This window comes from Centruroides vittatus, unplaced genomic scaffold, assembly GCF_030686945.1.
Source record: "Centruroides vittatus isolate TY-2023 unplaced genomic scaffold, ASM3068694v2 scaffold_769, whole genome shotgun sequence".
Lineage (NCBI taxonomy): Eukaryota > Metazoa > Arthropoda > Arachnida > Scorpiones > Buthidae > Centruroides > Centruroides vittatus.
Genome location: NW_027122717.1, coordinates 171,255 through 234,890, shown reverse-complemented (window position 1 = coordinate 234,890; position 63,636 = coordinate 171,255). Strand labels below are relative to the sequence as shown.

The 63,636-nt window shown below is 30.4% G+C and overlaps 3 protein-coding genes across 4 annotated transcripts in view; all 3 read left to right on the top strand.

The window, feature by feature from the left end:
- Positions 1-2,920: 2,920 nt before the first annotated feature.
- On the top strand, positions 2,921-33,019 carry Nup50 (nuclear pore complex protein Nup50). The gene is made up of 8 exons (XM_067288247.1): positions 2,921-3,010; positions 12,844-12,903; positions 19,515-19,671; positions 19,753-20,248; positions 25,481-25,897; positions 28,854-28,938; positions 31,901-32,016; positions 32,563-33,019. The coding sequence occupies exons 3-8, from the start codon at positions 19,522-19,524 to the stop codon at positions 32,763-32,765; spliced, it is 1,467 nt and encodes a 488-aa protein (XP_067144348.1). The 5' UTR covers positions 2,921-3,010; positions 12,844-12,903; positions 19,515-19,521; the 3' UTR covers positions 32,766-33,019.
- Positions 33,020-36,300: 3,281 nt separating this feature from the next.
- On the top strand, positions 36,301-37,449 carry mEFTs (elongation factor Ts, mitochondrial). The gene has a single exon (XM_067288086.1). The coding sequence runs from the start codon at positions 36,328-36,330 to the stop codon at positions 37,375-37,377; it is 1,050 nt and encodes a 349-aa protein (XP_067144187.1). The 5' UTR covers positions 36,301-36,327; the 3' UTR covers positions 37,378-37,449.
- A 16,620-nt stretch (positions 37,450-54,069) lies between these two features.
- The window catches only part of Top3beta (topoisomerase 3-beta), a 20,361-nt gene continuing 10,794 nt past the window's right edge, over positions 54,070-63,636 (top strand). Inside the window, exons 1-3 of one of the 2 annotated variants that reach the window (XM_067288233.1) lie at positions 54,070-54,387; positions 57,275-57,352; positions 57,419-57,541. In XM_067288233.1, coding sequence (XP_067144334.1) covers positions 54,154-54,387; positions 57,275-57,352; positions 57,419-57,541 — 435 coding nt within the window. In that variant the 5' untranslated portion in view covers positions 54,070-54,153. Of the gene's footprint in view, positions 54,413-57,274; positions 57,353-57,418; positions 57,542-63,636 lie in introns of both variants that reach the window. The other variant, XM_067288234.1, reaches the window with a different exon arrangement.

The following is a 63,636-nucleotide window of genomic DNA, read 5'->3' as shown; positions in this document are numbered from 1 at the left end:
ATGTATATATTTCTATACTTTCTTCCTTCTTTGTTCTCGATTCTTTTGTCTTTCAATTTCTAGAAGCTTCTTAGTATGGGTGGTGAGTCACCTACTTCGAACACAAAAGAAAGGTGGTAACCCTGAGGGCAAAAGTAAGAAAGGATAAGCTACTTTTAGCTGGGGCGTCGAAGGAAGAAGACGCAGTGTGGTGTTCTCCAGACTGTTTTAGCATCAGTTGGAGAGACATTAGTCAAGCTAAGACTGAATATTTTGATCTCAGGAATTCTGGAAAGTTATAGGAAAGTTTTTTTAATTGAAGATATTTACGTCGTTTTTCCTCAACCCTCACGAAAGAAATATTTCGGCCACCACCACCACCACCAGAGTGTTCACCAATTTTGGGTACCCTTCTTGTCTCATTCTATCGATATACTCGTCCTATTCTCTATCCTTTTCCTTCTTCCCTTTTTATTTGTTAGCATAAGTAGTTTTTAGTTTTTTAGATATAAGACTTCTTTGTACCGCGGTAGATTTATATTGATCGTTTATTTTTATTTTTTGTCGCGGGAATCGCGTCAACCGTTCTGTCTGGGTTTAGTGTTAATTGATCGTACAAGAGAACGAACGGACTACGAGGAGCATCGGAATCCATAAGAATCCTGATTATTGTAAAGACCACGGGTGAAATAAAAAACGTTTTTATTGTATTTCTTGTCATCTCTTTGTTAGATCACAAATCACCACGTGCGTGTTATAACACAAGAAATGGTCTCTCTTCAGCCGTTTTACCCTCAGGCTCCACACTCTTCTTTTGTTTTCCCACGTTCTCGGAACTGGTCGTCTTACCCCCATGGGAGAAGGATTAAGAAAACGTTCTAGGAAGAATTTTAGAACAAAGAAACAGGAAAGACTTAAAACTAATCCAATAAAATACGAACATATGTACAAAATTATACAAAAAAACATGGCCGACGGCCACACCATAGTTATAACATTCTTTAATTTGAGTTATGTTCGTGCCTCTTCCATAAGGTCTAACGGTCAAAGAAAACTGTCTGGTTACCAGTACAAAAAAAGAAGGCTGGAAAAGGAAGCCGGAAAGCAAAAACGAGCTGGCGCGTTAAAAAAAAAAAATTATATCCAGAGTTGTACCAAAACAAATGACGACTCTGAGAATCCAACATTAAGTCCGGTTATAAAAGAAAATACAAAATCGTCAGAGGATGATGATGACAAACAAATGGACGAAGTTTCTAAATCAATTGGAACTGACGACACTCTGACTCTATCATCACCAGATGAAAGCATTGAAAAAATTGACACCAACGTGACTCCCACAGAAAGCGTTCTACAAACTTTGAGTACAGATCCAGCATTGTGGCCAAGAATTTTAGGAGAGGCCGAAAGAAGCTTTTTAGTAAGACAAGGTCCGCCATTGCATAATTACAAATTTCCTTCCAATGACACTGGTCGACATTTTAGCGTAAATTATTATACACGAATTTTAATATTATTTTGAAGGTTGCAAAACGCATTAAATTACTTTAAAAAATGAAAAATAATTATATTATTTAATTTTATGATATATTGTATATCTTAAAAATAATTCATTCTATCACGGGATTTTCCGGGATCCCGGGAAACAGTTCGCTTTTATCCCGGATTCCCGGGACAAGCAAAAGACCGGGATATGAGAAACTCTAATTACAACGTAGTTTTATTACTGTTCATTTTGTATACGTAGATTAAAGAAATGTCTTTATTTTAAATATATTCATTTTTTTTAATAAAACTGTGGAAAAATTGTATAATGTATACTTTTGAAGAAACTACACATTTCATGATCGACCCAGGTCCCGCGGTTGCTCTCAGCGGACCTGGTAACAATTATCGTTTTCTTTCAATTATTTGATTTTTTGGTTAATGTTACCTATGGTTCCAAAATGGCGGCTCGTCTCTGATTCCAACAAATAGAAGAAAAGAAACAGTGGGGACGCACGTTCTAACCTAACCTAACCTATTCTAATTTCCGTCCGGATATGTCGGTCCCCGTCCCTCACCACCCGGCCGCCTCATTGTGGGCCTGGCCGAACCCATAATGGGCTTGCTATAAGAGGCCCTCTTAGTGCCCACTGGGCGGAAAGAGTTACAAAAAAAAAAAAAACCTATTCTAATTAATAAATTACCATAATTATTACCAACAAAATTATTAGAATAGGTTAGATTATAACGTGCGTTCCCACTGTTTCCTTTCTTCTATTTGCTGGAATCAGAGAAGAGCCGCCATTTTGGAACCATGGGTAACATTGATCGATTCTTTTTTTTTATAAGATGGAAATAAATGTTGCAGATTGCAAATCGATCCAATTAGAATAATATTACCAAATTGTGTTTGTATAATTTAGCCTATGAGCTATGAAAGATTTGGTTTGTCATACGTTGTTTCGCTAAACGTCGTAGATCCAAGAATCTATCGACTACGTTAAGTGAAGACTTGGTATAATTGTGATTTTTTAAAAACTTTTTCCGTCCTATTAGCACTAAGAGGGTCTCTTTTAGCAGGCCCACAATGGGGCGGCCGGGAAAATGTAATTGTGATTAATTTAAGAAAAAAAATACATTTTTTTTAATTTTTCGTTTAAACCAAACAAAATCTTTATTTCACAAATAATGCAAAAATAGTTATAACTTGAGGATATCGGCCGGGTATTTTACAACTTATCTATTACGTCGAATTATTTCCTTTTCATCAAGGGAGAAAACCCTTAGCGGTATGTCGCCATTTTCAGTTGCACGTCAAAAATTTATTTCACGTCGTTTTTGATAATACAATTACTATTATATATTAAATAAGGAAATTGTTATTATAATAACTACAAAATAAATTAAAGAATTTTTAAATAAAAATTATTAAATTTGAAAGAAAATGCAAAACTTTTTATTTGTCAAGATTTGGGCGATTTTTGAAGTACGTCTTTTTCTAGTAGTTCAAAAGATGAGATGGTTCCTTTTTCGAAGGGAATAAAAAGTAAGAAAGATACGCTTAATTTTTAAAATAATTAAATAATAAGCTATTATTTTTTAATAAAATTTTTCGATATCTAAAATTAAAATTACGGTTTTTTCATGTAATTAATATGCTATTTTATCAAACTATTTTAAAACCTTTTTCTAACCATGCTTTCAGTTCGGGAAGGTTTTATTCATTCCTCCATTCCTACAAATTAAGTTATTTTGATTATTAGCAATAAAATTAAAAGTTAATTATAAAGTTAAATGACATTAAAGTTTTTTAATTTGATTTTTAAATCAAAATTTTTTAAACCGATAAACGAAATCGTAACGTCTCATTAAAATGTTTATTTTTGTAATTTAAATTTAAAAATTATTTATAATTGTTGAGACTTGTATTGAAAAAGCAGACTTCACTGCTAACTTTACATTTACTGAGTTAAATATTAAAGATGATCATAAAGTACTGATATCATTATTGAATTGATAAATACAAAGTTGACTAGGAGATTCCAATTCTTATACACACATTATTGATTTCACTAATGATCTGACAGTAGAATTTCTCAATTGACTTCTGAACTTAAGAACAAAACTTAAAAGGAAACAACAAGGCTGCGTTGGCTAGTAAAGGGGACTTTAATACAGCTTGATAAGTAAATTGACAACATATTCCATTTTTAATGAAACACGCTGCATTATTGATTTGCTTATCCAGCTGTTAAAGCCCCTTTACTAAAGTACACTGCAAAGACTATCTGTACCATTCTCTTCTCAAAAATTACCTTGTTGAATCTTAGATTATTATTTTGCTTTCTGTCTTTTAGTATTTTCGGTGATGCTTAGCATAGTTGCACATGACTGTTTTAGCTCCTATTCTTGCTCCAGCATACTTCTGTAATCAGATTTGTTAATGTACATAAATTTCTCTTATTTCTGTTTTAGTGTCTTTTACGTTTGTGTTATGTTGGTCTTTGTTGTTCAAATACAATAGGCTGCAGTAAAATCTGATCAGTTTGTATAATGTGTAAATGGAGTTATCAATGACATTCTCCTGGTCATAATTTCTACTTTCATCACTCTTGTCAGTTAGCTTAAAAGTATTACATTATCTTTTTGCTGTTTTCATTTTACTAATTTACAGAATAATGAAAAATGCATTAATAATGATGTTTGTTTAATTGAAATAAAAACAGCAAAACTGTATTGTAATTTTGTAGCTAATTAACAAGAATGATGAAAGTGGAAACTATGACCAGGAGAATGTCATTGATAGCTCCATTTACACATCATACAAACTGATCAGATTTTACTGCAGCCTATTGTATTTGAACAACAAAGACCAATATAACACACAAATGTAAAAGACACTAAAACAGAAATAAGAGAAATTTATACACATTAACAAATCTGATGACAAAAGTATGCTGGAGCAAGAATAGGAGCTAAAAAGGTCATGTGCAACTATGTTATGCATCACCCAAAATACTAAAAGACAGAAAGCAAATAATAATCTAAGATTCAACAAGGTAATTTTTGGAATGGGTTGCAAACTGGCAGCCCACTGGCTGGATATGGCCTGTTAAGGCTTTGTATGTGGTCCACAGCGTTGATTTCTAAAAATCAATGTTTCTAATATCTTGCAGGGATTAAAATGGAAAAAATTCAAATGTCTAACTGATTACATAAGTCATAAAGTCCTGGCAACAAAAGACGACCTTTGTTGGAGCCTTTTTTTTAATTACAGTATGTTTTGGTTTACAAATAACAATGAATACGACCTGCTTCTGATATACATGTATTTGACTGGTGTCTTGCTGCCTTTGAGTTTGAGACCCCTGTTACAGAGAAATATTCAGTGCTCTGGTAATTGTAAGGTTAGACAATTGCACGAATCATTGTTGATAATACACAGTTTTTCCCATATATAGAGCAAGTTTTGGTTGGAACAGTGATGGAGAAACTGCATTATTAAATGTTTTAATAATGCACTGTTTTTATTAAATTCATTAACATTGATAGACAAAGTTGTTATACATAACTTTTTGATGAGTGCCATAAACCTCTAAGTTAAAGTTTCTAAAAATTTCAATGATCCTTGCTGATTATTGATATTTTATTTTTAATTAATTAAAGTTTATCATATTTTAATTAATGCATAATTTGTTTAAGTTTAATTATAACTCTGAAGAGCTTAAAACTGTCTAGATGTAAATAATTCTTGCAACTGATTTCAAAAATAGCCTGAGCAATCTACTGTTTTTACTAATTCTTGCCCGTAGGCAAATATCTGACTATTATTATTGATAATTTCTGTTGAATGTCAAAATAGTTAGATCTGGGTAGAGACAAGTCTAAACCAAACCATAGTTTAACCAAAACATTTATTTGATGGCTATTACATTGAAAATATATTCAGTTAATATCTTCTAATAGCTAGAAATATTTAGTTTTCATTCATTTGAATTTCTGCCTTTTTTCTGTTGTAACTATTTTAAATATTTCCATAATCTTGTTAATTACCAGTTGGTTCATTATTCTCAAAGCTTCTAAAGCAGGACTTCCCAACCACTAGTACTAGTACTGGTACTGGTATGTGAATTCTTCCAAAAAAGTAATAAGAAAAACAAAAATACTCTCAATCTAGAATTTACAAACAAAAAAGCAAAATCTAAGCTTTGGAAGAGTGAAGAAAGAGAAAATGCAGCAAATGAGTCGGAGGAAGGAAACTAACATTGTTACAAAAATGTTCCACCAAAGGTCAAATAATCTGTGGACCTGCTGTATTTTAAAATCTGATAAATGTGTAAATTTTATTTTCACAATAAATCAGTTCACTACACATTTTTATTGATCTATTTAGTTAGTTTTAGTGTATCTTTTTCCCTTTAGTTATGATTGGTACCTCACAAAGTTGCTATATGGCTGAGTAGTACACAAGGTATTATTAAAGGTTGAAAATCCCTATTCTAAAGTATTTTAATGTGACATTATTTCTTTATCAAATATTATAGTTAAATTTATATATTCAAAATGGTTTAGATTACACGAAAAAGAAGTGAATAAATAAAATCATTATGCACATATGCTAACCAATGATAATGATGTTTTTTCTTGTTTTAAAATTGATTCTTTATGATCTTAATAGGAACAGTTATAAATTATTTTTCAGTTATTAATAATTTCATGATGATGATGATAAATTTTTATCAAAATTTTAATAAAATGAACTTGAAGTTTGTAAATCTGTAAAAAAAAAAAAAAAAAAAAAAAAAAAGTTGTTATTGTTATATTCTTTAAAATATTTCTGTATTATGCATTTAAATATTTAAATATTTTTCAGTAATTTTCATAATAGAAAATTGCACATTTTTAATATAACATTAAATATATAAAAAAATTTTTGAATGCTATATTAAAAATGTATATATATTTATTCATTTGTATAGTTATTAATACATTTGTAAAGATTCATTAATAATTATAAAAATAGGAAAAATTATATAAATTATTAGTCTAACACATCTTAACTTTGCTTAATTATAAATTATAAATATCATAAATCTAAAGATATGTTAAATGTGTATTTCATTCTAATTAACATTCATGTTTCTGAAAGTTGTTTTAATGATTTATTGAATTGCTTTTTTTAAATGAAGATCTTGATCTATTCAGTTGTAGAAGTACTGTATATCTCGGCGGATAAGACGACCTTCAGATAAGACGAGGTATAAATTTTCATTGAAGCTTTAAAGTTTTAGCTTATATCTGTCCTATAAGACGACCCCAAACTATCAACGGCCTATGAATTTAGTTTAGATCAGCGATCATCATCTGGATAACAACACTGTATAGTGTATATGGAATTATGTCCTATTTGTAATTTTTTGAATAAACAGATTTTATTTTCTTGCATCTGGCAGCACTGCCTTGCGATTGTTGCAAACATTCGCACTGATTCGGGCATTCAGGTAATGCCTGACTGTTCACAAAAACATTCTATGGGCTATTTTATTTTGGGCACATACCCTACTCTCTTCTAGTAAATAATTACGGTTTGTCTGTCTTTTTATAATGGTTTTAATTTATATAAATTTCAATCTAATTTTTTTTTTTTTTTTTTTGTATCTGTTGTATAAGACGACCCGGATTTTGGGGGCCATTTTTTATGATTCAACTATCGTCTTATCCGCCGAGATATACGGTATCTTCTTTTCGTTTAATAAATAATTGCCAATTTCATTAATCTCTGCATTGCAAACCTATCAAAACCTATCTACACTGTAATCATCTTGACATGTTATGCAACACAATGGGATATTTAAAAGGGGTATAGTTTCACAGATGTTGCTGTCAAAGAACTTTATGGCTTTATTACATCTCATATTTCACTGAGTCCCACTACCTCTTTCAAATGATCCAATACAGACTCTACTGTATGTTGCCCTATTAATTATAATATATTTTAGTCTAAATTTAATTAAATCTGCAACTAATCTTATAAAATCCTTAGTTAGCTTTTCCCATTTTGAGTAGTGTATTGAAATTTTAATTCTTGCATGAACAAGTATTAAAGTTAAAATGGTACACTCCTGTATCACCATTTTAGTTGCACCCTGCACAAGTTTATTAAGAGTCACATTCTAAATTTTTTAATGTATTAATTGTAAACTCTTTAAGTATAGATGGGTACATGTTTTTGATATCCAGGTTCTGTCCTATGATATTTATTTACAGTAAGTTTTCTAAGAATTGGTCAGTAGTTTTGATGCTATTGTGGAGTTATCAAATTGATTTAATTTGTTCTTAAACTTTTCTAAATTATATAGTACATAGAATTTTATATCAACTAATAGGTAGTATGCTTCATTTATATTATGAGTTTTTACTTTCATGTTGAGCCTGAGTATTCTCAAATTATAATCTATTACATCATTAAATTCATTTACACTATCATTATTGGCTTTTTTTTAGTTTTTTTAACTATTTTCTGTATTCATGTATGTCTAAAATAGGATCTTCAGTTGGTTACAATATTGGACTGACATGACTAAATCTATTTTTATATTTTTCTTCATCAATTATAACAATTTTTGTTTTAAAGTAAAAATTAATACAATTTACGTGGCTGGCATTATTTACATTTAATAAAACAGGCGAAAAGGAAAGACAAAATACAAAGTTTTTTATCTTTGTTAAGTCATATTTATTTTTAATTTTATTAAATTTTTGTTTTATCGGTGGGTACTATGGCTAATTTATTATTTCCTAAAAATTTGTTTACTTGTACAACCTGATTATGAAACCTTATCTGATTGGTTTTATATCTATTTTCATTTTTAGTATCTTCTACAATATGTTAAAGAACACTTAAACAGCTAAACTTAATTATTTGTGTATGTACTTTACTTAATATGTATTCTAAATTTACTATTAAATCTTTATAATTAGTCTTTCTTGTGTTATTAAAGTTTAATTCTTTAATTAGAAATTTTTGAATTAAAGTCAATACTGTACAGTCTGTTTGGTTTAATACCAACTTCTGTGCCCATTTTTCCATTCACTAATAGGTGGGTAATTGAACTTTTTAACTAATTTATTATATTTTCTGAATGTATATGGATCATTATAGTCAACTGCATAAGAATATTTATTGTATAATTAACCTGTTTATTTTCTTTACATTGTTTCTTAAAACATATAAACATAGTGCATGTTTATGTTTTAATATTGTTTAATTATTTAGTAAATACAATTTAAAAACTCTTGAAAATATTTTCATTGTTATTTTCAAAACTTTCCAAATATAAAAAAATTTATTAAAAAGTAATTATATATACTGTATATATATGTGTGTGTGTTTAAAGAGGTGAATGGAAAGAATTTTTTTCTAAAAAGAGTTGATATATTAGAAAGGTTGATTTAATTTATCTGTAGAATACCTTATACTTGATATATTTCACTGGCATTCTATACATAAATATTTAATAAAAAATATTTGTAAATTCTAAAAGTAAAATATTTTCAGATTAAAAGACAAGTAAAAAGAAAAGTACTCTTTTATCACTGACTTCGAGTGATTTAACTTTTTATTAATAAAAAAATATTTTTTGCAAATTATATTTAGTATAATTTATAGTTTATATAGTTTTAATTTATAGTATATAGTTGTTACTTATTTTCTTAGTATCATTGGATTCTGCTTATAATATTATTGTGCACCAAATCAATGGTTATTATCCAATATAAAAATTATACAAAAGAAAGACAAAATTCCATTAGAGCCATAATGATATGTCAACAAAGTTAAAAATTTTTGAGAATTGCATATATTATCAAAAAATATGTGTACCAATAACATCAAAATTGCGGTATAACATGAAAATTGCGGTACATTCAACATTGCGGTATATACAGTTATTCAACTAATACCAATTTAATTGGAACAATACATATTCATTATTGGAAAATTTTGAGAATAAAAGAGCTACATATGTTGTATATCTTGACATCTTATAGGATTTTGATTCTATGCTTCCAAGTTTACTGTTAACCATATTACTTGAATATTTTGATATAAACACTCTTTCATTCTTAACTAAACAGTTATTTTTTGTCCAGATTGTGTAAGATAATTCTAAAGGACTTTGCATATCTTGATTTCTTCTCAATATGCAGGATTCCGCAAGGTTCTACTTTAAGTAGTTTGTTATTCTCAGCATGTATTGCCAATCTTTGTAATAATATGAGATAAAAAGTGATTACTTACAAATGACATTAAATTACTAAATCCAGACCCTTCTGTGTTACAATCTAATATATAATATACTAAATTCAGTATTTTCCAAAGCTAACTTAAAAATTAACATTCAAAAAACAGTAGTAATGTGCTATTCACTGATCTGAAACCTTAATCTTTCTCCATTTAACATTAATACTCATGCTTTAAGGTAACTTAAATATGTATAGTGACCTAGGAATAATATTTGATACTAAATTGACATTTAAATGCAACATTGAAAAGATAGCTAAATTCCTTGTAATTTGCCATGGGATATTATGACAATTTTGAAAATAATTTTCTCCAAAATAGTTCTAAAAAATATTTTTTTAGCAAATTTTTATCTGTTCTAGACTAGACAACTGTTTGTCCATATGGTCAATGACTGCTCTTTCACATCTTAATAAAGTTGACAAAGAAATTCATAAAGTTTATTTCCTGTTAAATAAATTTAGTAATTTTCTGTATACTAATAATCTTGATGTAACCCATGTTGGATTAGGCTTACCTGAACTTAAAGAAAGAATAAAAATATTTTTATCAAATTTTGTGTTTTAAATATTTTAATGGTTTAATCATAATTACTGACTCAAATTAAGAATACTCCCAGAAGAACACACAATGCATAATATATATATATACAGGTAGCCCTCGGTTAATGCCGGCTCAATTTACTCTGATTCACAATAATGCCACTGCGCAATTTGCCGTTTTGCGGTGTAGTTCCCCAATTTCCCTTATGCTAAACTGATTTTCGTTTCAGTGTTGACATATATACTGAGCCGTGACATTGTACATTCGTTAAAACAAAGATTTTTATTGAATAATTTATTTTCTCTGTTTAATATTATTGAGTATGTATACATTTGCATTAAATTAATATTAAAATACTAAATGTTTAGGTAGCCACGAGTAAAGTTATTAAACCTAATAGTCCAATAAATGGCATCCGAATCCAGAGCGCCAATGAATGCGAATAGTTCACATCCCGTATCAGTTCATTCAGGAAAACACCTTATGATGCAGTAGCACTTCCGGCGATCACAAACTATTGTTAGTGAGACAAAACCAACTTCAATTTTCCTGCCCAAACTGACCTTATATATGCACTACAGTGGCTGGCGGTCAACCAATCAGCGTCTCTGCTCGTCTGTAGCTCTATGTCGGGTTAGTATATCATTTCAACTGTGGAAAGTTTGATGGATGAACTTTGTGAGTTAGACAACAATTGGGAGCAAAGTGCAAATGTAAAAAGGAGCATCATTGCATCCATTCGACCATATTTCGAAATTCTTAATGAAAGAAAACAAAAATCTAAACAATTAAAGATGGATACTTGTAATTTTTTCTGAAAAATGTAAGAGATTCAAAACCTTGAAATATCATTTGTTTTTCTTAAGATTTTTTAATAAAAACGTTTCACTTTATTTTATCATAAAATACATTTTTAAAAATTAAATTTATAATATATGTATTTTGTATTATATTGTATTAATAAACAAAATTATTTGCTTGTTTTTCAGTTATGTAGAACCTAACCCTATACCTCACTGTAAATATGTTCATTTTACTCCAATTTGATTTGCGTCGGCTTTTGTAGGAACGGAACTGCGGCGTAAACCGGGGGCTACCTGTACTCCGCATTACTGCCTATCTATATCCCATAAATCATATTTTTGTTGTAATGCTGAACATGCTCGCTCAGTGGAACATTCATTACATTATGATTTTCAGAATCATAAAAGAATGTTTCAACATATTCTTTATAAAACTTAATTATTTAGTATTTTAGTATGAGTTGCTTATAATTTCTAATAAATTAATATATCAGGATGTAAAAAATAAATACCAACTATCAGTGTCAATGCATGTATTTGTTTTATTATTTTCCCAAACCTAATTAATTAAGGTGCCTAAATGCAAATTCTTGCACAGGGCAGAGGAATGGCTAGTTACGGCACTGACAACTATAGTATCAAAAGTTTTTATACATTGTATAATTTTATTATTGTTATATAATTTTTAATTGATGTTTTATTGTAAATTGCAGGCATACTGTTGTTAGGAGGTGAAAATCTACATTCTTAAGACATTTCCAGTTATATGTAAAATAAATAAAACTAATTAATTCTCATTATACATTGATGTTCTGGTAATGGGATTGATATATTTCAGAATTTTTCACAAATGGAGTTTAGGTTATTAATTAAAATTGTTTGAAATTGTCTGCAATACTAGATACGTCAATGGAAAGTAATATTAAATTCTTTCAAAATTAAAAATAGGCAAATATAAATGTGTGAAAAATAATGAAAAAGAAAAATGATTGCCTTATTGATGTAAAGTCTAGTAAACATCATCCAAATTGTATTTTTTTTCAAAAGCTTATTAAAAATTGAACTGGTTGAATAATTTTTGTATTTATAGAAAAACTAATTATCTTTAAAGAAAATTAAGAGGAAATCACATTCATTAAAGTATTTGTGAAAAAGTTTTATAAATTATACCCATTAAAGATATTTTAAAGCTTAAACTCAAATAAAAAATTAATTTAATAGAATTTAATTAAAAACTATTACAGGATTTATATTTTGACATATTGGAGAGAAAATTTGGCAAATTACTGTATTATACATGTTCAATAGGAAGAAAAAAACATTTTTAAAAGTGAAAAACTTAATTATTATAAATATTTTACATATTTTTAATTGAATAAAGCAGATCATTATAAATAAATCTTGCTTACTTAATGGTTGTTACATCTAGGATAGATTTTTTTAGAATTTTACAAGAATTCAAGTCTCTGGCTATTAATCAAATTAGTTTTCAAAATTATTTAAATTTTTCAAATTTGTTTGAAAAAGTTTTTGAACAAATTTTTAATTGATAACATTAGTCAAATTATTCAGAGGATTTAATAATCATTCCATGTATTAGTATTAAGATTAATAGTAAAGTAAACACTGTTATATTTTTTTAACTTTTTAAAATTAAAATTATACAAAATGTATAATTATCATCATAAATTAATCTGAAGTTTTTAATTCACTTTATGTATGATTTAATAGATATCAAGTTGTGTGCTGTACATTGATCATTTAATAAAATCATCTACAGAATTTAAACAGGTAAGTTATTAATCCAATGTTTTTTTTATTTCATTTTGTTTAATTTCTTTGTGTTTTTAATTAGATGATAGACTTTTTAAAAATTGCTTTAAAGAAATGATTTTTCATAAATTTTTTGCATAGTTGTAACCATTGCAAGATAACAATTTAAAATAATGTGTTAGTATATTATTATGTTAATGATATAAATGTGATGATTATCATCTTTACTACACTGTTTTGTAATTTCCCATCTAAAATGTGCAACAGCATGCAATCTCCAAGTGCAATTTTTTTATTGATACAAAGTTTGTCATGTAATCTTCAGGTGTCATTTTTCATTAACAAAAAAAAGTTTATTGTTACATAATTTGTACAAGTTTGCATTGTTGCTCGTTTGTTTTTTTGACACATTGGAAATGAAATGATGTAACTTGTAAGGTAAGCCTATAGCTAGAGTGGCCATAGATGGCTCAGCCCCCTACAAAATTTTGAATCATCCTGTCCATTGTTCCAAATGACAAATTCTGTTTGATCATCCATTATTTTTAGATAAATGTTTAATTTTTAACATTTAAATTTATTATATTTTTGTGCTATTTTGTAGCCTACATACATTATTTAATAGTAAAGCATCGATTATCCAAACACCGATCAACTGAAACATCAGTTAACCAAGTGTTCCAGTCGGATTGTGTTGGGAAATGTGTTGTGTTGAATCGAGCGTTTTTATACTAGATTAACTTCTAAAGTATAATTTTTATTGTTTTTATATTTTTCGATATATTTATTTTGTTTGTACAAAATAAAGAAATAATTTTTAATGATACAATAGCCATGATTATTATTATAAAAATTTTTGTTAGGCTTAACATCAATGAAAATTCAACGTAAAGAGACACGCAACAGAGAAAAATTTTAACATGGGATATATTAATTTATATACTATTATTAGGATATATTAGTTATGTGGGATATACTAATATACTATATTAATAATGTATTTTTTTGTAAATAATGGTTATCCGAAAAATTCGATTTTTTGAACAACCTCAGTCCCAATTGATTCGGATAATTGATGCTCTACTGCAGGGATGGGCAACTCGCAGCCCTCGGGCCGCATGCGGCCTGCAGTAATATTTTTTGCGGCCCGCATGGCATAAAATATGAATAAATATATCAATTTTCCAGCTTAATGAGATATTCACCAAAAATTCAAACGTTATTTTCCACAACTTATATTTGTGAATAGTTTTTTTGCAATGAATTTAGTAAAAATTAAAACAAGAAAACGACTAACAGACACATGGAAACTAATTTAAAACTAGTGGTGACTAATATTTGGCTAAATATTTCCGATATATTATGTTTAGATTAGTGCCAGAAGCTATATTAAGTATACCTATGCTAATTTATAATTATATATGAATAAAAAATTGTGATTTACCGACAGTTCCCCTCTCTTTTCTCTTCTGTGCGGCCCGCGTCAGTTCAAAAGTTTTGAAATGCGGCCCTTACTTAGAAAAAGGTTGCCCATCTCTGCTCTACTGTATTTGATTTAAAAATTTTCAGTTGGATTTACTAGTGCCATTCCTACTATAGTTAGTCTACCTATACTCTCATTATAAAAACATTTTAAGTGGTAGCAACAAAATAATAAAACAGCCCATTTTTTGGATATCTCCTTGTTTCTTTTGGAAGGTAGATTATACACTGCAGTCTATGTGAAACCAACTATTCACTCAATATACATATCCTGCAATTTATTTGATCCTAGGAGATACAAATTCTCTGCCTTGAAAGTATTAGTTAAATGTGCATTTGTGTTCTTCTCAGCATTTGGATTTATGTTTAGAGTTAAATAGAATTAAGGATATTACAGTTGCACTTGGGTTCAAAAAACATGTTACAAATACTCTTATCAATATGTAGAGTTACAATAATAGATCAATGGCTATGGTTACCAGAAACATGAAGGCAGGATGTGCTAAATTTATATTAAAGCATTGATATCTTTCTATGCAAGATTGGCTAAATAAAATGGAAAAGAACTGGTATTTAAAAGAAAATCCATAATATGTGATATCCTAAGCAAAAGATATCTCGGAACGAAATGTTTCAGTCAAGTGTTTACAGGTTCAGTCATGTTGGCCAGCAATAACTCTATAAGCCTTAGCATTTCATATGTGGGATATACTTACATAAATTTTAGAATAAGACTGATGCATAACATAACACATCAGAAAGAACAAATGACAGTGGCACTAGCTTGCTTTGCAATGCAAGACAATACTTACGTATGATGGGATGACACCAATATTATTAAACAAATTAACTTTCCTGTGAAAGCACAAATGTATGAAAGGCTTCAAATTTTTGAACAAAGTTCAAAGGGAGTACATTAACTACACTGATACAGAATTGTTGGAGAATGGTCGGAAATATGCAATTATTAACTTCTAAAATGACATTTAAAGGAATTAGTTTATATGTTCTATTTGTCAAACATTTGTATTTTGTTGGTTGCATTTAATGTTCTGCTTTTTGAACTCTAATGATGAGTATTATGAAGTTATATCCTTTTTCATGGTATTTTCTGGTCTACACTCAGTACTGTGGTACCCAACAACAATACACTTTCTGGTATCCCCTGCCTTTCAGTCCTGGACTGCACTATGTCCTATGTCGAGGCTACATGTATTGCTTGTAACAGAAACACTTACAAAGTGCAGTCAAAAAGTTCCAGGACTGGTGATGTGGTACTAGAATTACCACTTGTGTAATAGATGCCATTTGGTTTCCCATCAAATTTCATGCCATTATCTTACATAGTTTTTGTTTCTGCTATTTAGATTAGATCCATGTTTTTGTTGATTTATGATTATCATTGCTCTGTAAAATGAATTCTTTTAAAGAACGGCATGTATGTATGTGAAATTTTGTTTCAAACTTAGCAAGACTGCAACAGAATGATACATAATGCTTAAAGAAGCTTTTGGAGAAAATGCAATAAACTCACCCACACCAATAAAAGCATGCCAAATGAGATGCAATCTTGAGCGTGCTCTTCGTTTTTTTCAATAGGAAGAGAATTATTCTTCAAGAATTTGTTCCAATATCAAACTGTGAATCAAAATTTTTATATGGATTTTTGAGGTGCCTGCATGAAAATGTCAGACAAAAAAGACCAGATCTTTAGAGAGCTCAGAATTGGTTGTTGCATCATGATGATGCCCTCACTCACACAGCTATCTGTATTCAACAGTTTCTTGCCAAAAATAACCATGGTTTTTGCACCCTCCACATTTATCAGACTTTGCACCATGTGATTTTTCCACGGCTGAAGAAAGTGCTGAAAGGACCATGATGAGAACATAGATGACATTCAAACAGAATTGCAGTGAATGCTTAATTAACAACATCACAAAAACAGAGTTTAGGAATGTTTTGAAAACTGGGAGAAGCACTGAAATCTATGTATAGCTACGAAAGGAACTTATTTGGAAGGCAACAACTCTCAATAAATTGACTTGTATGTCAGACATTTTTTTATTGGATCAGTCCCGGAACTTTATGACTGCCTCATATTGGTTTAATGAGTTTGTCCACCCATTCTCAGTTTGTGCCACAGCCTGTATGGGTAAGATCTGGAATGTTTATATTTCCATTCTTAAAATGTTTTATTCACCTTCCTACATTATCTGCAGCTGTGTACTGATGTACACATTGTGAAATAAGCAGTAAAACATCTGCTCTGGTAATTCTTTCCTTGAAATGGAATTCAGTTACTGCATACTGTTGAAATATGTCATAGGCAGCCATTTTCTCAGTATCATTGTGCATCTGTTTTGTGCAAGTCCCATTATATTTTAAAGTCCAAGTCCAAATGATATGTTAAAGTTCCATTAGTACTTTAACATATCACTAATGATGTGAAGTGTTAAAGTGCTAATGGCATGACTTAGCACTTTAACACTTCATATATGATGTCATCTGCCATATGGAACACATTCAGCTAGAACAAAACAGGACCTTGAAAAAAAATGTTAATCATTACTTTTAGTACAGCACTAGTATTGTATATTAAATTTATTAATGTTATATGTCATCAACAGCTAAACTGCAGCTCTCCTGGATTCTTAATGAGGCTTCCATATACTTATTTCCTTTTATAACTTGGAACATACTACTAATACATATGTAAAATTTTTGTAAGTTTGCTGACTTATGTACAAATTGTAAGCATAACTCTCAACTTAATCTTAACCTATTCCATGTTGAAATTTTTCTCCATTGCATGTGGCCACCATGTTGAATTTTTGTTGATGTTAAGCCTAACAAAAATTTATTTTTTAAATAATAATAGTAGTGTTAAAAATTATTTTTTTATTTTTCACAAACAAAATAGATACATTAATAAATATAAAAACAAAAAAAAATTATATTTTCAAAGTTTGTTTTAATGAAAAAATTATGACCCATATCGACATCTAGTATCAAAAATGTTCTGATGCAGAAACGAATATGTTTGGGTCAACCATGCAGGTGAAATGAGGTCAACACGAAAATATTCGGGAACAACACGGGATAGGTTAAACAAACAACCAAGCTAGAGTGTATTCATAAAGTCTAACAGCCAATTGCAGAGAGAACATTTAGAGGCTGACGGTGGTTTACAGATTGGGTAGACTGCAGTTCAGAAAAATTTCATTGCAGAGATGGCGTTTCTCACCTCCCACAATCTAGACAGTGATTAGAAACAAGTTATTTGACCTACTTTCTAGACTCGTTTGACAGCATGTTTACAGGGCTTTTTGTAGTTTTGTTGGTGGAAAAGTTTAGATAAAAAATGGATATCGTTCCTCTGATAAATGTTGTAAATGGTACGGATTGACAATATTATTCATTAATTAATTGCTTGGAGCAAAATAACAAAATTAAATACTTTAAATATGTTTTAAATGTTCAAATTTCGATATTCAAATGGGAGAAGACTTAAAGCTACAATTAATTTAAATTAGATGCATTTATTTACAATTTGAATATTGTGTTGGTTATAAAACGTTAATGCATTTCGGAGTCACTGTAGTTGCAGAACGTTCTGTTAAACAAATGAGACAATTTTAATAATTATCGAAATATTTTTATAGAAATAAAAATATATATATAATAGTAATAATAAAATATTTAAAATTATTTATTTCTACAGTTATGAAGGGTGACAGTAATACAATGTCGAAATAATTCGTTAAAAATTTATTCCAAAAACGAATTTCAAATTTTGTATAAATTTTCTAAATATGGAATTGTTCGTATTTTAAATCATATTGGTGACGAAATTAAATATTGAAATGGGAAATGGTCGTCATTAACTGCCAAACAATGGTTGTTGATAGCCGTAAGATTTTATTTCCGGAAGCTTTCAGAATATAGCTGGCGACCTTTTCTGACATCACAAACGAATAACCCAATTGGCTGACCGACTCCTAAAATGGGAGTAATGGCCAAGAAAGTAAGAGCTAATGTTTTGCCGAAGTTCGTGTAGAGGACGTTTAGAAATAGATGCTCGTCGTCTTTGCAACGCATTTTAAACCGCAGTTCAGCCAGCCAACGTCTATAGGCCGTTCTGTAACATAAACTCTGTCTCTGCAATTGGCTGTAAGGGTTTCATAAAATAACAGTGACAGTTACAATAGAACAGTGATAATTTTAGTATTTTAATTATATGTAATAAAAAATACTATTTCAACAAAGGATGCAGTTCTTTTGTATTTTTAATAGGCAATGTGTGGCTTCTATCTTAACAGGGTTTGGCCATTGTTGTTGTAAGTGTTTGAAAGAAAATTATTCAAACCATATGAACAATGAATTAAATTTATTAATATGGACTTATCATTTTAAATTATATCTTGTTTTTTCAAAATACATTTTTAATCATAAAATATATATTAATTTATCAAAATAAAGATATTTAATTATGCTTTATTTAAATACATTTGCTTCTTGTAATAATTTAATATTTCAAGGAACAAACATTTATAGACACCAGTGGAAATTTATGACTGCAATTTTAGAAAATTGCAGTCATAAATTTCCACTGGTGTCTATCAGTTTGTCTGTCCTTCTTTAATCTTAAAAACAGTGTTAGATAGATGAAAGTTGAGACTAGATATGGAAAGCTTAGGGGCAGAAGGTCCCAATTAACTATATACAAACTTCTGGTTTGGACCAAAAGTCACATTATTAAAGTTCAAAAATTTTCTCATGAACTGAGTTAGATAATTGGCATTCTTATTGTTAACAGGAAAAGTATGAGATACAGGGGCAAGGCACTAGTAAAATTGAGAGCATTCAGAGCAGTGATGACATCATAATGAATAATTACTCATTCTAAATAGAATTAAAATCTGAAAGCATTTTACAGTAATTGATTGCTATAAAAAATGAATAATAAGTAATAATTAAATATGTAATTTGGCTTTCTAATGTATAAGATAAGCTAACAATAAATTATTATAATCTGTACAAATGACAATGTGTGATTTTCAGTGTTGAAACTTTAAAATAGGTTTCAAATAAAGATGATAAATAAATAGATTAAATGTTAAACTGAGAAAGAGTTTTTCTTTTAGAAATAAAATGGCAAAACGCCAAGCTTCAAATCAACTTAATCATGATAACTGGGATCAAGAAGAAGAACCTGAAGATCCAGGTGTATTTAAGAAAGTTTCTGATGCTGAATTATCTCAAAGAGTAATAAAAACAGCAAAAAGGAGATTCCAAAAAGAGGTTAGTTAAATTTAATTGTTCTTATAGTTTTTCTAAATATTTGAACATATAAAAAATTAACAATCTTTTTTAATTATACAGTCAACTACAAATCCATTTGCATCATTTCAAGGATTTGGAAATAAAAATACTACTACATCAACTAATAACAACATAAGTTCCAGTTTTTCTAACTTCAGTTCAGCACATACCATATCTAATGGTAATTTAAATACAAAATCAAACAATTCAATCAATTCCTTGACTGAAAAAGAAGTAGTGGATAATTTACAAGAAAATCATGAAGTTCAATCAAAAGATTCTCTTCGAGATAATGAATATTATCGACTACTTAAAGGTTTAAATGAGAGTCTTGCACAATGGATCCAGCAACATGTTGAAAAAAATGCTCTGTGTGATTTTACACCTGTTTTCCGTGATTATGAGAAGCATCTGCAAGACCTTGAAACTAGATTTCCACCTGTCTGTGATAAGCCAACTGCTTCCTCTGTTTCAAATGTTAGTTTTTCAGGAAATTCATCATCAGAAAAAGTAACTGACAATCTAAAAGTTCCATTAAATACTACAAAATCTTCAAGTAAGTTTGAAAATAGTTTGGCTAAGTAACCTAAAATAATATAGGTAAAAGTAGTATTTTGACGACAACTTATTTTTAAATATTCCATTATCTAAGATTTTTTTTCTTTTTAATTTAATAAATTGTTCCATTGTTTTTCTAAAAATTCATAATTTAAGAATTATATATTGTAAAATAACTGTGATTTTTAGATATAAGATATTAATTTTATTTAAAATATAGATAACTACAGAAGTTGTTAATTAGATAAATCATTTTTTTTTTTTAAATATATATACTGTATTTTACGGACTATAAGACGCACTTTTTTCTTCAAAAAATTGCCTCCAAAATTCAGGTGCGTCTTATAGGTATTTTTTTTTTTTAAATTGCTTAAAAATTAAGGTGCGTCTTATAGTCCGTAAAATACGGTATTTGAGATACAGTTGATTGTTTGAGCTAATGTGGACTTGATGCTTCCTTGGATAAATGAAAACTGGGTTAAAACAGATGGCCATCCTTTTAATCTAAAATGCACATGTTTCCTTTTACCACTCATGTTAATATTCAAGATGAATACTTTTAAAGATGTTGCAACACACTGGCAGACATGATCAATGCTAGCAACACACTAGCAATAGCAAAATAGGAGGAGGAATGAGTGATGCACACCCACATTCCAACAGACCAGCTTGCTGACTGCTCACTTAGTATAGCCAAGGTTAAAAGTACTACAATATTTATGCATTTAGAGAATTTACAGCAAAATTTTTATGAATTATAAGGAAGGTAGTGTATTACACTACCTTCCTTATAACTCACAAAAACTTTGCCTCAGATAATGCAGAATCTCAGTTAATTGGTACTCAAATAATCACAGTTCAAAGTACCATTGGTAACAATATGTATTTTAAATCTGTTTATTATGTGATTTTACATTTTTAGAATCTTTATCTGATTTCTAGGTAAAGATTAAAGATTTCAGTAGCTGTACATGAAAGTAAAATATACATTTTTAATGAAAACTGTATTTGATATACATAACCTCAACATGATATACAATCAGTATCGCAAGATATTCATGAATCTTATAAAAACTGAACTGTTTGCTGTTGACTATTAATCATATTTCTACATAAAACATAGAAATGGAAATAATCACATTTTAGGACATTCATTCTTGTGTAAACCAAATAAAGATTTATATAGTAATAATATCATGTAGTACATTGTCACTGAGATGAATTTCAATTATAATAAAAATTTTTTAAATATATAATCAAAATAATATTTTTTAACTATACAGTGTTTCTTAGGTTAGAAGGACTCCCCTATAACTTTTAAATCACTTGTAGTGCCACAGAAGTAATTGACACTTATAGAAAAGTGATCATGCATAATCCATTGAACATGATTTTAGCACCCTTAGTGGCAAAATATGGTACTAAAGAAAATGAAACCAGCTATGAAACCAAAAGAGACAGGCAAAAAAGTCAAATTGCAAAATGAAAGAACATTGGTTAATTAGTACAAAAAAATATTTGGTTCAGCAGAAATAGGAAAAGCAGAAAGCACTAGTGGAAAACAAATTTCCTGCAGCTATCCCAAAGATAGCAATGGAAAAGCAGTTGAGATTGCAGTAAGTGATTGGTTAGATTATATTCCTTTGAACACATTGCCACACATATGATTTCAATATAATAGCTGTTCTGTCCACAAAATGCTTGCAGTTCTCTTGTTATCTTACAAGTTTAGCAAAAGAAGTTATTAGGTATGGTGGTTGTACAGAATGGTTGCTGTAGTCACCCAACTTAATCATATTTATCTGTCACATGACTATATCAATTTTATGAGTTTATTTGCGTTTTGCTATACGATTGATTAAGATATTAACTTTTTGTAACTAATAAATAAAAGAAAAATTGTTTGTTTGCTTGTGGTATTATTCCATATGTGCAAAGCCATTGTAGAAACATTTGTGTTTGAGTCGGCAATGTTGTTGAATTTTGTCTTTTTTTTTTCTCAATGTTTTCAGTAAATTTATCTTCCTTTTTCATTATATACTTTCCTATGAATCTGTTCCATGATATTAAATAGAAAAATTTGCAAAAGCCCATAAATTTTTTCATATGATTATAAAAGTCCATTTGAGCAAATTAATCATTTAGCAGTTAAACATAAAACCTAATGATGCATGATTAATTTGAAAGTGTTTACTTAAAAAAGATTTTTATTAATATAGTAAACATTTCACATAACAGACCAGCATGATACGAAAGAAATTGGTCCATTGTAACAAAAGTCCGTTCTATAATGATTACTCATTATTACAGAATCATTCGTTATATCAAAAAGTTTGCTACTATATAGTAGAATAATGTTAGAACAGATCTCCGTAACAGACCTGGAAAGAATATCTGCAGTTCACCAATGTTGTCTTCTGGTCCAAATGCCAAATCAATGTATTTTTACCTTGTTACAGCAGATCTGTTATCATGAATATAAGATTATACTGTATACAGGATGTATCTAAATTGGTGTCCATAAATGTAGGGATGTGTTCCTGACACCAAAACATTACAAAAAGTTTATATGAACATGCGTCTGAAAATCCTTCATTAGGGAGTTATGAAAGGAATTCCCTGTAGCGATCCCTGATTATGTAAATCACTTCAAACTTGCATTTTTATGAACTTTCTTCTTTACAGTTGGTCATGGCATTTGTTTTGTTTTGTCTGATTGTCTTTTTTTTTCTGTTTTGTGTTATTCAGAGTAACTTCCATAACATTATGGATAATGTATTCAGTGAGTGAAATGAAGGATATTCACTATATGTATGGCTGAGCAGATGGGAATGTGATAGCAGCACATCATCTTTATGCAGAAAGGTAACCTGAGAGGCAGTTACCTTGTATAAAAACATTTGCACAACTCCACCAATGCTTGCGAGAGACAGGGCATTTGAGAGGAGAGTTTCAGATATTGGGAGAGCATGAGAGGTATGAAGCTGTGTGCTTGAGGAATGAGTTCTTTGTACTGTGGATAAAACCCAATCAACTAGTACAAGAAGAATCTAGTGTTAGTCACACGACCATCTGGAAAATTCTGCTTGAAACCCTTCTATACCCGTATCACCTACAATAGGTGCAAGGATTAAATGCGGCAAACTTTCAGCCAAGAAGAACTTTCTGTCAATGCATGTTACAGTAGTGTGCTATGTTCGTGCATTTCTTAGCATTTACCCTATTCACTGATGAGGTTGGTTTTACATGTGATGGTATCTTCAGTTATCATAAGAATCATGTTTGGGCTTATGAAAACCCTCATGAAGTATGACAGGACAAACATCAACAGGGGTTCAGCCTCATTGTTGGGGTGGAATCATCCATGATCATCTTATTGGCCCTTATTTCTTCCTGCAACATCATACTGGACAATCATAGCTACGGTTCCTCCAAAATGAGTTACTTCATTTACTTGATGATGTACAGTACCTCTACATGTCATCCAACAAATGTGGTTTATACACAATGGTGCTCCACCTCACTTTACTCTGAGAGTTTGCCAGTATCTTGATAATTAGTTTCCAAACAGATGGATTGGTCGAGGGGATCCATTGAATGGCCTGTCCAATTGCCAGATTTGAACCCTATGGATTTTTACCTCTGGGGACATTTAAAATCCTTGGTGTATTCAACTCCTGTACCTAATGTCAATGTTCTGAGGGAGCGCATCCAAAATGTCTTTGACCAAAATTGAAACACTCCAGGAATTTTCAACAGAGTATGGCAAAGTGTGGAATGGCTCGGGATGCATCAAAGGAGGAGGAGGTCACTTTGAGCAATTTTTGTAAATCTATGTTGTTAAATGCCTCACATATACCATTAGCAATAAACCGTATAACTCATGTTGGACCGTTGGACCCATGTTAATATGAACTTTTTATAATGTTTTAGTATCAGGAACATACCCCTACATTTATGGACACCAATTTAGATACACCCTGTATAGTAATATCTACTTGTCCATTACTGTATGTGAATATTGTGGACAAAAGTCAGTTATGTAATGGACAAAATTTCAGTTGTAAAGTATATAAGCCAGATTTTTTATTAAACTTGAAAAGTGATGTTTTTTTTTCGAAATTTTTAAAGAATTGTTTTAAGACAAGCCTGTCGTTTTTCTCCTGCTTTCTGATATCTGAAATTGTCTGCTTACTCAGAGACATTTCTTTACCAACTTCAGCTTGAGATTTTCCATCTTTGGTCTGATGAATTATATGTATTTTTTTGTGTTAAATTTAAAGCTTTTCATTTTCTTTTATGATTCATGGTTTTGTTTTACACAATAAATTCAAGACTTGTTACTCACAGAGAAAATGAAACCAAAACTGAACAAAATCTATATGTGAAACTGTAATGTGAAAATCTATACCAAAAACATTTTTTAAAAAAATGAATTTTATATTATTTTTGTATTTATTTTTTTCAAGTAAAGTAAATAAATCAATTACTATGACAGAATAAATAAAACTATGACTGCAACAAAATAAAACAGTGACTTTTTTATTTTGTTGCAGTCATTGTTTTATTTATAACAGAAGGGCAGTGGTCTGCAAGACCTGAAAAATAGTCCATAGTAGCTGGAGTCTATTACAGCAAATAAGTTTTCTTAGAATTTTCATGGCCAATGCTAGTCTGGTCAAAAGTACATCTGTAATATTGAGCTTTTACTGTATTATTTCCCATCTACTTTTGATGTTTCTTTAAAATATAATTAATACCTCTTGAACTATACCATTTTAAATTGTGTTATTGCCAATTACTCTACTAATTACTTTCTTTGTCATTTGAGAAAGATTTCTTTTAACCTTTATGAATATATTTGTAAAATTCAACAGAACAAGTTTATAAAAGATATGTAAATATCACAATATTTATTTTATTATAAGTGGATCAAAAGAAAAATGACAAAATTCCTAATGCTACAACAGAAGTAATTGTTTGATATAGGCCTATATAATCATTAACTATCATGCGTAAATGTTTAACAAAATCATATATAGCTTTCAAACTTGTTTGGTGTTTTCTTTAAGGTAATTCTAGCATCACTGGGTACATTAGCTAGTAAAATATAATATTAAACAAAATATTTTCTGTAACAATTTTTACTAAGCATATTTCCTTTTTTATATTTACAAATTACAAAATTATTATTAATGTTATTCCTTTTTTTCTCTTTTTTTGTTTTTAGCATCTTCAGCTTTAGTGCCAAACACAACTTTCAGTTTTTGTAACAACTCTGTCAACAGTTCTAATCCCATAAAATATACATTTAGTAATTTAAGTACAACAACAACAACTTCACAGACTTCAACTACAAGTACTACTAGTACTAAAATCACATTTGGTGCATTAAATTCATCAAGTTCATCTATGACAGGCTCTCCATCATTTAAATTTGGCTTACAAGCACCAACAGTTTCCTTTGGAAATATACCATCTTCCACTTCTGCAGGAGCTACTACTACTACTGTTACTACTACTACTACCAGCGTCAACACTGTTTTTTCAATTAATACAAATAAACCCAAGCTTTCAACTGAAACATTTAGTTTGAATTCTGGTGTAACTCAGAATCAAGAGAGAAAAGAGAGTAAAGACAATGAAGGTAAGGATTTATTCAGTTAAAAAGGCATTTTTAATATAAAACTCAATTTATGGGTTTAATATTATTGAAAATTTGAAATTTTTGAATTTCTTCATTGCATAAATCGTAAATTTATATAAAATGATATATTAAAACAGCATATGAGCCGTTGATTTTGAAAGTGGGGCAAGTCCGTGTTATGTTATTGCTAGATATTTAATTGTTAGCATTTGAATGGGTTTAAAAATATTCGTAAACAGTAATAGACTTTTTTATATTTTTTGGTCTTATTTCTTGTAAATTTAATATGCAATAATGGTTATCTATTGCAGTGTTTCTCAAACTTTCTAGACCGCGACCCCCCCTTCTGCACTTAAAAATTTCAAAGGACCCCCCGAAGAATAAGTATGTGTCAAAAAACATCCCGGAGGAAGGCTCGTATTTAAATATTTATATTATTTTTATTATTTATATGTGCAATTTATTTAAGTAAAAATTATTTTATATATTTTTTATTTCTATTATTTCTAAACATGAATCCATAGTAAATTTATAAAATATTTGAAAAAATTAATTTGGCATCAATTTTTCAGCGACCCCCCCCCCAAATATTTTTCATGATCCCCTTGGGGGTTGCGACCCACACTTTGAGAATCACTGATCTATTGGTTATCCGTGTTAGATGAAAAAATCACAATTTTGGTATGCACCAATGGACTCGCCTCACTTTAAAAAGCAATGATATGTTGAAAACGTTGATTTTTCTTTAAATGGAATATAATTATAATAACAAAAAATTGAATATTTTATTTATTTACTTATTTATTTTATTTCAACATTTTATACTTCTTTTGAAAAGCTACAATAAAACAAAAAATAAATTTAATTTTATAGGAAAAAGTGGATAAAATTTTTAAAAAATATTCAGTAATAAGTTGCATGCATATAATTGTATTTCTTAGTTTAGATCGTGCAGACTTTTAAGTATTCATGATGAATGGGTAGTGCATAGGGTAATAAATCCATCATATCTTTATATTTTTCTTTAGAGTGGACTTGCCCCACTTTCAAAATCAACACACAATAAATATTGTTGACTGTATAAATTACTAGAAACAAATATATATCGGTATTAAAAGATATTTATTGTATATTGCTTAAAACCATAAATTTTATGTTAATTTATAATAAAAGTTAGCTTTAACTATTTTTTTCACAAAATGGACTTGCCCCACTTTCAAAATCAATGGCTCATATAAAAATTCTACATTCAAATTATTTGATTTCTAATATGTTAGTTTCATGTGTGCAAATGTTACTAATCCAATTTGGCATTATAGTGCAGTGAATCTGTCAGTCTATGCACTCTATTGTGTGCTTGTGAAATCCACTCCCTCTTTAGTGTGTTTGCAGATGTTCCTGATACATCATGTCATACGCTGCTGGATGGTACTCATGTCATGCCCAACACATGCAACTGCGTGCATTGACAAAGTGCAGTCATGCAGCTCCAGGTTACAGTCTCATTTCCAAGCTGTTAACTGGTGGTAATCAGCTTACTGTCATCTCTGAAACATTTTCTATGCTTCTTTGAAAGTTCAGCTGTCACAAACAGTCACTAATAGCATTTACAGAACCAAGTCGGCTGCTGGTTTTTATGCTCAAAACTGGGTACCACATAACCCAATACATAATCCAACTTAATCATATGCATATCTCTGTCACTGCTGTCAGTTCTGCAATTTTCATGTAGCTTTGCATGTTAATTATAAAAAATATGTAACTGCTAATTAGAAAAAATAACTAACTAAAAAGTTAGAGAAGCAAAAGTGTATTTGCATAGTAAGTCAAATGCTGTTTTATCTTGTTAATGGTTTATACTGTATGGGATTTGAAGGTCAGGAAATTTGTGTGAAGTTGGTCAGGGAAAGTCATGGGATTTACAACAAGAATTTAAGTAGGAACCCTGCATGAAATATTGCTGTTTAAAAAATTCTTATTAAACACTTGGAAGTGAACAGATTAATCATTCTGGAAAGTATTTCTCAGTAGCTTATTTAATCATTTGGTTAAGCATTTTTAGTATCTGGACAACACTAAGAGATTTACATTGACAGAACAATTCTATGTAATAAGATCTGTAGAAATAAAATATATACTATCCATATATTATTATGTGCTACCAATAAACCAGTGTACAAAATCTTGATTTTTAGCTGAACCTCCTTAACTCAAAATCCAAATTTTTTTCCCCAACTTATTTGAGTTAACCAGGTTCCACTATATTGTTTTACAGTGTATCTAAGAGTCAAAGAAAGATGGTGTATAACTGACTTTATTGAAATTTATATTTCTGATGAATGATTTGATGCTGAATTCTTTTTTAATGTTTCATTTATATAATAATAAATATTGTTTCAAAACCAGTTTCTTTGACAAAAGTTTGAATAATTTGATTATTACTTTACTTTACTTGCATAAAAGTGATAAATGGTAACTTATAACTTTTATGTAAATTGTTATTTAAAGTTTATTGAAAATAAATAAAAATTAAAGAATTATTTATTATTGAGCATTCTGTGATGTAATTTTATACTAACTGATCAAAAAAGTATATTTCCAATAAATATTAAGTACATTTAAAAATTCCAAATGGTATGCTGTTAAAATATTAGAAAATATTAAGTTTAATGAAGATTGACCTGATGATGATCATGACTATAATTTTATGAACAAAACATTGAAAAACAATAAAGTTTATCACAAATTACATTTTGTTGAGAACTCTTTTGTGTTTGTTAAAAGAATATCCGGTTAAGATGTATCAATTTAAATAACTTTAAAAATTTTTAAACTTTTAAATGTTTATTTAAAAGTTTAAAAATTGAATTTTATTTATTAAATTTATAAGCTTTGATAAAATCAGAACATTTCAAAGATCATAATCTCATTCTAACATATCTTATTTTGTCTGCAGAAAGTGCTGAGGATGATGATAACACTGAACCACCAAAAAATGAATTTACTCCAGTAGTTGAAGAAGAAGCTCTATATTCAAAACGGTAAAAAGGTTTTTTTTTAATTAAGTGTATTTAAAAATGTACAATGCTTTATTACTATTACTAATCTAAGTTAATTATTACCTCATATTATCTAATTATGAGATTGTTTGAATTAGTAGGGTTATATGTAAAGAATCAAAAAAGACTATTGACAAACAAATATTTAAAAAAATTTTTATACTGTATTTTCGTACTTATATTTACATTAAAATGTATAGCACATTAATTTACATACATGTCATGATTTTAAAAATAATGTGATTTTTTTTTTTTTGGTTAGCAAGACTGCACTTAAATAAAATTCAATTCATTTCGCTTAATTTTCTTACTTTAATATAGTAATAATACATTTTCTTAAGAATATTAATAATTGAAAGTAATTTTTTAATTTTAAAATTAGGTAATCATTATAATAAGCAATATATTCAATATATGGTGATAAGATTTTTCATAACGTGTTGAATGTGAGAAAATGTTTTCAAGAACATACATTTCATTTTTACTTCTTTATTCAGTTCAGTTAAGAACTGAAAGTGAGATATATTATTGAAATTTAAAAAAGAATTCTTTGTACATCATGTCTTTGTTGTAAATATTAGAAAGAAATTCAAAAGTGTTAAAGGAGTCAGGAATCTACCCTCTCTGTTAAATTTCTGGATTCTAGAAAGGCTCTTTGATTACCCTGAAACCTACAAGGAAGGATGGAAGAGAGATTGGCCCACATTATCAGAATGCACATAAAATGAAACCTATATCAGGCAAAAGACCATAATACATTCTTATTTTTAGCAACATTTATATAATTGCTTTATTTTTTATTAAACTTAAGTGCTAAAACTGTACTGTTGCTTTTAAGATCTCTTTTCAAATTACCAAAAACTTTTTTAATGTATGGGAATGAAATATAGGTTTTATCTTCATCATTTTGTTTTACATTGAATCTATACTATAAACTTAGTTTACCATATCTCTTATTTTGTTAAGGTAAATGTTTAGTAAATATTTTTTTTACCAATGGAACACAATCGACATTAGTGGAATTGACTTTCCTTTCAGCTACTTTCCCATACACCCATACATATGCAAATTGTTTAAAAATGCCTGTAACATCATATTTTTCAAAGAAATTTTTAAAATATCTGATGTAGGAACTTTTATTGGGCTGCAATTTTCCACTGGTGTCCATCTGTATGTCTGTGCACCTAACTCCATTTTCAAATTTAATCTTAAAAATGGAGTTAGATGACAGTTGAAATTCAGATATTGAAAGCTTAGGGGCAGGAAGCCCTGATTAACTATACACAAACTTCCAGTTTTGGCCAGAAGTCATGTTATTTCAATTTAAAAGTTTTTTCCAGAATGGAGTTAGCTAGACCCAGCATGACTATTGTTAACAGGAAAAGTATGATGCACTGGGGCAAGACACTACTAAATTCAGCTTATATTTTAAATTAAATTGATTGAAAATTGCAGCCAGGCACTGTGACAATGTCACAATAAATAATTGCTCATTATAATAATTTTCATGTGTTTGGGTGGGGAAGTAGACTAAAGGAAGGTTAACTCCACTAATATTGATTGTGTTCCAGGATAGTGAATGGACAGTCAATCGACCTCAAAAATTTATTTTTGTATTTAGTCTTTTTATAATTGTAAATACAATTTTTTCTGAATTTTTAATCTTTAGTTTACTAACTATTTTTTGTTTTCTTTTCTTTCTTTAAATTATTAGTTTTATTTTGCTTTGTATAATAATTTTATGTTAAAAAATTAGTAAATGCAACATATAATTTGCTTGAAATATGTTTACAATACAGTTTACGGTGCAGTTTACACACAGGAAGAAATTTAATATGATCGATACAAATAAATACAGACATTTTTTTTTGAAATACAGACAATTCTTGATACATTGTGCTAATTATGTTATTTTACATATGTCATTAATTAATTAGGGACAATAAACTTGGTTTACATTAAATATATCCACAATTAGATCAGTTGAAGAGGAAGAGGAGAATCATGCATATATTTTTCCCTTGAATCTTCCTTTTATCCTTCAATACTTAAATTCATTGTTATGTACTATATATAAAATATATATGTATCAAAACAAAAATACACTAATAAATATGTATTAATTAAGTATTTAATATGACAAAATAAAATGCTATGAAACTGTATATCCATTACTGTAAATTATAATTTTTTCTAGAATATGTAATGAAATGAAATGTAAATAAAAAAATAAATAGTAAATTATAGAAAATAAAAAATAATAAATTGCACTATATTACAGTTTAGTGTAAAATAGAGTAAAGAGTTCTGTTTATGAGTCTATACACTTCCAAATAAATACTAATATTTTACTTGATCTGGAACATATCTTCCACATAACATATTGATTTAAAGAAAAATTGATGTCCAATATATAATACATCGTACTTTTTAAGAATATAACTACAATGTATATTCAGGACCCCTGTAGTGATTTTCTGTAGATCTAACATTGCTCTATTTCAGAGTGTAATTGGAATTTTTAATATTCTACTAATTGAAAGATAAAAATTGATTTAAAGTTATAGCTGTAATCAAATTTTTTGTTTTAAATTTACTCCAGTAAACAATGATGGCACTTAAAATGATTTTTTCAAGTTATTTAAATAATCCTACTCACTTTTTTTTTCCATTTCTTTTTCTTTCATTCCAATTTAATTTCTACAAGTAATTCTAATGCATTACTTCATAAACTAATTGAAAAATCCCTAAATTATTTTGTAACTACTTCTGATTTATTAAAAAATTTCACTATATAATTTTATGATGATGATCAGAATTGTTTATAAATTCTAGTTTTTGTTTAACAGTTTGTCTAAAATAATTTAAGACTATATTGATAAATGTCTTGTGTAGAATTTTTAGAAAATATTTTATGACTAATTCCTTAAATTTGTGATTACAGATGCAAGTTGTTTTATAGTAAAGAGGGAAATTATGTAGAGAAGGGAGTTGGAGTGTTGTATTTAAAAAATGTGGAAAGTAAAGTTCAGCTGTTGGTTAGAGCAGATACAAATTTAGGTAAATATCATAATATATAAGTATATACACTCCATCATTAATAGCAATTGTTTTATTCTGCTATGTTTATTATAATTATTTTAGAAAAATTCATTTAATATATTGATGTGTGTGAAATTACAATAAGCTTTTTCTGTAATTATTGTAACAAAAAGCAGAATTTTCGAAGAATAAATATAATAATCTGAAAATAAGGTTATAAATGTAAGGATTAATAACTAAAGGACTCAAATAATACAACTATAGTTTTACCCCCAAGATTTATTTGTTCTCCTCCTTGTTACACACTAAACTGCTTTCTATCTTCTACTGAGCTCTGCTCCAAGGGTTCAATTCTACTGATGCCCAATTGAACTTCTACTAAGCACAATGTTAAATACTTATTTAGAACAATAAACATATTCCTAAAAAATGTCTTTGCATCACATATCTTACATAAATATATTTAAAACTTTATTTTCAGATCATTATATTTATAGGTAACTTTATTTGTAATAAAACTCATGTGAAAATGAATGAGAATTAATAAACATATTTTTATTATAGGAAATATCCTTCTGAATATCATGCTAACTGAGACACTTCCTATTAAGAGAGTTGGAAAGAATAATGTTTTGATTGTATGTGTACCAAATCCTCCTATTTATCCTAAACAAGAAGGAACAGAAGCTATTCCACTTTTAATCAGAGTCAAAACAACAGAAGATGCCGATGAACTGTTGCAAAAATTAGAAGAGCATAAATCTTGAAATTAAAATTTCTAATTAAGAACTGTGAAATTGTCTTAACAGTGTAGTTTTGGATGTAAATTACCAGAAAACTTAAAAATTAATTACTGATCGATTGTATAATGATTGTAATTTGTTCTTTGAGTCATTTGTTTTATGTGATGTGGCTTTAATGTTAAAAATTGATATAAAAGAAAAAGAGAGAGAAAGGAGAAGCAAACTCATACTTTGTGATTAAGAAGTTTTTATTTAAATAAATTTGTAAGCTCTATTAATCAATACACATAAATATATATATATATAAATATATATTTATTTTCATCAGCAGATTTGAGAGAAAAATTAAGCTAAAAAGATTATTAATGTGCACCATTTTGATATGTAAGAATAACTCAGCTTGCTAATATTTTTATAGTAGAATTTTCTGGTTATAAGTGCCATTTATTAATGCTTTCTTTCAATATAAATTAAGATTATTCTTAGATTCAGAAACCTGTCATTTATTTGATTAACTGAAAAGGAATCATTTGCTTATGATATAAAAAGTTCTAAACAATGTACATTTTGTTCAATCCAGCTTGGAAATGTTTAAATTTGAAATCTATAGTGCTATGGACATGAATGAGAAAAATGAACAATTTATGAATCAGATAAGAGAGTGCCACTTGAATTTTATTTCTCCTTAACTCTTCATTCAATTTTGTGAAGTGCTCTTTGGTTATTTTGAGACAATAGTGAATTCGCCTAATTGGATAAATTTTTCTAAAACATTTACTAGTTTTCATTCCTATTTTGAAAAAAGGATAGGAATGAAAACTAGTAGATGATGGTACTGAATACAATGTAGCGGCTCACAAATCTGATTTGTAAATTGTTCATTTTTCCTCATCTGTGTCCACAGAACCACAATTTCAGATCTGGACATTATTTTTCAAGCCAAATTGAATAAAATATATATTGTTTGGAAACTATTGTATCTTAAGTAAACATTTCTTTCTAAGATTAATCTAAAAATAATGTATTTAAAAAATACTCTGCATGATCTGCTTACCAGAATCATGTATATGCTTCTCACAGATATTTATCATTTATATTAACCAGTTTAATTTTAACTTCTCAATAATTTTATTTTTAAATAAATACTATATATTTCAATCATCCTATAAATGATCATAAATATAGCAATAAATGTAAATAGTTTTCTGACTAAAAATTAAATATGTTTTATAGAAATTGTATGGCCAATACAGAAAATGTATTTTGGAGTGAGTAAAAATCAATTTCAAATTATACATTTTATCATTATGCTAATTTTAGTATTAATATTTTCATTTTCATATTTTATGAATTATTATGATTTAAATAGCTAGAGAATTAGTTGACGTTGAAATTTCATAAGTTTTGTAAATATTAGAATATAATTTAATCATGTACAATAAATTGGAACATAATATAAGACTAAGTTTTAGGTTTCATCTATAATTATCAAATGAAACCTTTTAGAATTGATTAAATGTAGAAAATTGATGCTCATGATATGTGAATTCATTAATTTTATTGATAACAGCATAAATAATAAGCATATGTTGTATCAATCAATAAACTTGATATTACCATTCCAGTAAAATCTTTTGCAGTTTAATGAAAAACAGTGTGAATTTTTTATTTTTATTTTTCCTTGTATGTGTATTTTATACTATTGGAAATTCTTTTTTTAATAATGATTCACAGATATCAACATTTTGCTAAAATTATTAAAAGAAATTAAAAACTCAAGCACTTTTTCTTTTATTATAGTAAGACACTTTGAATAATAAAAGCAAAAGTGTTTATGATCTTGCTTATAAGGAAAAAGTGACTCCATAATACATTTCAGCACAAAACTCAAACCTTATTCAAGGCGTCCTTATGTTTATTTTTTATAATGTTTTCAAAAGGAACTTCTTGTTGTCAGCAGCACATCATACAGAAGATATATGTACAGAGGAAGTATGAGAATCTGTACATTTTCAAGAGGAATTTCTTCCCATCTTCAGCACTACCATACAGATATCACCTATAGGGTACTGCTGAAGATGGAAGAAAATTACTCTTGAAAACATGAAAAGTAAATATTAGGATTCCTTGATAGGGTTTGAATTTTGTATCAAATTTAACAAAATTATTAATTTTTAAATTTCTTTGAAAAATTTTAATAAAGCATTGCTGATAAACCTGAATCACAATATTAAAATTTAAAATCGTAAGTACAAAAAACCTTTCACACGCTGTTTCTAGCAAACAAATTGGTGAGCACAAACGTTTTCGGCCGTTTTAAAAGACCTTCTTCAGGCACCTGAAGAAGGCCTTTTAAAACGGCCGAAAACGTTTGTGCTCACCAATTTGTTTGCTAGAAACAGCGTGTGAAAGGTTTTTTGTACTTACGATTTTAAATTAGTTCTAGCTTTGTGTGCAGACATTATTAAAATTTAATCTTCTAGAAATGTGAAGTGTTCCAGAAAATCTTCAATGAGATCGACTATTAAGTAAAAACTGATAATTTGAATTAACCAGTTCAATAAGAGTTTATAAGACATTGAGATACTGCTTCATTAATTTTTAAATTAATGAAGCAGTAAGTTCATTGAAACAAACATTATAAGAGATTATCATCATTATTCTACTCCATTCTGTGGTTACTTTTAGTGGCTCTTTTTAATCATGGCCGTAATGGAAATGACAATGGTAAGGAATGGAGCTCAGAACAGGATAAACCACGCCAAGGTTTCCTCCTCGACCTTCAGAATAAGTGGGCTTTGATTGCATCGGCGATCTGGCTGTATAGAAACATATTGTAAAGTTACAAACGCAAAATTCACAATTTGCGAAACATAACGTGGCGATTGGAGTAGCGAATAGCCAGAGAACAGTCCGGAGGGAGAAGTTATTCAGCGAAATAAAGTATTACAGAACATCAATCGCTCTTGGTCCGATACAATTTTATGTTAATTAAAAAACAGAAAAAGTTGCTTGGGGAAATCATCCATAAAAACACTACATTTTTACCTTCCCGGTTCTGTTATATATAACAGAACTGGGAAAAATATGGAGATTGATCAAAAAATGACCCCCATCATAAAAGGAATCCGAACGACTCGATTTCGGTTTTCTCAAGCTGCGTAGTTTTTACTACGTATCCTTCGGAGCAATCATAAATTAAACGTTTATTATTTTAAATATTTTATTTAATATATCCTAGAATTTGCAGAATGATTCACGGAAAAGCTTGGATTTTTATGTAGAGCACACGATATTCAGATAATTTTACTATTATAACTTATTGTATTACAAATATTTACGTTTAGTTTATTTCGAAAATAAATGTAAAATAATAATAAACTGAGAGTTTAAATCATAATTAAATATTTTGACAAAAAGATTATCATAAAATTCGAATATTTAATATATAGTAGACCCGATAGAGTCGCCTCCCAACGGCAATGAATGGAACGTTCGGTAAGTGGCTTGTCGCATGTGTATCGAATTGTGTGATGATAGTCTGCCGATTTTGATTTTTTAGTTAGTTATTTTGAATAAGAAAACGATGTTTGGACAACTTTTGTTTAGATTTGTGCATAGTACAGCTTATCGCCTTAATTCGGCGGTTCCTAAAACTGCTCTATCAGCTCTGAGGAAGAAGACTGGATACTCATTTGTTAATTGTAAGAAAGCGTTACAGCAATTCGATAATGATTTAGAGAAGGCAGAAGAATGGCTCCATGCAGAAGCTCAAAAACAAGGTTGGGAGAAATCACAAAAACTTAAAGGTAGAGAAACTAAACAAGGATTAGTTGGATTCTTTAAGCAGGGGAATGTGGCAAGTATAGTTGAAGTAAATTGTGAAACTGATTTTGCAGCTAAAAGCTCTCATTTTAAAGATTTAATGAATGACGTACTCAACATTTGCCATAATCACGCTTCTACTAAAGAATTAAAAGATTCCTTGATGAAAGTAAACGTTTCATCGACGGAGTTAAATTCACTGCCGTGGCAAGAAGGTAAAACGTTAGCGGATAGACTTGCATTATCCGTGACGAAGATCGGAGAGAATTTAAATGCTCGAAGGGCTTTGTGTATAAAGTTTATGGACGATTACACTGTAACTGGATACGCTCATCCCGCAAATCCAGATGCTGGTGAAAATTCTGTGCAAACTGGTAAATATGTTGGATTAGTCGTATATCGTAGACACTCAAATTCTGTTCCAAACCCAGATTTTGACAAAAGTCTGTGTCAACATATAATTGGTATGGATCCAAAAGAAATAGGCGAAATGGAATCTGAAGAAAACATAAAGAAAGATATGGAAACTAAGCAAGAAGTAGTAGTTGATTCGCCTAATAAAGATAACTTGGATGAATCCCAGTCTAAGCAGGAAGTAGAAGATACATCCTCGTCGTCTAGTGAGAGTTCATCTGACGATGATGATTCTGACAATGAAATGTTTGAAGAAAGGAGTTTATTAAAACAAAAATTTATTGGTGATCCGGATAAAACTGTTGGGGAAGTTTTAGAACGAGCATCTGTAGAAGTTGTCGATTTTGTACGCTTTGAATGTGGTCAAAATTTAGAAGAGAATAAAACAGAAGAATAATTCATACATAATATTAAAATTCTTATTGTTTTATTTCAAATTTTAACAAATAAAATAGAAATGAAAAAATGATTGTAATAAGTGATCTTGTTAGATATAATTTTAGAATAAGTTAATTTCTATAGAACATATTCCAGAAATAGCATTTCAGAAATCTCATTTTTATACTTAACGTTAAAACAATAATTTGTAATTTTAATGTATGTCATGCATATAAGTTAATAAACAATATACTATGGATGTGTTAGAATATTGGAGACAAAGTAACATTATTATTTTCTAAGCTTTATGTAATTAGTGTCATGCGCACATACATTTTTTTAAAATTAAGTAATATATGTGAAATTGTACTCAAATGTAACAATGCCGCCATTTATATAATAATCAAAAACTAAGAAAATCATCCAACCCAGAGAGAAAAAAAAACAGCGGAAAATTTGTCAACGTGCCCAGACAATGAAAATATCTGATGGAATCGAATATTTGAAGAAAAATACGAGTTTAAGCAAAATATGCCACCTTAATATTCTTATTACGGTTTAAACGTTTAGGACATCAATTTCTTACTGTTTTACTTTAGACACTAAATTATACGAGCATAATCACAGTCGATAGATATATTGGTCTGAGCTACCAATAGCTCTAATGCTACGGAAGTAGCGTAATAACTATTTCTGCCATTTCACGCGCTGTAATCGCTTAATGACGCATGTTCGGCTTCAGCATAGAAATAGTCAGCTGTAAACATTCAAAATTCTTTTAATATATGGAATTTTCTCGTTTTTAACTGAGATATTGCTATTGTCTTTGTTAAAGGAATGCTTATAAACACTATTAATTCTTTAATTCGGTTTTGAACATTATTCGTAAATAGACGTCCAAGGCGATCGAGTGGCAGTGGTGAGGGACGTCAATAGACGTTAAAAAATTCTTATAAAATACCTGGACCATTTCGTGAAGTCGTAGAATTTTCACGAGTAGTTGGGTTCTCCAACTTTGTTTTGGAATATCCTTTAGTTCTCGAGAAATTACAATAAAAGAAAGAAAATTAAAATAAATATGAAATTTTAGACGGCCATCTATCGACATAAATCGAATTTAAATCTCCCGCCGTCATCTGATTGGTTAAAAAAATTAATATTCCTAATTGGCTCGCGTCAGAAAAAAGTAGGTGTGACTTCTGTAAATGACGCTATCGGGAGTGCACCGATGCAACCGGAAAAAGTAAACAGCCTACGTCATTAGTCTAACGGTCCTTGTCTGACCTACTTTTCGTAGAATCAACATTGGAGTAAGCTGTAGTAAAACGTAGTAGTTTATAGTAAAACGGTCTTCTCTAATATTCATAGTAATTTGTAATGCTCGGATTTCAATTTAATAAGTATTATTTAGTTCAGAAACATTATAAATACATCATTAAGTAGGAGAATAACGAAAAACTTTATTTTTTAGTATAATACAATTTACAAAATCGAAAGTTCGTATATCGTAATATTATAAAAAACTACATCGAAACATACAAAGTCACCTAATTTACTTAAATTCAGTTCATTATACAACTGTAGATACTCTTGCCTTCCTCAGTTTCCTCAAAACAAAATTCGAAAACTTCAATTAATCCTATAAATATTTAAGCGCCATTACTATTCGAATTAACTGTAATTACAAATATAACTGAAAAATATTTTCGACATAAACCCTAGGCAATAATTATCAAAACAAAATTCTTCAAGTATAAATTTTTCTGATCGAGTAATATGTAATAATAGTTTTATCTATTAGTCTTGCCATATTCTACTTTCTATGTTCACATCCATTTAGTTTCATGTAATTACACTTTAAATGTAAAAAAATCTACCAACAAATTAGTTTGCTAATAAAGATACTACTTGCTAATTAAAGTTTGTATTCTTCTTTGACGTAGTTCTACGTTTTAGCACTAAATTAGTAGACATGTCTAAATAACACGCTTATAAACACTAAATGCCATAAATGTTTCGAAATTAGAACTAGATAATTATATGCACAAATAAATTTACATGCCTTCATTTACATCCAAACAAAGATCAGTTCTCCCAAATTGTCGAAAAATAAATTATTTTCAACTTTTCTTTCTGAATTTAGAACTAATTCACAGTAAACTTTATGCCTTAAAATATCCATTGCAATCAACGCAAAATGTATGAATCCACGTAATAAAAAATTATCGCAGTGAACTTCGAAAAAACGAGAAACACAGAATTATTAAACCGCACTTTACGAAATCTGGCGCGAACTGTCGTATACAATAAACAAAACGAAAATGCTCTTGTCCAATGTCATCAGGTGACAAAAAGTTTCTAAATAAACGCTAAAAGTTTTAAAGAATTCTTTCACAAAAACCGATGAATTTAATTAATACACAATAACTAAATCTGTTTAATAAAGGTTAATAATTTTCCATTATAATTATGCAAATTAGATATAAAAAAGATCATCGCGCAAATTCTCCCGCGAACCATGGATGACTCTTACGTCATCTGGATTGAAGTTTCCTGCAAAATACTGAAAATTTTTATATAATTATTTTACTAATCCAGCCAAATTTAAATAATATAAAATGTCTAGATCTGTTTAATAAAGATTAGTAATGTACTATCATTAATATGCAAATTAGATATGACAAAGATCACTGTGGAAAAATTCCCGCCAAGATAAAAATAGCTTTCGGTCACGTGATCACCAAGAAATACGCCTTAAATTTAATGTTTGTGTACAAATTAATACATTTTAACTAATGTCATCGTTTAAAATTTAATGTTTCTGTAAAAATTAGTAAATTGTAACAAATTTCATCAAAGACAACAGAATAATTTTCAGCTTATAAAAACTCTACAATAAATGATTATTTCTTCGAAAGACGTCGATATGTACGAATAAATAATAAATATACAATAATGCTTTTATCCATTTTAAGTGGATATTGTAAACATTAAGCTATTTAATTTGTTTGGCTTTTATAATTTAGTTTCCGAATATTTTACTGTGAAATTCCATTTAGTAAACAGAAACAAAGACAAGCTATTAGTTATAAACAGGACAATAGAATAATTTTTACGTAAATTGAGTGAAAATACAGAAAAAAACGAATTATATCAAAGATGGGGACAAACAAGCTTACATCCCTAGAACAGAGCTTATAATTTGTTGTCAATTCCAGCCTGTTCCTACTTTGACTGTTTTATGTTGGTAAAAACTTATTTTTTTAAAATAAAAGTACTTTGTTGTTAGTGAAGAAAGATAAAAGTATCGAAATATAATATTCAGAATTAAAAATATTGATGTATGTCCATATTAGAAATGTATATTTTTTTCCGATATTAGAAATAATATCACGAAAAAAACATTATATAAATGAAATACGGCCATAAACAATTTCTTTCTGTCAAATAAATTACGGATTAAACAGGCTTATCTAGAAAAATTCAATCGCGAATAACTGACTTTAAATATACAGAGGATACAGTATGCTTGTTATGTGATAGTATTTGCGTTTACAAATTAACAGAATTTTCCTTTTTTTTACACATTATTATGCTATAATCTAGAAAACTATGTTTAATAATAAGACATACTACAGAAAGGGTAAGAAAGGAACGTCAGTCATTGTAACTAATGTATTATTGAAAGTTTCATTCATATAGATAATTAATTTTATCAAGATACATTTCTCCAAAAGAAAATTATCGATATTTATCGTAAATATAAGTAAATTTTATTATAATTTAGATAAAAACTCATTTTTTCCCCACGCATGGCTTCTTTCCCCTCCCTCTTACTCCTATACTTGGAACATTCCATTTCATAATTTGATGTAATAATAACGTTTAAAATGATTCTAAATAAAATATTGACACTTAAAGTAGGTTAATATAGGCCTATATTGTCACGAGTCTCAGGTGTATTCATAAAAATGTAATAATCTATACAATAATACTTTCTCACATGCTCCATGTGTTAAAGTTTGCAGCTGTAATTGAAGGTAATATATAAAGAAACAAAATGTTTATATTATCAATAGTTATAAAAGATATCTTATTTTCACGTAGAAAAACAAAATAAGACAGAAGAAACAGACAATCACACGATATCTCTATCCAGGACATTCTATAATTGATTTCAAATTTCTAATGTCGACATACATGAATATTTTTGTGTGTGTGAATATTATATTTCGATACTTTTATGTTTCTTCACTAAGAACATCTTAAAACATTAACTTTTTACCAACAAAAAACAGTCGAAGTAGAAACAGGCTGAAAATAACAACGAATTATAAGCTCTGTTCTGGGGATGTAAGCTTGTTTGTCCCCATCTTTGATATAATTCGTTTTTTTCTGTATTTTCACTCAATTTACGTAAAAATTATTCTATTGTCCTGTTTATAATTAATAGCTTGTCTTTGTTTCTGTTTACTAAATGGAATTTCACAGTAAAATATTCGGAAACTAAATTATAAAAGCCAAACAAATTAAATAGCTTAATGTTTACAATATCCACTTAAAATGGATAAAAGCATTATTGCATATTTATTATTTATTCGTGCATATCGACGTCTTTCGAAGAAATAATCATTTATTGTAGAGTTTTTATAAGCTGAAAATTATTCTGTTGTCTTTGATGAAATTTGTTACAATTTACTAATTTTTACAGAAACATTAAATTTTAAACGATGACATTAGTTAAAATGTATTAATTTGTACACAAACATTAAATTTAAGGCGTATTTCTTGGTGATCACGTGACCGAAAGCTATTTTTATCTTGGCGGGAATTTTTCCACAGTGATCTTTGTCATATCTAATTTGCATATTAATGATAGTACATTACTAATCTTTATTAAACAGATCTAGACATTTTATATTATTTAAATTTGGCTGAATTAGTAAAATAATTATATAAAAATTTTCAGTATTTTGCAGGAAACTTCAATCCAGATGACGTAAGAGTCATCCATGGTTCGCGGGAGAATTTGCGCGATGATCTTTTTTATATCTAATTTGCATAATTATAATGGAAAATTATTAACCTTTATTAAACAGATTTAGTTATTGTGTATTAATTAAATTCATCGGTTTTTGTGAAAGAATTCTTTAAAACTTTTAGCGTTTATTTAGAAACTTTTTGTCACCTGATGACATTGGACAAGAGCATTTTCGTTTTGTTTATTGTATACGACAGTTCGCGCCAGATTTCGTAAAGTGCGGTTTAATAATTCTGTGTTTCTCGTTTTTTCGAAGTTCACTGCGATAATTTTTTATTACGTGGATTCATACATTTTGCGTTGATTGCAATGGATATTTTAAGGCATAAAGTTTACTGTGAATTAGTTCTAAATTCAGAAAGAAAAGTTGAAAATAATTTATTTTTCGACAATTTGGGAAAACTGACTTTTGGATATAACATATGGATTTACATGAAAGTATGTATTATTGGGCTACTAATTTATTTATGTTTATGTGTATTGTTGTACTGCAACTTACTTTGTTTTACTACGTTAGAGAAAGTAGGTCACACATTGGATTTCTGACATAAAACTGTCGGCTTTTTCAGAGTGAAGCGGACCTTCTCAATGAAGTGTGTTTTAGGGAAGTTATGCTTTCTTTTTCTGATGCATGCCAATTGTGAAAATTGTTTTTAAAATTAAATATCGGTCAATGACGATAACATATGTTATAAATGTGAAGATGAATATAAAAATATTTCTACATTTTTTTATTGTTTTGTTGTTTCTTAAAGATTAATTTATTTAAATTTATTATATGTCAAGTAAGTTTATTTACAAAATGCTAATATTTTAATTCGCTTTAATATTTCGGCGTAAATTTGAACAAGGAATTTTAAAATTTTAAATAAACGATATACTGAAATTTTCTTTTATTTACAATGATTACGTCACTTCTACAGAAAGTAGAACACGAGACGACCTTCACCCACATTTCAGTCTGGGGGAAAGGCCGCCAGTTGTAGTCATAACAACCTTTACGTCTTCTATTGTTGTGGATGAAATTCGTTAACTGTCAATTACATTTTCTTGAATTTGATTCGCAGGTTGGAAAAAATCGTCATTACTTAAATGCCTAAAACTTTAAAAAATTATATAAAATTGAAAATAAATTCAAAAGTTTTGAAAAAATCGTATCGGATGGAAAATCAAAAAAGAATTTAATATAAATTTGAAAAAAAAAATTTTAGCAAAAAATTACCGCGAAAAAAATTCATATATAAAAAAATTATGTGACAATAAAGAACGATTTTTTCTTTACAAGACGTAACTGTTTAAAAATTTTTTTTCCTAAACGGAAACGAGAAAAACGCGTGGGAAAATTCTTAAAAAAATTCCCACGGTTTATCTCCACAACTAACTGGTAGAGCCGAGTCCGACTGTTCCACTGTTAAGAGGTTAATTCTTTAATTCGATTTTGAACATTATTCGTAAATGTCGTTAATAATTCCTTTTCTATTAACGCGGGAATGCGTTCCTAGACGACAGTGTTTTTTTTTTTTTTTTTAACTCTTTCCGCCCTGTGGGCACTAAGAGGGCCTCTTTTAGTAGGCCCATTATGGGTTCGGCCAGGCCCACAAAGGGCGACCGGGTGGTGAGGGACGGGCCCGACATATCCGAACGGACCACCCCCGAAAAATTCCTGGGGATTATTCGACCCGTTCGGATTCGATCCCGGGTCCCCCAGAGCGGTAGGCTGCCACCTTTACCGCTCGGCCATCCGGCCGTCAGAAGACGACAGTGTTAAACGAGGTCACTTTAACAGAGTAAATAGAGATAGGGGAACACGCGACCAAAACTAAACAAATTTTAATTTAATTTTAAGTTATTTTTATATTAATTTGTATAATAATATATGTTAAGTAACGCATAAACATATGTGCACAGAAATGTAAAATTAATTTTTTGTGACGAAGGTCCTGGCTCTTCTGAAATTCTTGTTTTTTTCGATGAAGTCGTGTAGTTTCATTAGTCGCTTTCTTTTTCTTTCCTTAAGCAAATGTCGGCAGCAGAAGATCGCATCCAAAACACTCGCTTTGCTTTTGCACTTCTTTCAAAATCTAATCATTCGCTACAATGTGATCAATGATTTCGCTTATCGTTACGAAGCTTTTACTAAAGAAATCTGTAGAGATATTTTTTGGGTTCTTCGTTTTCAGAATCTCTATTTTCTAGTTCTACACGAATTCCTTGTTCTGCCAGTTCTTGAAGGTCGTCGCGGATAAAGGTCTCACCAGAAATCTGCGGTAATTCCTTAATATCCTGCTCGTCTTCCTCTCCTAGTTCTGCTGTACCGATTAGGTTGAGTTTGGTCAACCTAACGATACAGCGATAGGCTCTTCTCGTTGAGAATTCTTGGATAACTTCAGCCATAACTTCTACCACATTTCGTTGGTGCATTTATCAGTTAATTCCTTACAAGCGAGGCCGATATTGCCTGTGGCATCCATGATGTTATATTTTTTCAAAATTGCACAAACAAACATAGATTTTAAGGCTTATACAAAGGACAAGTGTAGTAGGCCATCAATAAATCTCCATTCATTCTACTTTTGTTAGTGCAGAATATTATATAAATTACCAAAATATGTAGAGCCGATATGAGTGTCATAAAAAATGTAATTTTTCATGTAAAAAATACAAAACTATTTCATTCCAAATACTATTTCTCACTATATTGAATCAAGTAAAATTGTATAGCACACTTTATTTATAAAAACATTTATTTATGAGCAAGAAAAATATGTAAAATTTTAAATATTTGCAAAATCTTAGCTATTTCCGCAAACTTTCATCGACCCCTGAAGGGTCAATACCGACCCCGTCAAGAAAGCCGGAGTTAATATAATAGAATGTATTTAACAAAATATTTCAGTTTTAGAATTAATAAATCACAGGAGGGATAATCGTAAATTACTTACCAGCAGTTTAAAATCAATTTAAATTTGATTTTGTATTCGACTTTTTCAACGAAACACTAATACACTTCGGGTTTTCAATGTCAAACGGCATAAGAAAGCTGCGCAGCAGCAGCCGAATGGATAAAAATGGAACAAGCAGCTCTTCGCCTGCCGTTCGTCATTACCAGACGAACGACAACCCAGAACTCACCACGTGGCGGTGGCTATTTCAGAATTCCACCAAGAGTTGGAAAGAATCCTACTCCAAAAGTGACTAACATCACTTGTCGAGTCGAGTTCTTCCTAACTCACACGATAAAAATATTTATAATTACCTCTGAATACTAAAAGTTCAGCTATTCCAAACTCACCGTATTATTACTATTTAAAAGGGATGCAATATTGCAACAACTAGTAATAAAGAAAGACAGAAATCTATAAATACATCTGGTCGTAATAAAATGCACGTTATGGCCACAAAATTTAGTTCAATCTCAAACCAAACTTCATTAACCAAAAAAAAAAACGCCCTGCGCGATTTAATAAAGCGGGACACAGAAAGCCCTCTCCATCTCCGATCGGCCTCTTCACTCGAGCGGGCCTTAAAAATACGAAACACAGAAATTCCTCTAACCCTCACCGTCTATCGTCTTCACCCCAGCGAGCTTTAAAGATGCGAGACACAGGAAACCTTCTTCGCCTCTGGTCAAATCTTGTCTTCGTCCGAGCAAGATTTAAAGATGCGAGATACAGGGAGCCTTCTCCTCCTCTCGTCGGTGTCTCTTGTTCTCGTCCGATCGGGTCTTAAAGATGCAGGACACAAAGAGTTAGATTGAGTAAAAAGTAACTCGTGTGAAAAGGCCGACAGGAGATTCTATCTCTTTATTCAAGCGGGCCTAAGAGAAAGGCGACACAGAGCCTTTCTGCCTCCCGTACATTACCGAAGTTTACTTAATCGCAATATTTTTTGCGAAATCTCAAAGAAACGCAGAACTTTTGAACAAATTTACACTTAACAATATAACTAACTACAATAGAAAAAGGCAATAATACATTCTAACAATTCGTTACATATTGTTAGAATATATTGTTTAGAACGCGACCTATTACGATCCCGTCATATTTTTACGTCACGTGTTACATAAAAAGATTAATCGGTTTGAAATGTATCAGAAAAGATCATTTTATTAAAATAATATTCATTAGAAACAGGATTACTTTCAGTTTATTAAGTTAAAATAATGCTTTTTTTTCTAATACTGTAAATAAATTTATAGAAATATCGAATCATTTATTCTAAAGTAATGTTATCTGTTTTTTTGAAAATCCAAAGAGGAATTTGTAATGATTGTCGCCCTTTGCACCCCAGATAATGCTGCCAGAATGTCTTAATTCACAAATTTCAGAAATTTTTGACAAAAGGTGCTCAAGCTTGAAAGTGGATGAACAAAATTTCTGAAATTTTGCAGGGTGGTTTGATTATTGGGGTAATCGAAGATATTAAATTTTGGCGGTTAAATATCGAGGGGATGGAAAGATGATAGAGGTCGTGTGAATCTGCGGTAGTGTCAGACTTAGCAACGATTTTAGCATTGCAATTTTTTTTATTAAAACTCTCTGTATTTCCAAAATTAAGCTTTCTGCCATTTTATATTTAAAATTATAAACAAATATTTTAATCAAATATGATAATAGATGGCGCGACTAAACTTTTTAATGTAGCCGAGAAATTGACCAACTCGTTGATGGTTTATTTTTCAATGAAGAAAGTTAATGAAATTAAAAGTATTAAAATTTCAACAACAAGGGAAATCCTTAACTTACAATAAAGCTTTTCAAACACATCTGAAGTGCGATATATACAATTCATGGTGTTTCCGTCATATATATAAGTATAATAGCGAGGTTGAGGCCGACGTTTTAAACGCGAAAACGTGTACGTCGGACGTTCAGCGCCGCTTTCCTGTAAGCCTAGAAGTTTGACAATGGCGTTTGGAATATCGAGCATGATTCCACTGACTTTCCAAACACCATTGTCAAACTTCTAAGCTTACAGGAAAGCGGCGCTGAACGTCCGACGTACACGTTTTCTCGTTTAAAACGTCGGCCTCAACCTCGCTAATATTTAATTACCAGTAATAAATAGCCAGGACAATAATTACATGAAAATTTTACAAGAAAATGCTAAAAACAATTTTTCTGGAATATTCTTGTAAATCTTAAATATAAACATTTAATTTTGTATACACTATATTTAATGTTCTCCAAAGTGCGATGTGCGTACCCCAGAAGTACTCAAATTGATACTTGGGGGGTTAAGCCAAGTTTCGAAATACTGTATGTATGTCCTGTTTGCAGTCTGTCTAATCCCTCAGTCATCCTCCCGAAGTAAGCTCACGATCACTTGCGGTCATTCCGGGAAAAAATTCAAATTGCGGTTTAGAGCAGGAATTATGTATTTATAGTGAAAATTTCGCAACTTTTTCTCAGTAATTTATTCCATAAACATAGCTATTATGTGTACATTTTTCTAATTTATTTGAAAAGTTTTATTGCGAGTGAGATTCATTTAGACTCGACATTCTTTTCAATTCCTTGTTCTAATATGTATTCGAGACACAAACAAGTAAAACGACAAGGCCGTATTTGGGACAAGACTATCTCACGGAGACTCACTACTAAGCGAGATCACTTCGACGCTCACGGCGGGTTTCGTTCTCATTCTTCCAATCATCTTTGGTATCGCTGGTTTTGAGCGCGATCATTCAAACTTCGCCCGCCATAGCCACGACCACGAGGTCTTCCACGATACATTTTCATTGAAATTAACCTATCGAATGTTGAAATTTCTCGGGGATACTATAGATTACCACCTATGGAATTTCGGACTTTGAGTATATATCTGGACTGAGGGGACGAGTTCAACGATACTCTACTTTTGGACCGGAGACAAAAAATAAGAAAGTTATCATACTGTACTTTTTTAATGCTTTCATACAGCCGGCACCGTAGTTGCTAGTGATGCCATCTCGCGGTAAAGTCTGCACACAAATTTTTAAAAAAAGCATTCTGAAAGGCAAGAAATTGCACGAACAGTCGAACGCCAGTTCCTGTTTTCCTTTTGTTCAAGCATCGCGACTCCCGATCGCGATAGCGCGGTCGGCTCGTAGTACTAGCCGACCGCGAGCGATAGCGAGACTGAGGAGCCCTATCCCCCCCCGATGTTGACGAGCGCGAGGGTGTGCAAAAAGGACTTAACTCGAACTGTAGACGATCAGTGTGCTCGTGGATCAACATCTGCCTTTGTTGAAGGTATTTATGGCAGACTTGCCGGACTGCCTGTTAAACACGCGATAGGCTTAGCGGAGAGAGTGACGCGACTCCCGATCATCGCGCGATCGCCGAAAAAAGTATGATAACTTTCTTACTTTTTGCCTCCGGCCCAAAAGTAAGGTACCGTTGAACTCGACTCGGTCCTCTGAGTTCAAATATATACTTAAAGTCCCAAAATTCCATAGGTGGTAATCTATAGTACACCCAATTTCTCTCCGTTGTGTGACGCCCCAGGTTGAATTTTTGTCAATGCGAAAATTTCCTCGTTTTTGAAAAAAAAAAAAAAAATAATGGTGGCTATTGTATCGTTCGAAACTATTTTTTTATTTTGCACAAACAAATAATTTATTTTGCACAAACGATTAATTTGCACAAAATATTTCGTTTGTGAATAAAATACGTTTGTGATTATAAATGAATTAGAATTCAATAAATTATTACAAATGATTATATGATTATAAATGAAATTAGAATTTCGTTTGTGATTATAAATGTAAAAAAACAAATAATTATATTTCGGAAGTTAGTTTTAATATAAAATTATAACGACGCGCCATCTAGTTTCAAAAAGTTCCGATGATGAAACGAGATATCTCCGGTGGTCGAGGTTATCACGTGGTGACCAGAAATATCTGGGGAATAACACGGGACAGGTAAATGAGGTTTTTTCAGATTCGTTTGTCAAAATTCGATTTAGCAACATTCGCTTTTCGAACTTCCCAACGTACGTGTTTGTCAAAATTCACTTTCAGAATATTCGTATTTCCAACTTACCAACCAGCAACGCATGCGCAAATCTCGCACTACTGCCTGTTTATAGAGAATGTCGCCATTTTGTATTTTATTGTGTTTCGGTTCTCGGTCCCCTGACTACCTACAAGTCTGGTTTATTTTATGCGCGCATGATTTGGGCACCTAATACTCTGTGCCAAATTTCAACTCCTGACATGTACTCCTTCATACCTCTAAGCCAGCGGTTCCCAACCAGTGGTCCGCAAGAGCTAAAATATGGTCCGCGAAAGATTTAAAACTTTTATTCGTTTTAAATTATTATTCCCACATTGATACAAACTGAATTTAATTTTTACTAAAAATGTTATGTTTTCTATTATAATAGTACTATTTTTTTAAGAGGCCCTCTTTCCGCCCAGTGGGCACTAAGAGGGCCTCTTATAGCAAGCTCATTATGGGTTCGGCCAGGCCCACAATGGGACGGCCGGGTGGTGAGGGACGGGGACCGACATATCCGGACGGACCACCTCCGAAAAATTCCTGGGGATTTTTCGACCCGTCCGGATTTGATCTCGGGTTCCCCAGGGCGGCAGGCTGCTAACCGTGACCACTCGGCCATCCGGCCGCTGATAATAGTACTGTTAAAGCATGTTACTCTTGCGTTTAACGATTACTTATGTTAACAGTTTTGATTAAAGTTTATTTTTAGATTGACACAGTTTATTTTTCTTAAACCTTGTGGTCCCTGCTAACAACAATGAAATCAAAGTGGTCCCTGGTCAAAAAAAGGTTGGGAACCGCTGCTCTAAGCTGATAAGACAGCAGGACGTACGATTTTATAAACAAGACATAGTCTTTTTTCAATGCTAACTCAGGATATTATTTCTTCGTAAAATGAAGTTTAGACTATTTACAAAAAATTTTAATGAAATTAAAAGTATTAAAATTTCAACAACAAGGGAAATCCTTAACTTAAAATAAAGCTTTTCAAACACATCTGAAGTGCGATATATACAATTCATGGTGTTTCCGTCATATATATAAGTATAATAGCACCCTCGCTCAACTCGTAAAAGCGAGTTGAACACTGCTCAACTCGCTTTTACGTTGGTTTTACGACCTGCTCAGGCGTAAAATATCATGGTCACGTGATTAAAAGCTTTTACGGTGAGGGGTTTTACGGCCCTTTTACGGCTAGTGGAGTCGCGGCCTTAGTGCTGTGTCGTCGGCATATCTTAAGTTATTGATGTTAACTTTTATGCCAATATTCTTGTCGGCCAGTGTTTGGTCAAAAATCATTTCCGAATAGATGTTGAAAAGAATGGGAGATAATGGGCAGCCTTGCCGGACGCCTTTTTGTATTGGTATTGGGTCTGTCAGGTCGTTGTCATAGCGGAGCCGGGCTGTTTGATTCCAGTAGAGAGTTGCGATAAAGTTGATATCGTTGTTTTCGAGCCCAAGTTTTCTCAGTTGGTCAATTAGGAGGTCGTGGTCTACTGAGTCGAAGGCTTTCTCATAGTCAATAAAACATATTTATACTTCTTTTTGGTGTTCATCATAGCAATATTTGTAAGCAGAAAATTGCCTCTCTGGTGCCTAGTCCCCTGCAGAAGCCAAACTGTGTTTTCTTAGTGCGTTTTCGCATTTGCATCGTATTCTTTGCTGAATCACCTCGAGGAAGACTTTTAGCACCTGGCTCATTAGACTGATCAGCCTGTAGTCTTCGCATTTTCGGCTGGTAGCCTTTTTTGGTAGGGCCACAAAGATTGATTGAAGCCAGTCGGATGGTATAACGTTGTTGTTGTAGATTTGATTGAACCATTTCGTTAGTTGCTGGATGTTGTTGTAGTCTAGTTGCTTCAGCAGTTCCACGTGAATCTGGTCAGGTCCAAAGGCCTTGCCTGGCTTTGCTCTTCGGATGGCATGTTCCACTTCAGACGTTCTTTATATTACTTAGAGATATTTATTTTATTTTATTTATTTTTGTGTTTAATTTCTTGTTTATATTATGTTTTCTCTATTTCATCTGATTATTTTCTCGAGTCAAAGATCTTCACAAATTACAATTTTGGATCTGAAAATAGGTTAAATGTTTTAATGAAATGTTCCTCTATTTCATCTTTTGAATTTCAAATTAAAATCCGTCGTGGCAAGATCATTTATTGCACATTTCTCACTATTTTGCCCATAAAATGCGTGTTTTCGACATAGTAAATTACAGTTTATGTTTGTATTTTGAGTCTTGCGATCCTTATTTCCAGATCATTTTACAGACCTGCTTCAGGCCTGTAAATTGGCCGAAAATATTTGTTCTGTGACTAAACTTATTACTGGAAAAGTAGAAATGGTGTTTTTTATTATTATTTGATGTGAAATCTCGAGTTATTAAAAAGAAATTTTTTAAGTTAGCTACTTTTTGAAAAAATTTTGGCTACAAAAGCTCAAAACATCTGGCCCGCTGTCATACTCCAGACAAAAAATTGGCACTTAAGCAGTTTGAGTTTCACCCCTGCTTTAGACCATACCTTAGAGACCAGTATATCTATCGACTCTGGTAATACCACAATTATGTAGAATAATAATGATCAGTGGCGTGCTGTCATTGGAAGCGGTGGAAGCGCCGCTTCCACCTTCCAATGACCTTCCCTTGTAGTTTCTAAAATATAAATTTTCATATTTTAACGTACTTTAAATTAATTAAAATTAATATTTTAACTACATTATGTATCTTATTAAAAAATTCTATACTATATGTGAAAAAACGATAAGATTGCTATTGTATATTCGAATAATATTTAATTACAGTATAATTAAAAGAAAATTATAATTATATTGACAGATTTTCAGACATAAAATCTTTAGAATTTTTACCACTTTTAGATGTTAATAATTTTAATATTATGAAAAACAATTTTTCCAAGCGTGTTTTAATTCTATAAATTAAGTAAATTTTATGGGAAATTTTTTGATTTATCCAAATTACGTAGTGAATCGCAATATTTATATTCGTATCCGGACTATATTGTCAAGTAACTCTTAAACATAAAACATATTATAATTAATATCTATCCGAACAAAGACGTACTAAAATAATTATACGATTTAATATCATTAATTTTTACGGTACCATTTACCAGTGGGTCTGTTGAGCGCGGTTTTTCGACCACGGAGCGATTTATATATTGGCCAGGAACACTGGGTCGGAGGAAAAATTGTCGTCGCTAGCGTTGCTTTCGATAGAAAAAGAGCTTTTAAATACGTTGATGGAGTCGACGACCAACTACTTTTATGATAAAGTAATTAACGACTTTGCAGAAAAAATCACCGAATAGAATTAGTTTATAAAAAAATATAAAAAAAACAAGTTTTTCTCTCATTGTTTGTATTGTATCAATTTGTATTATGTATGTATTATTTGTATTTTAGAACTAAAATACATAAATTTTTTATTTTTGTCATTTCCAGTATTTGTTCAAAACTTTTATGGAAATGTGAGGTACCGAGCAGGTCTGACCCGTCACGAAAGACGCGAAAAAACGGTTAATTTAGAGAAACATTTATTAGTTTAAAAGAACATAGGTAAAAGTCGTTTGTGGTCGGACACCCATTGTTTATATCAAACTGCCAGGCAGAAACTATAAATCGCGGAAGGAAGTCGTGCTATGATCGGTGGAAGATCGAATTCATCTTCGATCTTGACTTTTCTCACTCTTCAAATGAGAGTCTCGTTACGTTTAGTAACCAGGGACCAACCACTCGGGAAGCGTGATTGAGAGAGAACGACCAATCAAAATAGATGAAAGAAAGAACGGAGATTGATATAATCTCCGATAATCGAGGACACCTGGCACTCGGTTAACGTTCCGAATAACCAAAACGCCGTGTGTCAACGCGCAAAAAGGGAAAAAACAGTTTCTCGTCTATTGTGCCAACCTGTAACCCGTGCCACTTCGGACTTAGACCGTGTCCCCGACTCCAACGGACGAAGTCTCCCCGTGCCCTACAGACTGTCAACGCCACTGTCCCGGGGCCACCTTCGACCGACCATCGAAGAACCACATCGGCGCTCAAGACGTCCGAACGGCTGATTGTCCTAAAGCAAGCTATTTTGTACATAGTGTATGTTTATTTTATGTTAAAATAAACGGTTTTTGTCAGATACTTGTCGTCTTTGTCTTTATAGCCACCACCCATGTACGAATGGACCCAAGACCATTACTGATGTACAATTAACTGATTGCCCCTGGAAGTCGGCTTCTTACAGAAACACAGCTTCCCTATCATCAAATGTCACGGCACGCCACTGATAATGATAGGACGTAGGAAGTAGGAATAATTATTAATCATTTAAGATATATATGCGAATATAAATGCATGTAAAAAATGTCAGATATATGCATTTTAAAATATTTGAAATATGCAAATGTTTAAAAAAGCCAGTAAGATACAGTAAAGTAGGCAGGTTGAAATGCATGCATACTTGTCAACGAGCAGAAAGGATCTGAAGTTATTTCACATATCAAAGTTTTAATTTAGCACTAAACAATTGTAAAAAAATTAATTAATTAATTAACAAAAATGATTATTTGAAGTAATTTTTAATTACAGTAATTGATTTAATTCAGTCATGGAAAATAACAATCTGAATTGGGGAGGGAAATCTAAAATTTTGTGGCGTCGCTGTTGTCGATTTTAAAATGGCGCTCTTCTAGAATTGTTAAATATCGTTTGGTAGTAATTATTGAATGCAAACTTAATTGAAACAAAAATGAAAACTGCACTTATGGTAGCGGAGAAACCATCTTTGGCTCAGAGTTTAGCACAGATATTATCGAATGGGGATTTAAAGAGTCGTAAAGGTATCAACGGAGTTTGTCACGTCCATGAATATATTGGACAGTTTCGATCCGAAACTATTCGATTTAAAATGACCTCTGTTTGTGGACATGTCATGTCTATGGACTTCATTGGCAAGTATAACAACTGGGACAGAGTGGATCCGGTAAGCAGATAACAAGGTAGTGGAGGTAAACTACTTTGCTAGAATATTCAATACATTTGCACTTGATTTCTGGTTTTTATTACGTAAAATAAAATATATAATAATAAAAAAAACTGGTAGAAGTTAATTTTAAATAGATATTTACTTATACAAAGTGCTTAGTATATGTAAGTATATATAAGCACAAATTACCTAAAAGTAACTTCAACCAAGACTTGCATCTTCCTCAAATATTTAATTTCTGAATATCCATAATGTTTTCAGAAAATTTAATTTTACTTTCACTCGTTGGCTACCTGTATAGGTACATTCTCGTACAATACTTGTTCGGCAGACTTGATACTTTAATTGAGCCAAAATACAGTAGCAGTACTGCTGTGTAATGATAGTGAATCTGCTGAATAATTAACTATGAATTGATGTGATTGGTGGTGCTATATAACTTGTACTTGTGTTCACAAACTTAAAAGCATTCGAAGTAAATTAAATTCGTTCTTAAGTTTGTATTTTTCATAAATCTGTTTTTAGTTGCTGAGAGCTGTGGTAGATGGATTATCATGTGTACCTGCATTTTTATAAATAATATATACTTTACTTCTTGTGTGGACACAACCATTTTTTGTTATTTCCAAAGGATCATCTCAGGAGGGGAGAGAGTGACTTTGTTTTCTTATGTTAATTGGATATTTGCATGTGATTGTCTTTTCAGAATGAAAAAAAAGAAGCATAAGAACAAACTTTAATGTTCTATGGAAATAATGATGATGAGTTCTCTCAACTGGAAATTGAATGATAGTTTGAAGAATGTTTAGTAAAAACTAGCAACAAATTTTGATCAGTTATAGCAACCTGATGGTAATGTAAATGAAGCCAGCCAGTAAATGTGATGTCAATAAACATGATGTGTTCAAAAGTAGTATTTCTGTAGAGGGTGTTTGACAGAAAATACTCAACTATTCTGGAACTATTGAATTTGCTGGACACAGTCGTTGATTCTTACTTGAAACATTGTTATAAGTTCAAAAGAATTTTTAATCAAATTTTCTAGTTTTGAGTTTGATCTTCTAAATATTCTGATGGTAAGAAATATAAACTACAGGATTATGAAGAATAAAGTATATTATTTATGAAAAATTACAATGGCCAGATGGCTAAGTTATGGCATTAGCCTATCACTTTGAAGGACTGGAACCAAATTTGGGTGAGCAACCCCAGCAAGTTTTTATAGGTGATTGACCCACAATGTGTAAGAAATGGAGTTGCCTTTGAGCCCAAAGGACAAAAAGTTAAAGACATATGATATTTATAATTATTAAAAAAAAATACATGTAATCCATAATCATTAAAGTAAACCATACAAAGAAAAGATATATTTGTTTCTGCTTCATCAGGAAAAACCAAAAAGAATTTGAAGTGGACTATTTATGTAGTCCACTTCAAATTCTTAATATTTGTTTTAATAGAACTGAAATGTTAGTGAAGGGCAACTAGTATTGTTATAATTTTGAGATGAATTTATTATATATATTTGGCAAAAACATGTTTAATATCTAATAAATTCATCTTGGAATTATATTGTATGTTTGACTCTAGCTTTACAAACTTCATAAGCTATTAATAATTTTAATCTTTGGTAATTTTTCAGATTTGTTTGAAAATTTTTACCAATAAATGCTACATTACATTAATTAACTTTGAATAGTACCCAATTAATGCATCTTAATTTTTTCATAATTTGTCCTTCTTAAGCCCTATTTATATGTAAATAACAAAAGATCTAATTTGACAGAAAATTGTCAAATGTTATAAAATTATTATTATAACTTAAAATATATTTTTTAAGTTTTTTAATACAGTAAATCCTTGCTTACTTGGACAAATAGGGGTGAAGATTATTCAAATATACAAAAGTCTGAGTCAATGGGTGTTTTCTCTGATAGTGTGAAAAATGAGAACATGGATATATAGTACAGTAATTTTTTATGATCAGCTCTGTACAGAAGTTTTACTGAACTGAAATTATACTGAATTTATTATTACAAGAAATGACCTCAAAAATTTTTATGACAGTATAGTATACAGCAATGTACGGTCTTTAGTAACTTACCGACTTCAATAATATAATGGTATCCCAAGACTTCTGGTTATCGAAAACACATGTTAATTATAATTCTGGTATACAACAATTTTAAATTACCCAATGAATAACAACTATATATTGACAAACCTAGCCTTTAATATCAAAAAGTTTTTTATACAGATTAGGCTAAATAAATATGGAATAATTATAAATGACAAATATATAGACTACACCCAATCTAAATGTCCAAATTGTACCAAAAATTTATCTAAATTTCATATTATATGCAAATGCTATAAATGAAAAGGATAAACTACAAAGGCTCCAAATTGGGCCATTGGCTAACTGTAACTAGTGAGAAGGAAATGTATAAGATGTTTGATAGATGCTAATAATAAATATTTTATGTTATATAACTACGTTAAACAATCTACTAAATGATAATTGTGACAAAATATTAATGAAATTCTATAGATCAGTAAATAGAAAATATCAATGTTGTTGAGATGTTATTATATGCATTTAAATAAAACGCCCTTGTAACAGGCGAAAGCCTTTTACACCAAATAAGGATTATTGTTGTTGTTGTTAATTATAATTTTTCTATTGTCAAGAAATTTTAAATTTCTATTTTGAAAAAATCTGTTTGAGTTAGCAGGAATTTATTGTATTTATATTTAATTTTATTATTAACTAACTATTTATGTTAAAAATGTTAGTCAGGCATGAAAAATTTTCATGAATATGGGGCTAAATTATATCTGTTTAAGGGAAAAACACTTTCTTAAAGTTAAATTAATATTTCAGGCTGAATTATTTCATGCTCCTACTGAAAAGAAAGAAGCCAATCCAAAGTTACAAATTCCAAAATTTCTTCAGCAAGAGGTAAATTGTTTATATTAGAAAATTTCATATTTATTTTTTGGATTTAATTGATTTTTAATCCAACAGGCAAGAAACTGTGATTATCTTATTCTATGGTTAGATTGTGATAAAGAAGGTGAAAACATATGTTTTGAAGTAATTAATGCTGTAAAAAATATTATGAAACCTCCTCAATATCACCAAGAACAGGTATGTTAAATATTTTTAACAAAAAGAGATTAAAAGTTATATATGTAACACATATAACTTTTAATCTCTTTTTGGTTACTAAGCAAATTTTGAGGAAGTTTACTCATAACATATATGTAAACATCAACCTACTATTAAAAATAACACACATTAATTTAGTTTTCTTTTGAACTATAAAACAAACACAGTAAAATTGCACTTCAGAATTGTCTGCTTGCAAGTGGCAAATGATGTTTGTGTGAGGTTAACCGAGGGTAGGAGATGGAGGATGATTCCTATCCTTCTCTACCTCTTAACGGCAACAAGACCTTGAGCTTTGATTATGTCTCGTCCCAACAGGCCATCGAACGGATAAGGTATTTGATCTTCTACCACGTAACATAAGTACGAAAAATGCAAGGGTCCTATTAAGAAGCGGAATTCCATGGCTCCATATGTTCTGATTCCGTGTCCTGTGACGCTTTGAAATAATACCTTTCTTTCCCTCTGTTCGAATTTGTGTTTAGTCGCTCGTTGAGCGAAGGATCGAGATAAAAGGGTTACCGTGGAACCTGTATCTATGGCCAGTCGAGCCGGGTAGTCATTGATAGAACAACATAAGCTAGGTTCAAAGTTTTTGGCCACTATTCCTACTCCTACTCGAGGTTTACATTCTCTGTGCCTACCGTTGCTGTTTGTAGTTTGTGAATTCGTCCGGGAGGAGAATGAGGAACCTTGTCCAACATTCCTGCAGTTTCCGCCATTTCTTCGCCAGCTCATTTTGTTAATTCTCCCTTGCGGTAGGGGTCGAGATTGAGATGGAGTCTGTCGTGACTGAAATTGGGTTGTTTGTTCGCTTGAGCTATTGTGGTCTTCCCGTCGGGTTTGTTGCCTTCCGCCTCGCGTACCTCCACCATAAAATTTGGGTCGAACATAACCGCGTCCTTCTGATGGGGACGAGTAATGTTGTCTCCCTCTATTCGCCGATTGTATTCCTCTCCGCCGCCGATTTTCCTCCTTGTATTTTAGATCATTCAATTGTTTTTGTAAATGCGCTATCGTTGCGGTTAGATTGCTATTTGTGTGTTCCGGATTATTAATCGTTCTAATTATTCCTCGAGGGGTTTCTGTTAATTGGAGCACCGTCTCTTCCCAAATGGCCGCTTTGACTGCATTTTGAAATGTTTCAGGATTTTTAGACATTACGGTACGTTTTATTTTGTCATTAAGACCGTTTACAAATTGGACGAGTAGTCTCTCGTCTCGTTCTTTAGCCTGACATCGCTTGATTATTTCCGTTTCCCGCGCGTCGGCCCCTGTCTGTTCGAGTATCGTTTCTGAAACTAGGCCTTGCAGCCGAACCGCGTATGTTTGTACATCCTCATCGCGTTTTTGTATACATGCATAGAATTTTTGCAGTCTAAGTGCATATGGCTCCTTTTCAAATCTCCGCGTCATCTGCTGTTTGAACTCATCATACGTGTCGATCGCTCGCATTCGCTCGTCTTTCCACGCGAAATCTCTTGCTATGCCTGTCAGTTTTAGCTTCGCAACTCCGAGACATTGCGCTTTTGTCCATCCTGTCAGTTTTGCTATTTCATCTAGCGAGTCAAAGAAGTCCCTTATACGCAACCCTGATGTGTCTCCTGAAAATGTGGGAGTTAGGGGAATCATTCCCGACATTCCGGAGAATGCGCTTCCTCCTGGATTACCGTCTCCAGTTGTCTCCATTCTCGATTCTTAGAATCGCCGGAAAAGATGTATGGGGGTGAGATGTCGGAACGAATCGAAACAGATCCCACTTCTGACCGACCAGTGTGAGGTTAACCGAGGGTAGGAGATGGAGGATGATTCCTATCTTCTCTACCTCTTAACGGCACAAGACCTTGAGGTCCGACCTCGGTTGTCGAAAGGATGATTAAGGCTCGAGCGGTCAATGATTAGTTACGGATTTGGGATCGTAAGATCCCGTTTACGTCAGGAACTGACACCAATCTATCAAACTTCTCGCGGATAGATACGCGTTTTTCGGAAGCATAAGATGCCGATGATGAGGGTAATGGAGGAAGAAACGCACACTCTTCTAATATTAAACAAAAATACCCGTTTATTTTGAGATTAATAGGGAATACATCGATTAACATATTTGGAAGAATTTATATCATCGAATCGGATTATTAAACCGCGTCTCGAGTGAACGGAGAGAGAGAGTTTACAAAACATCGCGAGCAGGATAAATACCTTAGTGATCCGGAGATTTGTGATCCTGAGATTTGCACAAAGTCCGAGGAACGAGAGTTCGCTTGAAAATAAGAGTCAATGGACTGTAGATAGATGAAATGGACGGCTTCAACGGCGGGAGATGATAATCCACGGCACACACACACTTGACAGTTGTCGAAACTCTTTCTCTCTCTCTCTCTCTGCGTCATCTTCGTTCGTTTTTCCTTTTATTTCGGGATCTTGGGTTCGAGATTTTGTGAAGTACGTCAAGGGTGGAAGTCCTTTTTGACCAATGGTGAATTACATGATATAATTATTTTTCAACAGTTAACTCATCTTCTACAAGGAAGTATTACCGTGGGAACGATAGTTTATGATTAATTTTTACGAGAAAATTTGTCGGTGTTTTTCCGTTTTTTTGTTTCTGTTTTTGATTTAACCCTAACTGTCGAAAATCGGTTGGCAAATAAAATAAAAATTCGTTATTCTTATATTCGAACCTTCACATTTGTCAATGATCATTTATTTATACACAGTTAAAGATAACATTTTTTTGTATTATATTTGATACACAATGATAAAAATTTGCTTTATTTACTAATTAGTTTATTTGTTAGATTGATTTTAGCTTACTATACAGAAAGGACTATTTCTATAAAAGTTTATCATTTTAACCAAAATTATAATTTATATTTTATTTAATTAATTGATGCAGAATAATTATAAATCAGTTTGTGTGTAATGTATTTACAGAAAACTGTTTTTAATAAGTTTAATGAATTTCATATAGCTTTATCAAACAATTGCTGGATTTTTGGGCTACTTTACAGATACTTTTAATGATTAAATATTATGTAATTTGGTACTAGTATCTCTAGCACCAAGTTACATAACATTTAATCATTAATAGTAGTGGTAAAGTGGAACAAAAATCTAGCAATTGTTACTTATTACAAAAATATAGGGCTTTTAGATATTTACATATGCTTCATCAAACTTTTAAATGTTCAGAACTTTGTTATTTACATAATTATAAGTCTCCATTGGAAAGTTTTAACATTTTACTGAAAGACAAATGAAAATCTTCTGCATAATGCATTTTCTTTTACTTAAAATTTACAAATTTTGTAATAGATTTTATGAATTGTGTAGAATATTTTGAACACTAATATTAATATAAAAAATTTTATTTAAAAAATTAAGTTTGGTTTTTATATTTATGTAATTTTAATGCAATAGTTGTTTAATGCTGGATATGTTGTTATTAAAAATGTGAAAATTAAAAATAAAATATTGAATTTTGTATAATTAGATTTACAAGAACCTAAACTTTTTAAAACATGAGAAAAGATTGTTAATCAAATGTAACATCTAACTCCAAATTGTCTAAAAATGGAGGGGAAACTTTTGGATAATAATATCAAACCTTTCCATCAACAATGTGAATTATAATTTACATTGTGTTAACTAATTTATTTGTATGTTGAATAATATAATATCTTAACACCAATTTCAAAATTAAATTTTATAATATAACATAACAATATAATAATGTGCTTCCAAACAGCATCAGAAGAAATGCACTTTTAATGTTTTATCATAAATATGCTAAAATATTTACTGTTTTAATATGTAGTCTAAAACAACTAGATTAGCTTAGCTGGCATCATCATAGGACAGTTAATGAATTTGAGTTTCCAATCTTTATCTGATAGTTGCCTATTTCTATTTTCACATAGATTGTCAGAATTTTGCCTTTTAATTTTTCAGTTCTTGAAAATCAGGGAAAAAAATTCATTCTAATATTCATGAATTAAATGAAGGAAAAGTGTTATATCATTTAAAATATCTATAAAATGTCAAAAGCATACATTTAACGGTTATATAAATTTAATTTTATGAATAAATAGAATTAATGGTATAGAACCAGTTATAACCTGAGAAGGAACTATGAAAGAGAGAATGTAACAATATTAAAGTATAAATTTTATAAAATGAAGGATAAAGTTGATATTTATTATCAATTTACAAGTATCATTTTTATAATCTCACAACAATTTTTACTATTACAGTTTTAACTAACTAATGTTTTTTTAAAATGAAGTTTATGTATTTGAATGTCTGTTATTCAAATGCTGCATTTTACTTTTTTAAACTATAAATAATTTAATATTTAAATACGCATTATTTTCATTTGACTATTTCGAAAGAAAAATAAAAAGTATATTTAAATAGTAAATTAGTACATAAAAATAATTCATGTAATTTTTCTGAATATTCTGATATTTTTTTATTTTTGTTATTAGAAGAGCTTTCTAGAAATACATATAGCCACACTAGCCAGACTGCTACTTATCTAGATTTTTACAGTAGCTCCTTTGTACTCATACAAATTCTTTTACAAACTTGGTACATACTACAGTCAACTCGCATGAATACAAATTGCTAGGGGAACAGTAGTTAGTTCACTTTATAAAAAATTTGTATTAATGATCTTCAGGGTCAACATCAAGGTTGTATAATTTAGGAAGTTAAGGCTTAATAGGTGATCAAAATCTCTAAATTTTAATATTTTGAATTAATTTACTAAATGAAGTTAAATAAAATTAAATTTATTTACAAAAACAAATGAATGAGCTAAATGATTTTCAAATTAAACAAAATGAGGAGGAAACAATATTTGCCATTTAAGTGTTGAGCACTATATTAGAATGATTAAACAAAACAAAGCTAAAAGAAATTGTGGTTTTTCCTATTGAAGATTGTTAGAAAATGTAGAAAATCTTTTTTGCTTGCCAAAAGAGTTAAAAAAGGATCCAAACATGGCATCACTGTATGCACTCCCCAATATGCAAACTAGCATGTGTTTGCACAGGATCACATCTATTTTAAGTGGTAAGCATTCTTAAACTTTAACCCCTATTTCCTGAGTACAGTATAATGGTCTGCTAAATCAGATTGTTTGAATTGCTCTACATTTGGAGGTTGAACCCAGGAGAATAAAATCTGTTCTACTCAAAATGGAATATTTATTACAGTACTGCTTTTGATAGTTCACATTGAAAAGTGTAAAAAGCAACTGTTATTGGAAATGGGGTTATTTCTTTGGGGTTGTGACAGTAATTTATGGTTTGGTTTAAAGAATTCTGGTAAAATTTTTGTTCATTTTATTTCATGAAAGTTACTGTTGTGACAATGGCATTTTGCTAGGGAAATGGCAAAATTTGTTTTATTGGTGTTTATTTTAAGGAGAGTTGACTGTATTTACACTTATAAAATATTTTTGTAAATTTTCCAACTATAATGTAGTGTGATATAAACATGTATTGTAAGTATAATTTGCAACTTAACCTTGAACAGGCAACTGAAAGTTAATTGTATGTTTATAAAGTCAAAAGAGCTAAACAAATGCGTACGACATCATGAATACCAGTAAAGTAACATAACAGTGATAACTATAGTATTTCAGCTATATATAAAATACTGTTTCAGTAGAGGATTCTGCTCTCTTCCAGTAGAGGATTTCTTATAGGCAATATATCGCTCCTATCAAGACAAAGTTCGTCCATTCCTGATATATACAGTATACTCTTGCTAATTCAGCCTCTCAATTATTCAGCATACCCCTATTGTGATTGCCAATACATGTCTGTTTCTTTGAAAATGTTAGTCATAAACATATCCTATTTTCTTGTTTACTTGGGTTTTATTTCTGTGTAATTATTACATATCAGCACACTGTGTATTTGCCTGCCTGCATCCAAAAATAATCAGTACCAAAAGATGACAGAACACTTCATCCACTGCATTAACATAGACTTTAGGCCTATACACCCTCAATAATCTAGAATACTCTGTGCAATGAATGGCTGGATTAACAAGAATCTAGTGTA

Coding starts and splice junctions, on each gene's coding strand:
- mEFTs (XM_067288086.1), top strand. CDS start 36,328: ATGTTTGGACAACTTTTGTTTAGATTTGTGCATAGTACAGCTTATCGC.
- Nup50 (XM_067288247.1), top strand. CDS start 19,522: ATGGCAAAACGCCAAGCTTCAAATCAACTTAATCATGATAACTGGGAT. Junction 20,249..25,480: donor AAATACTACAAAATCTTCAA/GTAAGTTTGAAA, acceptor TTTTGTTTTTAG/CATCTTCAGCTTTAGTGCCA. Junction 25,898..28,853: donor AGAGAGTAAAGACAATGAAG/GTAAGGATTTAT, acceptor TTTTGTCTGCAG/AAAGTGCTGAGGATGATGAT.